Source organism: Theropithecus gelada, chromosome 3 (assembly GCF_003255815.1).
Source record: "Theropithecus gelada isolate Dixy chromosome 3, Tgel_1.0, whole genome shotgun sequence".
NCBI lineage: Eukaryota > Metazoa > Chordata > Mammalia > Primates > Cercopithecidae > Theropithecus > Theropithecus gelada.
In genome coordinates this window covers 56664636-56735450 of record NC_037670.1, presented here as the reverse complement: position 1 = coordinate 56735450, position 70815 = coordinate 56664636, and the positions used below count along the sequence as shown (strand labels likewise).

At 44.5% G+C, this 70815-nt stretch overlaps 3 protein-coding genes across 5 annotated transcripts in view; all 3 read right to left on the bottom strand.

Annotated features, from left to right (window-relative positions):
- NIPSNAP2 (nipsnap homolog 2) overlaps positions 1-19623 on the bottom strand; it is a 38043-nt gene extending 18420 nt beyond the window's left edge. The window contains exons 1-6 of one of the 2 annotated variants that reach the window (XM_025378371.1): positions 19493-19623; positions 6239-6378; positions 6109-6154; positions 2652-2746; positions 1935-2005; positions 348-488 (exon numbers count right to left, since the gene is read on the bottom strand). In XM_025378371.1, the coding sequence (XP_025234156.1) occupies positions 348-488; positions 1935-2005; positions 2652-2746; positions 6109-6154; positions 6239-6378; positions 19493-19584 (585 nt within the window). In that variant the 5' untranslated portion in view covers positions 19585-19623. The remainder of the gene's footprint in view (positions 1-347; positions 489-1934; positions 2006-2651; positions 2747-6108; positions 6155-6238; positions 6379-19492) is intronic. The other variant, XM_025378372.1, reaches the window with a different exon arrangement.
- A 9775-nt stretch (positions 19624-29398) lies between these two features.
- MRPS17 (mitochondrial ribosomal protein S17) lies at positions 29399-34094 on the bottom strand. 2 transcript variants are annotated; one of them, XM_025378384.1, is made up of 3 exons: positions 34039-34094; positions 32935-33075; positions 29399-29827 (listed from the first exon to the last, which is right to left on the bottom strand). In XM_025378384.1, exons 2-3 carry the CDS (start codon positions 33055-33057, stop codon positions 29558-29560), a joined length of 393 nt encoding a protein of 130 aa, XP_025234169.1. In that variant the 5' UTR covers positions 33058-33075; positions 34039-34094; the 3' UTR covers positions 29399-29557. The 2 variants fall into 2 exon arrangements, with proteins under 2 accessions (XP_025234169.1, XP_025234170.1); XM_025378385.1 differs by lacking the exon at positions 34039-34094 and adding an exon at positions 33707-34023.
- An 8365-nt stretch (positions 34095-42459) lies between these two features.
- ZNF713 (zinc finger protein 713) lies at positions 42460-70524 on the bottom strand. The gene is made up of 4 exons (XM_025378362.1): positions 70442-70524; positions 61257-61383; positions 60842-60934; positions 42460-44222 (listed from the first exon to the last, which is right to left on the bottom strand). Exons 1-4 carry the CDS (start codon positions 70487-70489, stop codon positions 43198-43200), a joined length of 1293 nt encoding a protein of 430 aa, XP_025234147.1. The 5' UTR covers positions 70490-70524; the 3' UTR covers positions 42460-43197.
- Between the last annotated feature and the right edge of the window lie 291 nt (positions 70525-70815).

Below are 70815 nucleotides of genomic sequence, written 5' to 3'. Positions count from 1 at the left end.
TGTTAGCCAGGATAGTCTCGATCTCCTGACCTCATGATCCGCCCACCTCGGCCTCCCAAAGTGCTGGGATTACAGGTGTGAGCCACCGCACCCGGCCAGTCCTTCTTCTTAAAAACAGAAATGTTATTTAGAAAAATCTCAAATAATAAGCATTATGTGTAAGGCCATAAAAAGCAAAAGAGCTTAGCCTTGGTGACAGTGTGAGACCCGGTCTTAAAAAAATATATATATATAGAATGCTAAACACACATCACAGAATATACACACAAGTTCTGTTGTCAGCCTTACAAAGTGCTTGTGCTTCTTCACAGAGGAGCAAAAGGAAAAACTTCTATTTGTGTACTTACTCGGAGTTGGTAAGACCTGAGTTCATATATATTAGGGCCTGATCGTGGGACAGGCTCATTCCAGAAACTGAACTCCAACAGAAGCTGATTCTTCCTGGAGAGAAGCATGTCACTTCTTGCCTTACGAAATTCCAAAAATTCCTTTGAGTGAAAAAAATATGCTCATGAAATCTTCTGATACTTACATAAGTCCATTTCAGTAACATTTATGTTCCTACAGAATACTGTAATAGGGTAACCAACAGGTCCCAGATGGCCTGAGACAGTCCCAGTTTATATCTGTTGAGCTTGCATAATCATTAACAGCATTCCTTTTCATTCTCAAAAGTGTCCAGGTTTAGATGACAAATTACTTGGTCATCCTAATTATTTAGGTGGCAATGCAAACAAATTTAACTTGCTATACTTTTAGATTCTTCTAATAGTGTTTGATGGCACATCAATAGAAGTGGCATGCAGACTACAAAAGAGCAGATAATTCAAAAGCTATTTATATTTGTCTGGGACTCTATACAAAAGGTTTTCTTTCTTAATGATGTGTGGCTTTTAAATTTCTCCCTACCGACAAGCACCTGCTAGTGAAGGGTGGGTGGAAAGCAAAGTCAGCCCAAGATAAACTCTATGTGTGTGACAGACAGTTCCTGAAGTAGACAGTTTTAGGTCATCGAGGGCTAATTGTGTGTGCCATGCTGACTGATACACCAGTCACCAGTTTTTTTGTTTTTTTGTTCTTTTGGTTTTTTTTTTGAGGCAGATTCTCACTCTGTTGCCTAGGCTGTAGTGCAGTGGTGTGATCTCGGCTCACTGCAACCTCTGCCTCCTGGGTTCAAGCAACTCTTGTGCCTCAGCCTCCCGAGTAGCTGGGATTACAGGCGCGCACCACCACGCTCGGCTAATTTTTGTATTTTCAGTAGAGATAAGGGTTTGCCATGTTGTACAGGCTGGTCTCAAACTCCTGGCCTCAACTGATATGCCTGCGTTGGCCTCCCAAAGGGCTGGGATTATAGGCGTGAGCTACCGCACCCAGCCCAGTCACCAGTTTCAAAGCACCACCTTATCAGTTTCAAAGTATAATTGACTTTTATAATAAGAACAATAAGATTTTTTTTTTTTTTTTTTTGAGACGGAGTCTCACTCTGTTGCCCAGGCTGGAGTGCAGTGGCGCAATCTCGGCTGACTGCAAGCTCCGCCTCCCGGGTTCACGCCATTCTCCTGCCTCAGCCTCCTGAGTAGCTGGGACCACAGGTACCCACCATCACGCCCGGCTAATTTTTTTGTATTTTTTTAGTAGAGACGGAGTTTCACTGTGTTAGCCAGGATGGTCTCCATCTCCTGACCTTGTGATCTGCCTGCCTTGGCCTCCCAAAGTGCTGGGATTACAGACGTGCGCCAGCGCGCCCAGCCAGAATTGTTATTTTAATAGTATTACAACTGTTTATATTTAAATACAACTTCAGGAGTCCAAACAATACAATTTCTGTTACAAAAAAAGAAGTTCATTAACAAAAACTGAAGACAGAAAAGTCATTTAATTCCATACTAACATCTATATATCATTAGTCTGTAAACATTTTTCAAAATCATTACCTTATTTCCTCTGAGTTTATTCATGACTTCTGTGAGGGCTGGATAGCCTCCTTCATACCTCCAGAGGTGGACTGAAATGCATTTTAAAAGATAGTATACATTTAGAATTTCATGATACTACTTGAAAATATTCTAGATAAGTATAATGTTAACACAGCACAGAACTGTAGGCTGGGTGCAGTGGCTCACACCTGTAATCCCAGCACTTTGGGAGGCTGAGGCAGGCAGATCACTTGAGGTCAGAAGTTCCAGACCAGCCTGGCCAACAAGGTGAAACCCCGTCTCTACTAAATATACAAAAATTAGCTGGGTGTGGTAGTGGGCACCTGTAATTCCAGCTACTTGGGAGGCTAAGGCAGGAGAATAGCTTAAACCCGGGAGGCAGAGGTTGCAATGAGCCTAGATACATATCACTGCACTCCAGCCTGGGCAACAGAGCGAGACTCCATCTCAAAAAACAAGAAAAACAAAAAAACTGTAATACCCCATGTTTTGGCCTATGAGTTACATCATAATGATTCAATAATAGATTCAAACATTAAAAACAATTTTAAAACTGTTTTTGCAATGAATTGTTGAAGAAACTACTTTAATCATAAAATTACACTGAGACTTGGAAAGCTTTAATGATAAGAACAAGCATTAAATTAGAAAATTACTTAAGTGTTACATAAGGCTTAAAGAAGAAGTGTTTATTCCAAAGACTTCGCTTCCTACCAGCTTGGTCCTGCTCGCCATACCACGTGTTCCAAGTCCCCACCAAAGTACAAGGGTAGTGTTTATCTTCGTGAATCTTTGGCAACACCTCTTGACTTAAAGAGAAGAAACAGCAACACTAATTAAACAACCAGCAAAATTTGACCAGGTGGACAGCACCTGATCAGTAACAGGAAAAAGACCACCTACTCTGTGTTCTAACAACTGACCTTAGCACATCCTCATGATAAAACGGCATGTGGAATTAACCTTTTGGCTGAATTCTGTTGTACTCCAACACCCTGCTGATCAGAAGCTTAGGTTTCTGATACCCCAACTATCTAGAGGAGTTGCTGAACCAGTATAAAGATGATAAAGAAAAACCAAAGGTCCCAGGATTTTGGGAGTTACGTGACTACTATTTTCCATTTGAGGGGGAAAAAAAAACAACATCACCAAAAAACATTCTGTGGGTTCCAAAGACAGGAAGAATGAGAGGGCAATAGTAGAAAAGAACACGGAAGAAATAAGAAAGATGGAAAGGGAAGAAAGTAATGTTCAAGACAGAGGCAGACAACACAAGCAGCATCAGCAGGCAGAGGTAACAAGAGCAGAAAACAAGCTGGCCTTCAGGAAGGAGCAAGAAGACAGAGCTGGAACACAACAGTCTGGAAGCGACCCTGACCTCCAACAGTCCCCAAGGGCATCAACATGGCAGAAGAATAAAAATTAAAGATACAACGCGAAGCGTAAATTACGTTCTACTCAATTCAGTGGGCCAAGGGGATGGGTGGGGTGTCATGTAGTCTCGCACCGAACACACGAACTCATTTCCACTCATTGTGCGGGGACATGGGCAAAGCCGTGACAGGTCACGGCAGTGTATGAATTTAACAGGAGTGTCAGAGTGGAGCTTGGTTCCATAGAAGCTTTCTTATGGTATAGACTCTAATGTACAGGGAAAGGCAAAGGGAAGAGTGTTAACTGTTTTATACCAATAGAAAAGCTAAAACCTGCACACTTTCTGAATAGAAAAATTACGATGAAAAAGTATCATACAAATTCAACAATGGATGCAAAAGGGGATCAAGGGCAAGAAATGGAACCTGTTCACATTATATGCTGACACTGATATTTAGCTAGTGATCACCACCAGACACTGGGGCTACAGGACCGAGAGTATATAAGTACCACGTGCTAACCAATTGCACCACTGGACCTCCGTAGGACCAGGGATATATAAATGGTTAACAGAGAAAAGTTCCAAATGGTCTACGTCTAACTAACTGAAAACCCATACATCTTTATGACCCAGTATAGTGACTACATCATGTGTACTTTTGGAAGAGTAGCATTTTACTTTTTAAATTAGGATCTGATATTAAATGTATCTAATGAGTGACTCATGAATGTTCAGAAATAACATGGGATCGGCAGGGCATGGTGGCTCATGCCTGTAATCCCAGCACTTTGGGAGGCTGAGGCGGCGGATCACGAGGTCAGGAGATCAAGACCATCCTGGCTAACACGGTGAAACCCTGTCTCTATTAAAAATACAAAAAGAAATTAGCCGGGCGTGGTGGCGGGCGCCTGTAGTCCCAGCTACTCGGGAGGCTGAGGCAGGAGAATGGTGTGAACCTGGGAGGCAGAGCTTGCAATGAGCTGAGATCGTGCCACTGCACTCCAGCCTGGGCGACAGAGCGAGACTCTGTCTCAAAGAAAAAAAAAAAAAAGAAATAACATGGGATCCATGAAAATCGAAGACAGGGAAAGAGGGATTCTGCTAGGGCAATGTATGTCCAACATTTCCCTTTGGTCGCATGACATGAGCAGGAAGAGACAACCCTGCATTGGAGGCAGTGTCCAGGAAGGAAGCCCAGTACACATGACTCAGGTGGGGTCCAGAGAGGGGTCTGGCAACGGGGCCTAGGTTTTTCACCAACACAAAGTTACACATGGATTTGAAGCCACTCGTCTTTGCTGGGGACCCCAAACCTGCTCTTGGGAGTCCTGGCCTTACCTGAATGGAGATTGTAAGGCAGGCAGTACTTGTACCCAGAACTGGATGGGTTGGGCAGAATCCCATTATTGGGACCCCTAAAAACCAGGCAGGAGTTAAGTCTTTATGTTCTGGAAACAGGGAGCTGCTGAAAGTTTCAGAGAAAAGAAAAAATGTGATGAAAAAAGAAAGCAGAACTCAAGCAGATCAATCTGACAAACTTTGGGGTAATGTATTGCAGGGCAGGGAAGAGATACAGGTATAGCTTGGAGCCCAGAAAGGTAGTCAGAAAAAAAGGCATTTGGGAATGGGGCTCGAGAGGCTTGGAGAGGGAGATGGAGAAGGAAACAAGAGAACCAAAATACATGTCCGATGAAGAATGCACGGCTCTAGGTGACAGACAACTAAGGAACGGGCTGAGTAAAACAAGGTGAGTGGCACAGACAGGGAAGTTGGAAGAGCAAGGTGATTCCACATGCTGAGTGTGAAGTGAGAGCACGACATCAAATAGAAATATGAAGACAGCCAGAAATCCAAGACAGGAGATGAACTGATAAAACAGGACAGAAAAGGTAAAATCCAGGAAAACATCAGCATAGGGAAAAATTCCATTTTATGAGAAAAGACTTAAAAATAAATATCTGCTTTAAGGGCATTTTTTAATAAAGAGGTGCTGGAATGAGTAAGAAATTCAATACTATTATTACATTTCATAAGCTATCTTCAAAAACAAAACAATAAACAACAAAAAGTTTTTCTTCTAAAAAGTATGCTGATTATAGGGACAAAATTGTTTGCTTTCTTATGAAAGTAGTAGATATTAAAGGTTAAAAAAAAAACCTTTTTCTTCACATTTGCTCACAATGGATTATTAAAATACTATTTCTGTTAACTTAAAAGCCAGTAAGCTTAGTTCTCCCTTTCGTCTTAAGTTTACAAATTCTGTAAGCAGGTTTAGATCTCAAATCATAGGAGAATCAGCAGAAGGGACTTGGATCCTGGAGAACAGAGGAGTTGGGAAGAAATGGCAGCTATGTTCAAATACACACAGTACTCTCACAGGGCAGTTTTACTAAGGGGAATCAATGAAGGACTCAGAGATGTGAATTCTTACTCCTAACACTTAGAGCTGTCCAGAGATGGAACTTACTTCAGGACAGGCAGTGAGGAAGGTCTGTGGAAAGGACTCCAGCATTGGATAAGCAGATGGACTAGACAGCCTCGCAAAGTTCCTCCAAACATAAGAGTCTGGTAACATTCTAAAGTCTGATAGCCTATGTGATGATTTAGCTGTGTGAGTGCTTAAAATCAAAATGCCTTTGGCAATCCCACACGAAGCTCAGTTTAAGAGCCTCTGAATGTTCAACTTCAAAAGAGAGGGATGAAAAGCTCTCTCTCTATGCTATCAAGTGTTAGTGGAATTAACTCACAAATAAAGTCATTATTTTCCCCAAGGAAAGGAGAGTTTGGTATACACACCAAATTTTGTTGTATGCTTCTAGGCATTCCGGTTTAACATTGTGAACTGAAACAAAAGAAAATTCAACGATAAACTTAGGAACAAACGGAAAAAAAAGTCAACTATGAAGATAGCAAACCTGTCACTCACACTGTAATTTGTATAGATTGCTTGTTTCCTTTTTGGCTAGGAGATTGGAGTGGGCATCTTTTCTTGGATCAACTTTCCGGACAAATAAGGATTTTAGCCAGCTGTCTTCTCGAGATCTGTTGCTGGAAGATGTCCACGTCCTATGGAATAACAAAAGTGTTGTCACACAGTATACTGTTTTCATATATCCATCAGTTCACCTGGCAAACACATGGTGAGCAGCTATTCTAGGCACTGTTCCAGAACCTGGGCTACCACAGAATGTCTGCTTTCCATGACAACAGCATGCACTCCGAGAAGCAGAAGCAAAGAAAAATGTAAAATTTGTGGCATTCTTGTAAGAGAGCCCACATTTATCTTTGCAATCTGTGCTATGTGTTTTTCAAAGCAATTTTTGACATAGAAAAAATATACATGGGGCCGGGCGCGGTGGCTCAAGCCTGTAATCCCAGCACTTTGGGAGGCCGAGACGGGTGGATCACGAGGTCAGGAGATCGAGACCATCCTGGCTAACACAGTGAAACCCCGTCTCTACTAAAAATACAAAAAATTAGCCGGGCGAGGTGGCAGGCGCCTGTAGTCCCAGCTACTCGGGAGGCTGAGGCACGAGAATGGCGTGAACCCGGGAGGCGGAGCTTGCAGTGAGCTGAGATCTGGCCACTGCACTCCAGCCTGGGTGACAGAGCGAGACTCCGTCTCAAAAAAAAAAAAAGAAAAAATATACATGGATACCTAAAGTAGATAAAACCACAGAGACAGAAAGCAGAATGGAGGTTGCCAGGAGGTGAGGAAAGGGGAGGTTGGGGTAAGGAGTTTCAGTTTGGGAAGATGAAGAAATTCTCAAGATGAATGGTAGTGATGTTTCCCCAAAATGTGAATATACTTAATGCCACTGAACTGTATGCTTAAAAATGGTTAAAATCGTTAGTTTTATGTTATGCACATTTTGCCATAATTTTAAAAATATTGCTTGATTTGGAAACAGATAGTGGTGATGACTGTAAAACACTGTGAATATAATGCCACTGAATTATGCATTTAAGATAGTTTAAATGGCAAATTTTATGTATATTTTTACATGTTTTACCACAATAAAAATATAAAAAAATACAGGGAAAATGAAATAATTTCTTTAAAAAATTTTACTCAAGTAAATTAAAAATCACGATTTGTAAAAATTAACTTTAAAAATCAAGATTTTTTAAGTTGCCCCCACAAACCTCAGAATACCAACTTTATTAACACATAATTTGCTAATTTTCATCTTATAATTAAATTTCTATTATGAATGCTTTCAGAAAGTGAGGATAAATTTGACTCAAGTCACAAACTATACTTTACTCATGAATTTTTTTCTTTGTTTTTTTGAGACTGGGTCTTGCCCTGTCACCCAGGTGAGAGCTCACGGTAGCCTCAAATTCCTGGGCTCAGGTGATTGTCCCACCTCGTCCCCTAAGAAGCTGGGACTAGAGGCATACATCATCTTGCACGGTTAATTTTTAAAAATTTTTTGTAGAGATGGAGTCTTGCTATGTTGCCCAAGTTGGTCTGAAACTCCTGGCCTCAAGCAATGCTCCCACTTCAGCCTCTCAAAGTGCTGGGATTATAGGTGTAAGTCACAAATCTCTATGTGCATGTTGAACTCCCATATGCCAGCTAATAGGAATACAAATTTGTTGACCTCCCTCGAGGGCGGTATGGCATCATCCATATCAAAATGGAAACCGTGTATGACTTCAGCCCAATAATGACACTTGCGGTGATGTCCTATGGCCAGCTATATTTAGACAGGTGCACAAAGCTGAATGCACACAAATATTCATTGCTGTCTTGTTTCCAGTTTTCTCCTGGCACAGGCCATTCGAACAGCCATTAATGCAGATTGCTCACATAAATTAGGAAATACTCCACGTCAGAAAATATGCACTCAATAAAAAGAATGAGGTAGATTTACATGCACTGATGTGCTGACATCTCCGAGATAAATTCTGTAAAAAAGCCAGCACAGAACAGCACTATATATACGTACACAGAGGAAAATGTTAAAGAGTGATGACATCTGGGGAACATGACTGGGCCTGGGTGGGAGTAAAGGTTTTTTCTTTTCATTGTATAACCTTCTGAACTATCTGAACAATTTCTACACACACACACTTTTTTGAGAGAGTCTCAGTCTGTCGCGCAGGCTGGAGTGCAGTGGCACCATTTCGGCTGACCGCAACCTCCACCTTCCAGGTTCAAGTGACTCTCCTGCCTCAGCCTCCTGAGTAGCTGGGACTACACGGTGTGCCACTATGCAAGGTTAATTTTTGTATTTTTAGTAGAGACAGGGTTTCGCCATGTTGGCCACGCTGGTCTTGAACCCCTGACCTCAAGTGATCTGCCCACCTTGGCCTCCCAAAGTGCTGGGATTACAGGTGTGAGCCACTGCGCCTGGCCTATTTTTATATTTGAACAATAGCCAAAATATCTAAAAGTGCATGTTTTAGTATCCCTCTACAGATAAGGTAATTCCCCATAACCACTGAAAATATGATTTTAAAGAACAGAACCTGGATGAGACTCATCCTCTTCTGAACTTTTTTTCTTTTTTGAGACAGAGCCTCACTGTGTTGCCCAGGCTGGAGTGCAGTGGTGCAATCCCGGCTCACTGCAACCTCCGCCTCCTGGGTTCAAGCAATTCTCCTGCCTCAGCCTCTCTAGTAGCTGAGACAACAGGCGCACACCACAACACCCAGCTAATTTTTTGTATTTTTAGTAGAGATGAGGTTTCACCATGTTGGCCAGGCTGGTTTTGAATTCCTGACCTCAAGTGATTTGCCTGCCTTGGTCTCCCAAAGTGGTGGGATTACAGGTTTGAGCCATTGCGCTCAGCCCTCTTCTGAACTTTATGTAACCATTATCAAATGACAAACTGCGTTTCCTTCATCTTCTTGGTTTTTGTTCACATCTATGTACAATAAAACATACTTTTTTGGCAGACAGTACTATGAGTTTTGACAAACGCCTAAAGTCATGTAACCGCCACCACAACAGTTTCTTCACCCCTTGAAGTTCCTCCTTTTATAATCAACCTCTCTCCCCACCTCTAGCAACCACTGCTGTGTTCCTTGTCCCTCAGTTTTGCCTTTTCTAGAACATCGTATGTATGGAATCATACAGAAGGTAGCCTTCTGAATTCCTGCCCCTTCTTTCTGCACAATCCCTTTTATAACTGGTTATCTTACCTCTGGCCAGTTCTATCACAGCATACCCTTTACACTTTTGTTCTCTTTTTATTTTTGAGACAGGGTCTCACTCTGTTGCCCAGGCTGGAGTATACTGGTGTGATCACGGCTCACTGCAGCCTTGACCCCCAGAGCTCTAATGATTCCCCCACCTCAGCCTCCAGATTAGCTGGGACCACATATGCACACCACCTTAACTGGTTAATTTTTGTATTTTCTGCAGAGAATGAGTTTTGCCATGTTGCCCAGGCTGGCCTTGAACTCCTGGCCTCAAGTAATCCTCCCGCCTTGACCTCATGAAGTGCTGAGATTTCAAGCATGAGCCACCGTGCCCAGCTACTTTTGCTCTCTAACTGACCTACACATAGATCTTTTTTGCCTTTTCCGAGATCAGTAATGTGCTGGGATTCCAAATGGCTAGCATAAATGCCCAGAATCTTAGTGCTTCTGGACATAAAGGTCCAGATGCTGATGGGCTAGTGCGAACCTCTTCTTGGGGATCTCTTTAGAAACACTAGATGATTTCCTACAACAGTATTTCTAATCTGCTTGGCAGACTTGCTTAAGGACCCAGATACCACCAGGTAAACATTAAGAGGAAAACAGAGAGCAACTCCAAGTATTAAAAGGGGGGACCAGGAATTTAAACAAGGGACAAGAGAAACTCTCATCAGAGCAAATTCCCCAGTACTTCATGAAATGAACATATGGATTTCATAATACAACAATACAAACTCCTATTCTTACGCAGCAACAGTATTTTAGAAGTAGGGCTCTAAATTTCACACGATACTGGTACCCTTTTTTTTTTTTTTGCTTAAAAAATCAGTTTGCTGCTTTGTTTATTTTAGAGGCCGGGTCTCACTGCACTTGCTGGAGTGCAGTGGTGCAATCTCGGCTCACTGCAACCTCTGCCTCCCAGGTTCCAGCGATTCTCCCACCTCGGCCTCCTGAGCATCTGGGACTACAGGTGCACGACACCATATCCGGCTAATCTTTGTATTTTTAGTAGAGACGGGGTTTTGTCATGTTGGCCAGGTTGGTCTTGAACTCCTGGCCTTAAGTGATCCGCCAGCCTCAGCCTCCCAGAGTGCTGAGATTGCAGGCGTGAGCCGCTGCGCTCAGTCTAGTTTGCTGCTTTCTTGAACAAACATTACAGAACAATTTTCTCCCCAATATGATTTTTTTAAATTTAAAAACCAATTCATAGGATATGATCTCAAATAGGTAGAAACCGGATATAAAGATTTTTGAATGACGTGAACTTACAAACATAAAAAATACAAATATATTGGCCAGGAGTGGTGGCTCACGCCTGTAAATCCCAGCTCTCTGGGAGGCCAAGGCAGGCGGATCATCTGAGGTCAGGAGTTCAAGACTAGCCTGGCCAACATGGTGAAACCATGTCTCTACTAACAATCCAAAAAAAAAAAAAAAAAAAAAAAAAAGGTGGGTGTGGTGGCACACGCCTGTGATCCCAGCACCTCAGGAGGCTGAGGCAGGAGAATCGCTTGAACCCAGGAGGTGGAGGAGATTGCAGTGAGCCAAGATCACCCCACTCTACTCCAGCCTAGGCAATACAGCAAGACTCAATCTCAAAAAAAAAAAATAAAAGAAAAAGAAAAAGAAAAAGAAATTAATAAAGCATACTCTATAAATAATGATAAAGAAACATAAAAGCACTTTTTCACATCCTTCAAAGATTAAAAAGAAGCAAACTCACTTTAAACAAGAAAAATAACAATACCAGTAAATGCAATTTTCCTTGAAAGTGCATAAGATAAAAACATATAGTATTAAGTGGCATTTGCAGATGTAAGTTGAAGATGCTTCCATTTTGCATTTACTATACAATAAAATTCCTAAAAATTAAGAAAGCATTAATAGTGGTTTCCCTAAGACAATGAGAGAGGGTTTAAAGGGATAGAGGGGAAAGACACACAGCTTTCTCCATATAATGTCTATATCGTGCTTTTCTCTTCTGTATTTTTTTTTTTCTTGAGACAGGGCCTCACTTTGTCACCCAGGCTGGAGTGCAGTGGCGTGATCTTGGCTCACTGTAGCCTCGACCTCCTGGGTTCAAGCTATGCTCCTGTCTCAACCCCTCCCAAGTAGCTGGGACTACAGGTGCCCAGCACCACACCCAACTAATTTTTGTGTTTTTTTGTAGAGACAAGGTTTCACCATGCTGACCAGGTTCGTCTTGAACTTCTGAGCTCAAGTGATCTGCCTGCCTCAGCCTCCCAAAGTCCTGGGATTACAGGCGTGAACCACCACACCCAGCCACATTTCAATAAAAATGAAAGTACATTTCGTCAGTTTGAAGTGTTTTACATATACTACATTTAGGGTTATCTGTTTAACAATATCATGGGCTGGGCACAGTGGCTCACGCCTGTAATCCCAGCACTTTGGGAGGCCGAGGTGGGCGGATCACCTGAGGTCAGGAGTTTGAGACCAGCCTGACCAACATGGAGAAACCCCGTCTCCACTAAAAATGTAAAATTAGCCAGGTGTGGTGGCGCATGCCTGTAATGCCAGCTACTCAGGAGGCTGAGGCAGGAGAATCGCTTGAACCTGGGAGGCAGAGGTTGTGGTGAGCCAAGATCATGCCACTGCACTCCAGCCTGGGCAATAAGAGCGAAACTCTGTCTCAAAGAAGAAAAAAGAAACTTACCCATTACTTTAAGGCAACCATATAAAATCAGTGATATACTAAGTAGAAAGTTTTAAGATTTGTTTATGGGACTATGTATAATTTCTGTGTGTTCTTTTTTTTTTTTTTTTTTTTTTTTAGACAGAGTTTTGCTCCGTTGCCCAGGCTGGAGTGCAATAATGGCACAATCGCAGCTCACTGCAACTTCCACCTACTGGGTTCAAGCGATTCTCCTGCCTCAGCTTCCTAAGCAGTTGGGACTACCAGCGCCCACCAGCACACCCAGCTAATTTTTGTATTTTTAGTAGAGGTAGGTTTTCACTATGTTGGCCAGGCTGGTCTTGAACCCCTGACCTCAGGTGATCTGCCTGCCTCACCCTCCCAAAGTGCTGGAATTACAGGCGTGAGCCACTCACTGTGCCCAGTCAATTCCTGTGTTTATTTTAGATTTTAAGTTCATTAAACAGAAATTGTATCTACAATTTTTTTTGTTAAATTGTAAAAGCTAAGAATAATAATTATGAACAATTAAGAAAGGGATATAATAAAAAGTTTCTAAAAATACTGACTAGGGAGTTTCATTTAAAATAAGAAATACTAAAGCAATGACCAATAGTTTTAATTATATCCTTCCAGAAATACAGAAGCAAACATAATTATGTATATTTATAGACAGACAGATAATATTTTCAATAACAAAGGATGCCTTTGAAATAGAAATCTCCCCAGTTGAGCATTTATTTTGTATTTCAGTAACACCAAAGTCGGCCTGGGAAGCATAGCAAGACCCTATCTCTACAAAAAAAAAGAAAAAGAGTAGCTGGGCATGGTGGCTCATGCCTGTAGTCCTAGCTACTCGGGAGCCTGAGGCAGGAGGATCGCTTGAGCCCATGAGTTCAGTGCTGCAGTGAGCTATGATCGTGCACTGTACTCCAGCCTGGGCAACAGAGCAAGACCCTGCCTCTAAAATAAACAAATAATAATACCAAAAGGGAGATTCCCCTTTGGGCGGGTACAATGAGGTAAGGGATGTGAAAATGCTTTGTAATAGAAAAATGCAGAGCAAGGGGTGAGACTAAATCAACACAGCACACACACGAGAACCTCTGAGTGGCATCTGCTTGTGAACTTGGGCAGCAATCGTCTTGACAAATGAAAAACAAGCCAGCCCAGAACTACCCCAACCGTCAAACTGAAATCTTTGAGTGTCAGGTGACCAAAGCTGCCTAATACGCCCAGCCCATCTAGTCTTTCGAGTTGCAGCTATGCCAGCAGCTGCCCAAATGATAAGATCTGGCTTGGGGCTGGGTTCTTAACTGACAGTGACCATTGCCAAGATGTTAGGGGGCACTTTCCAGAGGATAAGGACGGGTGCACGATGCAAAACACTAGACTTGAAATCGAGTCAGCATTCTATGTCGGGCTCTACGGATACAAAGACAAATCAGACACCAAGCCTGTTCAATCTCACAGGAAAAACCTATCGGTAAACAGTCAGAGTGGCCACAGATGCTGTAAACTTAAACATACAATGCAGGAGCTCAAGTGAACCCACCATCAGCTTGGCTTGGGAGGCGCACGAGGGACTCCAGTAGGGGCATTCTGGCTCTGTTTTAGAGGGCAAGCAAGACAGGTGGACAAGTCAGGTGCTAATTCCAGTCAATGGGAACAACATGTACAGGGACATGGAGTCATGACACTGAATGGCATGTCTGGAATGGCAAGTTGTTTAGCAAGGCAGAAGGGCATGTGGGAAGACAGCGAGATACAACTGGAGGGCAACACAAGGGCAACTTTACCCATGCAGGGTGAGATGCTGTCAAGTTTTCAAAAAAATCTAAGTTTTGGATGAGCGCAGTGGCTTATGCCTGTAATCCCAGCACTTTGAGAGGCTGAGGCAGGCAGATCATCTGAGGTCAGGAATTCAAGACCAGCCTGGGCAAAATGGCCAAACCCTGTCTCTACTAAAAAAAATACAAAAAAATTGGCCGGGTGTCGTGGTGGACATCCTATAGTCCCAGCTACTCGGGAGGCTGAGGCACGAGAATCACTTGAACCCAGGAGGTGGAGGTTGCAGTGAGCCAAGATCACACCACTGCACTCCAGCCTGGGCGACAGTGCGAGATTCTGTCTCAAAAAAAAAAAAAAAAAAACTAAGTGTCAAAAGTAGCCTGACAGGGGCGTGGTATATGGCTGCAGCAACGAAGGCCAGGAACATGCTTCCAGGGCGCCCTGGTTGCCATGCCCAGCAGCACCCAGGTATACAGAAGGCACCCAATAAACACGCACTGGATGGTGTGGGGTTAAGATGGCACTGGGGATGAAGAGAAAGGAGCATATTCAAAAGCAGCTCGTGGATGCCGATCAGGCAGGGAAGAGGAAACTGAAGAAGGGAAAGGACTTAATGCTGAGACCACAGGATGAGGCAGCAGGAGCACGCTGTGCTTCATTCATACGATCATCGTTATTTAAGACTGTGCACTACACCTGTCAGCTACTGAGGATGTACAGATGAACCTGGCCCTGACTTCACGGGAGCTCAGTTTGCTGGTGAGGGCAGACAGACAAACACGATCACAACCGAAACAGAGACAAGCTCTTCAATGGTGACACAAGGTAGTAGGTAGCTGTTGTGGCAGGGGTAACGGCAGCTTGGTGACCAGTACTAACGAAGTATGTGTTGAGTGGAAGACTGGAAAGAAGAGGAACAGATGGTCAGGTGGACACTCATGGAAGAAAGGAGATTCTAAGCAGAACCAGTGATCACCAAAGCCACAAGTGTGCAAATAGCACCAGCATTCGGAAGCACAGGCCTGGGGGAGAGAGGAGGTTGACAGACCCATGCCAAGAAGAGACCTGCCTTAAAGCAGCAGCTCCCTGACTCCCCTCCCCACCACCACACTCCCTCCAGCCCTAGTACCCCTGTCTTCCACGCTGCTGCTCCAGAGACTTGTTCCCACACCTTTCATTTCCAGAAACTTCAAACCCAGAGTTTAACCACGACAATGAAGACTTTTCTGCCCTGCATCTAGATTTAAAAAATGAACATTTTACCATTAAAAGTTTTTTTTCTCTCTCTCTCTATATATATATATTTGCTTTTTAATTTCTTTTTTTTTTTTTCAGACAGGGCATTGTTCTCTCGCATCAACTGGAGTGCAGTGGCGTGATCTTGGCTCACTTCAGCCTCCACCTCGTGGGTTCAAGCAATTCTCTTGCTTCAGCCACCTGTAGAGCTGAGACTACAGCCCTGCACCACCACGCCCAGCTAAATTTTGTAGTTGTAGAAGAGACAGGGTTTCACCATGTTGTCCACGCTGGTCTTGAGCTTCTGGCCTCACGTGATCCGTCAGTCTTGGCCTCCCACAGTGCTGCGATTACAGGTGTGAACCACCGCACCCAGCCCTATATTTGGTTTTAATTTCTACGGAACCATCTGAAAGTAGAGTTTTAGGCCGGTCGCAGCGGCTCACGCCTGTAATCCCAGCACTTTGGGAGGCCAAGGCGGGCAGATCACGAGGTCAGGAGATCAAGACCATCCTGGCCAACACGGTGAAACCCCATCTCTATTAAAAATACAAAAAAATTAGCTGGTTGTGGTGGCGCACACCTGTAGTCCCAGCTACTCAGGAGGCTGAGACAGGAGAATCACTTGAACCCGAGGGCAGAGGTTGCAGTGAGCCGAGATCCCCAGCCTGGATGACAGAGTGAGACTGCGTCTCAGGAAAAAAAAAAAAGAAAACAAAAAAGTAGAGTTTGGACATAATGATACTTCTCCCGTAAATCCTTCAGCATGCATCTCCAAAACACAATGACAGAATTACAATGCTATCATCACATCTGAGAAAAACAATTATTCCATCATATCTAATATCCACTCCCTATTAAAATGTCCCCAGTTCTCCCCAAATTGTCTTTCATTGTTCTTTTGGGTAGGGGAATGGGGGCAAACAGGGAGGGATTAGGATCCAGTCAAGGTTTGTGTTATAGAGCTCTACCTATTAAGAAAATGAAGACAATGATAGAATTCTTTAGACGTGTGGCTGGGCACAATGGCTCACACCTATAATCCCAGCACTTTGGGAGGCGGAGTGTGGGAGGACTGCTTGAGGCCAGGAGTTCGAGACTAGCCTGGAGAACAGAGCAAGACCTCCCTCCTACAAAAAACTTAGCAGCCAGGTGTGGTGATTCATCCCTCTAATGCCAGTACTTTGGGAGGCCGAGGTGAGAGGATCACTTGAGGTCAGGAGTTTGAGACCAGCCTGGGCAACACGGAGAAACCCCATCTCTACTAAAAATGCAAAAATTATCTAGGCATGGTGGTGCACACCTGTAAGTCCCAGCTACTCAGGTGGCTGAGGCAGAAGAATTGCTTGAACCTAGGAGGTGGAGGCTGAAGTGAGCTGAGATCGCACCACTGCACTCCAGCCTGGGCAACAGACTGACACTGTCTCAAATAAATAAATAAATAAATAAATAGCAGCTGGGCATGGTGGTGTGGGCCTGTAGTCCCTGCTACTTGGGAGGCTGAGGTGGGAAGAACCCTTAAGCCCGCAAGGTCAAGGCAGCAGTGAGCCATGATCATGCCATTAAACTCCAGCCTTGGCAAAGGGCAAGACTCTACATCTAAGGAAAAAAAAAAATCCTTTAGTCATCCCCTTCACTAACAGGTCCAAGCCCACATTCTTCATAGGAATCCAGACGAGTATTGCTGAGGGTTGAGCTAGGGCAGTGGCGATGGAGAGGGTGGATTCAAGACATACTAGAGGCAGAACTGACAGATTTGGTAAATGATAGATGGCGGGAAAAAAGACGGATGGGCTTGGGGAAGACAGTCTGGTTTCCGGCCTGGGCCACCACATGGAAAATGTTTCATGACTGAAGAAGAAGTATCCAAGAGAAGCAGGCTTCGTGGAAGGAAGAGGAGTTAAATCCTGGGTACAGCAGTGTTTTGAGCACCTGTGAGACATTCAACGTCCAGGAAGCGGCTGGGGATTCCAAGTTTGCTGCTAAGCAGCGCTAAGTGAAATATACTGGCTAATGTACAGGCAGGGATGAGGCTCCCAGGAGGATGCCCCTCTTGCTTGCTGAAACTGATCCAGCAAGGTCACCCACAACACCCCTGTTGGCAAATTCTGTTTTCTTCCATCACTTTACCTAACCCTTTGGCAGCAGATGGCACTCCCTCCCTCCTCCTGGCCACTGTAATATAACAATAACCTAGCCAGTTCCCCCTCCTACATTCAACCTGTATATGTTGCACGTCCCAGGGCTTGCTTTGCAGCCCTTCACTCGCCACACTCACGCCTCAAGCAATCTCACACATTCTGATGGTTTTTTGTTTTATTTTGGAGACGGTCTGGCTCTGTCACCTAGGCTGGAATGCAGTGGCATGATCAGCTCACTGCAACCTCCACCTCCTAAGTTCAAGCTATACTCCCACCTCAGCCTCCCAAGTAGCTGGGACTATAGGCGCATGCCACCATGCCAGGCTAATTTTTGTATTTTTTGTAGAGATGTGTTTTGTCATGTTGCCAGGGATGGTGTCGAACTCCTGAGCTCAAGCGATCAGTCCAGTTCGGCCTCTCAAACTGCTGGGATTACAGCCTGAGCCACTGCACCTGGCTTCCTATGGTTTAAAAAGTTTCATTACACAAATTTTTATTTATGTACTTATTTATTATTAGGGACAGAGTTCCACTATGTTGCCCAGGCTGGTCTCAAACTCCTGGGCTCAAGCAATCCTCCTGCCTCAACCTCCCAAAGTGCTGAGATTACAAGTGTGAGTCACCGCGCCCAGCCTTTATTGTGAAAAATGTAAACCAAATATGAAACAGTATAATGAAATCCATGTGTCTATTAACATTTAGCATTCCTATATACTGACAACTCCCAAATGTTACCTGTAGCCCAGACACCTCCTTTGAGGAGTCATATAGCCAACTGTCTGTTTGCTTTTCCACTTGAATAGCACACAGCCTTCACAAACTTTACCAGGTCCTAAACTGCTCTGAATTCTTCTTCCCCAGCGCTCCTGAATTACTGGTAAGCTCCCGGATGGTCTTGCATGCCTTATTCACTGATGTCTCTCAACAGTCAACAGTGCCTGACACTCATATTTGGCAGAACAAACAACTCTCAGCAAACTCTCAACTCTCAGTGCCAGCGCCCATTCAGCTGGCCACGACCCTTATTTCTGCCCCCTCTCCCAAGTCAGACTCATCTTTTTAAAAAGATCAGGCTGGGCATGGTGACTCACGACTGTAATCCCAGCACTTTGGGAGGCTGTGACAGGTGGATCACCTGAGCTCGTAAGTTCGAGACTAGCCTGACCAACATGGTGAAACTCCGTCTCTACTAAATATACAAAAATTAGCCGGCTGTGGTGGTGCATGCCTGTAATCCCAGCTACTTGGGAGGCCGAGGCAGGAGAATCACTTGAACCCGGCGGAGGTTGCAGAGAGACAAGCCCGTGCCATTGCACTCCAGCCTGGGCAACAAGAGCAAAACTCCGTCTCAAAAAAAAATAATAAACCATGTTATTGAAAGCTCCCTGGCCCATGGCGAGTTTAACACACAGTTCCTTTGGTAATTTAAACTACCTAAAGCAATGAATATGAGAAAGTAACTCTGGGTAAGTTAGGATAGGCTTTGCTGTTTCAATATGGAAAATAGCACACGCAAACGTCAAGGTGAAATTTGGACAACCAAACGTCCAATCCACTGAAGTTAGAGAAAAAAAAAAAAGTTTACACAAGAGCCCCACGCCTGAACACTTAGTGCTGGTAACTCTAAGTACTTTTAGATCCACGGCCGGCTTTAAATTTCAAGTCAAAGACGTGAGTGCTTTGACCTCCTCCAAGCATTGACTTCCCCCTCCCTCCGCGTAGGGCTGGCCGGGGACCATGCTTTAAGCTTTTATATCCTACTCACAGCACCTCAGAGGCCAGGGTCACCAACGTCCTCAGCAGAGGCGGCCACCCAGGCTTGGAGCAGCCTCCGGCGGGGACCCAGCAGGCGGCGTCTGGGGCCTGCGGCCTCAGGCGCGCGCTGTCCCTGTCCCCGGCCCCGGGTTGCGCCGGTCAGGGCCCTGCAGGCCAGGCCAGCGCCGCGGGGAGGATGTGGCCTCCGCGCCAAGCCTCGGGCGCCTTCTCGGGCGAGGGCGGAGCCGCAGCGCGGCCAGTCCCCGCCGTGACCTTGAGCCCGAGGGCGCCCCGACCCGGACCTAGGTCTGGCCCCACCGCCCCGAGACCGGGCGGCCACCCGCGGTGGGGACAGGGCCGGGGCGGAGACCCGCGCCGGGAAACCCCGCGCCCTCCGCCTCCCGGCGGCCCCTCCCCGACAGCTCCCGGAAAGGGCGGCGCTGCTCACCGGAGCCTGGGCAGGAGGCTGCAGGGGGCCGCCCGCCGTAGGAGGCCACCGGCCCAGCCCGCTCCGCGAGCGCGTAGCACTCGCGCCGCCATCTTGCTCGGCGCCTCGGCTCCCACCACCCGGGCGCCGCAGCTGACGCCGCCGCCGCGCGACCCCTCCCCCGGCCGGGCCCCGACGCGGCCACTGCAGTGCGGGGCGCGGCCGCCAGGGGGAGCAGGGCGCCCGGCCGCGGGGGTCGGCTGGTTGTCCCGGCGCCGAGGTCCGGCCACTGCGTGAAAGCGCGAAGCCCAAGCGCAGTCAGTGCAAGCCGATCACTTCCAGCGAGAGGAGTTCGGTGCCCAGAAGCGCGGGTGCAGAAGGGACAAGGGCATAGCTTCAGTGATCAGGGAAAACTCCACAAGGAAAGAGTAACACTGTGCCTAGGGGAATCCAGGTCCTGGGGCGGGGCAGCGGCAGTGGAGTTCCCCCCACACCACCCCGCCAATATCTTTTAAATTTTGTAGTATATGAATATGTTGTCATTTCAAAAAGCCCCACAACGCTCCCGCCTGAGCAACACAGCGACATCCTGTCACAAAAAAAAAAAAAAAAAAAAAGAGAGAAGAGGACAGGGAAGGAAGGAAAGGAAGGAAGGGAAGGGAGGAGAAAGAAAAAGGAAAAGAAAGTGTAGCAGGAGGAGCCACAGACAAAGCTCCTCAGACACCGGATTAGAGAAGGAAGAGGTTTTTTATTCCTCCGGGAGCCTCGGCAGACTCACGTCTTAAGAGCGGAGCGCCCCAAAAAAAGAAATACTTGGCCTTTTTAAAGGCTTACAACTTTAAGGGGTCTATGTGAAAGGGTCGTGACAAATAGAGCAAGCGTGGAAAACGTGACTGGGGCCTACATAAATCAGCTAACAGAACAAAAAGTTTTACAATGGCTTTTTCATACAGTGTCTGGAATTTACAGATAACACAAGTAGTTTAGGTCAGGGGTTGATGTTGTTAGTATTACTTTTTTTAACTCCTAGGGCTGGGTGGTGGTGCCAAGGTTATCTGGCTATTTATCTTACTTTTATTTCTTTCTCTCTTTCCTCCTGTCGTGTGAACTAGGCAAGGTGGGGGGAGGAGGGCAGCAGGAGTAGTAGTGGTCTCCTTCCTTAAAAGAAAGTGAGGAAGAAATTTTAACCACACACATACACACAAAAAAAAATTAAGGAGAAAGGACTGGGAGGGTTCTCTTTAGGTCTTGGGACGGCATCATTCCCATTCATTTCAGCACCGGTGGGCACTGGCCATGGGAGTCCTTGGTACCTACCCTCAAGGCCATCCGGGTCTAGTGGTGACAGAATGACAATGATGATTGGACCGAGTGTATTGTAAGCATCAAGATGGACAGGTTCATGAGACGTGAAAGAGGCACGGAAAGAGAGCATGTAACCGGGGGTGGCTGTGAATTAGAGGATAGATGGGGAAAAAGTTCCCCAAGGAGCTGGCAGGACATATCAGCCCCAGGGAAAGAAGGGAGGGCATCCCTGGCTGAGGAAATAACTTAAGCAAACGTGTGGATCTGGGTGGCTGACACTGTAGAGGGAAAAATGTATCCTCCAGGAAGACAAAAAATAAAAAATTTAAAAAAAGCTACAAATGTAGCCGGGCCCGGTGGTTCATGTCTGTAATCCCAGCACCTTGGGTGCTTGGGTGGGGGAGGCAGGCGGATCACCTGAGGTCAGGAGTTTGAGACCAGCCTGGCCAACATGGTGAAATCCCATTTCTACAAAAATACAAAAATTAGGCATGATGTCGGGTGCCTGTAATCCCAGCTACTCGGGAGGCTGAAGTGGGAGAATCGCTTGAACCTGGGAGGTGGAGGGTGCAGTGAGCCGAGATCGCGCCACTGCACTCTATCCTGGGCCACAGAGTGAGACTTCATCTCAAAAAAGAAAAAGAAAAAGAAAAAAGCCACAAATATAACCATGAATACTGCAACCAAGGCGAGGGCAGGAGGAAGGGAGCTGGACCCTGGGGGTGGGGGAGAACCCGGGAGGAATAGGGGCTCTGGCCACCAAAGGGAGCCATTTCCAGGCCCGTGTGGGGCTGCAGAGGCAGAGAGGAAAGTGCCCTCAGGACTGGGTTGTTTGGAGGTCATAAGGTGGGTAGGAACTGGGAGGTTCCCTGAAGCTGGTAATCTTGGGGGCCAAGGGAGCATCAGGGTTCAAGGGGTGCAGTTTTCTGACTGGGGTAGAATTTGAACATGTCAATATGGTCAGGAGCCACCAGGGAGGACAGAGGTGGACCCTGTGGATGTAGGAGGGCTTTATCCCAGAGCAGGGAGAGGCACCTGTCCCTTGGAGGCCAGTGGGATGGAGGCCAAGGAACACAAGGATAGGAGGCCAGAGGCTGTGTGGCTGAGGACCTCCTGGCCTCAACTAGTGTATGCTTAGTAGAACGGTGGAGAACCCTGTAAGAAGTACTTTTTACGTGGTCCATTTCCAAAAAACAGGCGGCAAGTCTGGGCAGCTCCCTTTCGGATGTGACAAGCCGCACGGTACAGACATCTGGGAAGAGTAATAAAACTCACAGAAGTCAGAGGGGAGGGAGAAAAGTGGCGGGGGTGGCTAATCCATAAAAGGAAAGAAAACTTTGCCACTGGGAAATGGAAACTTCAAGTAGGGAAGGGGACAAGATATAACCTAATAAGGGGATAATGAAACTTAGGTGATGTCCAGGAAGACTGCAACCCTATATTACTCAGCCTGTGAGGAACCGGGGGAGGGACCTGTGCTCTAGGGGATAAATTGCTTGTTGAAACTGCACTGGGTGTGCCTGCCCATCACACATCCAATCTTGCAAGACCATTAATAAAAAGTCTCACTTTTGTCCAGGTGCGGCGGCTCTTGCCCATAATCTCAGCATTTTGGTGGGCCGAGGCGGGTTCATCACCTGAGGTCAGAAGTTCAAGACCATCCTGGCCAACATGGTGAAACCCTATCTCTACTAAAAATACAAAAATCAGCCGGGCGTGGTGGCGCATGCCTCTAATCCTAGCTACTCGGGAGGCTGAGGCAGGAGAATCACTTGTACCTGGGAGGCGGAGGTTGCAGTGAGCTGAGATCGCACCGTTGCACTCCATCCAGCCTCGGTGACAGATCAAGACTAAATCTCAAAAAAAAAAAAAAAAAAAAAAAAGTCTTGGCCAGGCGCGGTGGCTCACGCCTGTAATCCCAGCACTTTGGGAGGCCGAGGCGGGTAGATCACCTGTGGTCGGAAGTTCAAGACAAGCCTGACCAACAGGGAGAAACCCCATCTCTACTAAAAATACAAAATTAGCCAGGAGTGATAGCGCATGCCTGTAGTCCCAGCTACTTGGGAGGCTGAGGCAGGACAATTGCTTGAACCCGGGAGGCAGAGGTTGCAGTAAGCTGAGATCGTGCCATTGCATTCCAGCCTGGGCAACAAGAACGAAACTCCGTCTCAAAAAAAAAAAAAAAAAAATAGTCTCACTTTCACTGTTTTTCATGCCTCTAAGTCCATTCTTTGGGTTTGGATGGGTGAGTGTGTTTCTCACACTCCAAGGAGAGGGAGAAGTAAGCTCTCTTCAGGGTATCAAGGACTTGGCCCAGCCCTACAGAGCATGAGGCCAGGCCTCTTTAAGGGTGGATGAGCTCCTGTGACTGTCACACATGCCCCCATTTTCTCAGCTCTGTTTTGTGAGACACCTGCTTTTAAATTTATTCTGAAATATAGTGTAGCTAGACACTTCTTTGCTGACCTTGCTTTTGTGTTTAGTATTAGGCTGCTTAGCCTGCATTGCTTTTCTCCACTATCATTTTGCTGTGGAGTTCCATTTCATTCAGGACTTTTCACTGGTGAAAAGGAGGGTACTCCAATTTCACAGCTGTGTGGCTTCAGTTATTTGAAGCCATAGAATAAACATAGCAAGTCTTCCTGGAGCATAAGTTTTATACAAAGACTCTCAGGAAAAAGTATATGTTAAAATATAAACAAGTATCCTTTATATGTTAACACTTCAATGGTACTTAAGTATCATTTCTATTTTAATACTTCAATGACACTTAGGTATCACTTATATTTTAATGCTTCAATGGTACTATTTTAATACTTCAATAGTGCTTATACATCATTTATATTTTATTTTTATTTTTATTTTTTTGAGATGGAGTCTCGCTCTGTCACCCAGGCTAGAGTGCAGTGGTGCGATCTCGGCTGACTGCAACCTCTGCCTCTCAGGTTCAAGCGATTTTCCTGCCTCAGTCTCCTGAGTAGCTGGGATTACATGCGTGTACCACCATGCCCGGCTAACTTTTGTATTTTTAGTAGAAACAGGGTTTCACCATGTTGGTTAGGCTGGTCTCCGACTCCTGACCTTATGATCCACCTTCCTTGGCCTCCCAAAGTGCTGGAATGACAGGCATGAGCCACCATGCCTGGCCATTATCATTTATATTTTCATCCTTTGATGGTACTTAGGTACTATTTATATTTTCACATGCTTTTTATTTTATATTTATACTTTAATTCTGCATTGGTACTTAAACATCATTTATATTTTAACATATTTATAAATGATGATTATTTATAAATGTTTAAATATTTAAACTTCTGAAATATTTTAGAGATGGCTTGGACTCCATCCCAGAGCTGGTGACGCATGTGTCACCATATGCTAGGAGCACAACTTGGAATCCCTGATGCTTTATTTTTAATTTTTTCTACATTTAAAGTTCTGGGATACATGTGCAGAATATGCAGGTTTGTTACATAGATATACATGTGCCATGGTGGTTTGCTGCACCTATCAACCTGTCATCTAGGTTTTAAGCCCCGCACGCATTAGGTATTTGTCCTAATGCTCTCCCTCCCCTTGCCCCCAGCCCCCCGACAGGCCCTGGTATGTGATGTTCCTTTCCCTGTGTCCATGTATTCTCGTTGTTCAACTCCCACTTATGAGTGAGAACATGTGGTGTTGGTTTTCTGTTCCTGTGTTAGTTTGCTGAGAATGATGGCTTCCAGCTTCATCCACGTCCCTGCAAAGTACATGAACTCATTCTTTTTTATGGCTGCATAGTATTCCATAGTGTATATGTGCCACATTTTCTTTATCCTATCACTGATGGGCATTTGGGTTGGTTCCAAGTCTTTGCTATTGTAAGTAGCGCTGCAATAAACATATGTGTGCGTATGTCTTTATAGTAGAATGATTTATAATCCTTTCGGTATATACCCAGTAATGGGATTGCTGGGTCAAATGGTATTTCTTGTTCTAGATTCTTGAGGAATCGCCACACTGTCTTCCACAATGGTTGAACTAAGGTGATCTTTTTCTTAAGCTGCTTATTAGTGATATGTACTCTCAAAGCAAAAACAGCCAAGTATGTTATTTTCACAGATGTCAGACTACACAAGCGTTTTTTCAAAATCTCTGGTTATTCCTTGGGTTTCTAACCCTTACCCTCAACTGTGTAGATGGTATTCTGGTGTTTTTTTGAACTTTCTATCACAGAGGAAAAGACAGGGTCAGTCTGATTTTCCTTCAGTTCTAAGTACTTTTCTCAGATCCTGGAATGTTTTAAAGTTTTCCAGCATTTCAATATATATTTTGCCAGGATACATCTTCGTGAGGATCTCTTTTTATAGAACATGATTTTTCTAAAGAAAAAATGTTTTCTATTTTTTTTTCATTAGTTTGTTGTTTTTGTTCTACTCTAATCTGAAAATTTTATTTTATTTATATTGGCGTTTTAAAATTGAGTCTCGGCCGGGCGCAGTGGCTCAAGCCTGTAATCCCAGCACTTTGGGAGGCCGAGACGAGTGTATCATGAGGTCAGGAAATCGAGACCATCCTGGCTAACAATGTGAAACCCCGTCTCTACTAAAAAATACAAAAAAACCCCAAAAAACTAGCTGGGCGAGGTGGCGGGCGCCTGTAGTCCCAGCTACACGGGAGGCTGAGGCAGGAAAATGGCGTGAACCCGGGAAGCAGAGCTTGCAGTGAGCTGAGATCCACCACTGCACTCCTGCCTGGGCGACAGAGCGAGACCTCGTCTCAAAAAAAAAATAAAAATAAATAAAAATAAAAATAAAATTGAGTCTCACAGAACTATCAGTTTCATTACTTCCATTCCTTTATCCTTTTCCTCTACATTCTTAGAGAACTTCTCAAGTGTATTCTTACTATCACTGATTTGCCTTTCTTTTTTTTCTTTTTTTTTTCTTTTGAGACAGAGTCTCGCTCTGTTGCCCAGGCTGGAGTGCAGTGGGGTGATCTTGGCTCACTGCAATCTCTGCCTCCCAGGTTCAAGCTATTCTCCTGCCTCAGTCTCCTGAGTAGCTGTGATTACAGGCGTGTGCCCCCATACCCGGCTAATTTTTATATTTTTAGTAGAGATGGGGTTTCACCATTTTGGCCAGGCTGCTCTCAAACTCCTGACCTCATGATCTGCCCACCTCGACCTCCCGAAGTGCTGGGATTACAGGCGTGAGCCACCGCACCCGACTGATTTGACTTTTCTACAATATCAGTCTTGCCTCACTTCCGTGTGGATATTTAAATGCTTTTTGATTTCTTGCAAATCTTATGTTACATATGATGTTCCCCTCCCTGTGTCCACGTGTATGAAGTTCTCCTCCCTGTGTCCATGTGTTCTCATTGTTCAACTCCCACTTATAAGTGAGAACATGTGGTGTTTGGTTTTCTGTTCCTGTGTTAATTTGCTGAAAATGTTGCTGAGAATGATGGCCAGCTTTATCCATGTCCCTGCAAAGGACATGAACTCATTCTCTTTTTTTTTTTTTTGAGACGGAGTCTCGCTCTGTCACCCAGGTTGGAGTGCAGTGGTGCGATCTCAGCTCACTTCAAGCTCTGCCTCCCAGGTTCATGCCATTCTTCTGCCTCAGCCTCCTGAGTAGCTGGGACTACAGGTGCCCGCCACCACACCAGGTTAATTTTTTTTTTTTTTTTGTATTTTTAATAGAGACGGGGTTTCACCGTGTTAGCCAGGATGGTCTCCATCTCCTGACCTCATGATCCGCCCACCTCGGCCTCCCAAAGTGCTGAGATTACAGGCGTGAGCCACCACACCTGGCCTTTTTTTTTTTTTTTTGCCCAAGCTGGAGTGCAATGCTCACTGCAACCTCCACCTCCCAGGTTCAAGTGATTCTCCTGCCTCAGCCTCCAGAGTAGCTGGGATTACAGGCGCCCACCACCATGCCTAGCTAATTTTTGTATTTTTAGTCGAGATGGGATTTCACCATGTTGATCAGGCTGGTCTTGAACTCCTGACCTTATGACCTGCTCGCCTTGGCCTCCCCAAGTGCTGGGACTACAGGCATGAGCCGCAGCACCCAGCCGAACTCATTTTTTTTTTGTGGGAGATACCCGATACTTTCCTGTACCCTTCCAGGCTAAGCAGTCCCACAGCCCCACCTGCTGGAGATCTGGACAGTCTAAGATGCTTCCCTTTTTCACTCACCTACCCTGGCACCAGTTCTACCTTGGAACCTGTTATTCAATCCCTCACTGCTGTTATTCAGTCCTTCCCTGCACAACTCAGTTTGGGTCTTAGGACCAGTCTTTGAACTGCAGTCTCCCCATCTCTAACATGTCCCCTTCCAGTCCGTTCTCTACAATCATGCACTTTTATTAAAATGCAAATGCAATTTTATCACTCTTTAAAACATTCAACCACTATTACTTACAGTTACTTTCACCTATTTCTGAGTTCCACCACTGCTGAAAATGTCGTAGCAATTATCTGCTTCCAGAAGCCCTGGTTATACTTTCATTCACTTTGTGGATTTTACATTCCCTTTCCTCTGCCTCAAATGTCCTTTCCACCCCATCATCTCTGTCCTGCAGACTCTTGCTTCAATGCTTACTTCTAGCACCAACTCATCTCTCCTGGGAAGTGACCTTCAATTCACCCTCACCCATATCCTGTTTGCCATGGAGGCACCTGTGCATACTTCCCCAGCTAGATTGATCCCTGAGGCGGGCAAGGCCTGTGATCATCCTGGAAACCCTGTGCTGACACAATACATGTATCAAGACTGGGCACGGTGGCTCATGCCTGTAATCCCAGCACTTTGGCAGGCTGAGGCGGATGATCACCTGAGGTCAGGAGTTTATCACGCCTGTAATCCCAGCACTTTGGCAGGTTGAGGCAGACAGATCACTTGAGGTCAGGAGTTTAAGACCAGCCTGTCCAACATGCTGAAACCCCATCTCTACTAAAAATACAAAATGAGCTGGGCATGGTGGCAGGTGGCTGTAATCCCAGCTACTTGGGAGGCTGAGGCAGGAGAAGCGCTTGAACCCAGGAGGCAAAGGCAGGAGTAGCGCTTGAACCTGGGAGGCAGAGGTTGCAGTGAGCTGAGATCATGCCATTGTGCTCTAGCCTGGGCAACAGAGCAAAGACTCCATCTCAAAACAAACATGTATCAGCTAAGATTTAAATATTCCCCTTTTGGCCGGTCGCAGCGGCTCATGCCTGTAATCCCAGCACTTTGGGAGGCTGAGTTGGGCAGATCACCCGAGGTCAAGAGTTTGAGACCAGCCTGGCCAACATGGTGAAACCTCGTTTCTACTAAAAATACAAAAAAAATTAGCTGGGCATGGCGGTGCACTCCTGTAGTCCCAGCTACTTGAGAAGGCTGAGGCAGAATTGCTTGAACCCAGGAGGCGGAGTTTGCAGTGAGCCAAGATTGTGCCACTGCACTCCAGCCTGGGCAACAGAGACTCCACCTCAAAAAAAGAAAAAGAAAAAGAAAAAAAGAAATACACTGCTCAATGCTTCCTTAAGTCAAAATGTAAGTTATCGTGGTGTATTAATAGCAACAAAACTCACTCTTCATCTCAAATGCATGTGGGAGAAGTCCTACAACTTAATGTGTCAGATTTTAGGAATTTATACCTATTTAATCTAGTCTAGGATATAAGAAAAGTGACACAGAATTATAAAATTTTATTTTCCACACATCAACATTCTTACTAACACAGCCTGATTGAAAGAATTCTGACCATAAGCATGTTATTTCTCTTTGGAACTGGTGAAATCAGAAAAATATTTATTTTGCCTACATAGGATCAACAATACTCACTTAATGTGGTCTTATCTGTTTATATTAAGAGGCTTTCTTCTGGCCGGGTACAGTGGCTCATGCCTGTAGTCCCAGCACTTTGAGGCCCAAGGCAGGTGGATCACCTGAGGTTGGGAATTCAAGACCCGCCTGACCAACATGGAGAAACCCCGTCTCTACCAAAAATACAAAATTAGCCAGGCATGGTGGCATATGCCTGTAATCCCAGCACGTGCCTGTAATCCCAGAATTACTTGAACCTGGGAGGCGGAGATTGTGGTGGGCCAAGATCATGCCATTGCACTCCAGCCTGGGCAACAACAGCGAAACTCCATCTCAAACAAACAAACTTTCTTCCTTCCTTCCTTCAAAATAAAGGTTCTAAGATAAATTCAAAATTCCTTTGAATGAAAATAAGGAAACCGGCTGGGCACACTGGCTCAGGCCTGTAATCCCAGCACTTTTGTAGGCCAAGATGGGCAGATCGCTCCCAGGGCTCCGAGACCAGCCTGGGCAACACAGGGAGACCTTGTCTCTACAAAATTTACAGAAAATCAGCCAGGTGTAATGGCATGCTCCTGTGTTCCCAGCTACTCAGAAGGCTGGGGTAGAAAGATGCTGGAGCCAGGGAGGTCGAGGCTGCAGTGAGCCAAGATTATACCACTGTACTCCAGACCGGGCAACAAAGCGAGACCCTGTCTCAAAAAACAAAAACAAAACCTTCTGAAACAGTGAGCTCACAAAATGCAATAGACTGCTAGGCACACTTAGTGTAACGTGGAAGTATGTTCACTGAAATGAAAATTTGACATATAACCATAAACTTTTATGAAAAACCATAATATGCCCTTTACTTCATTTGCTTTTAGCTATTTCACGAACACCACAGAGAAATTGGACACAGTTTGTGATGAAACTTAGAAAAATTTCTTTTTCCATAACATAAACATGTCAATTTTCCCCTTTAGCTCCTTCTTCCACTCCCCCTTCACTGTGCTGAAGAGATATTGAGTTCTTCCAGATTTTTGCTTAGCTGGGTGGTTTCCGAACTCAACGGACTCTCCAGGTAGGTAGTTCCTGCACAGGGCTTTCCTGTCACTGGATCTATGACTCTTCCAACTTTGAAAACGATCTCGGCCAGTTCATGTTTCACATGCTTTGCTCGTGGAACAGGTAAAGCTCTGAGAAGCACAATATCCCCAACTGTGCACTGCTGAAGGGCATCGTGAGCAAAGTAGGTTTTCCGCTTATTAAAATACTGTTGAGAGAGGGAGAGAAACAAATCAGTAGTTCCCATCTGTGACCTGGTAATGCAATATGTAATATGAAAAAGTAATGCATGGAAAACAAGCCAGGACTTAGGAAAGATAAGATACTTAAGGAGTCTTCTAGTACAAAAATTAGAGCCTGAGTGATACAGTGACACCCGTTCTCTACTTAAAAAAAAAACAAAACTGCCAGGCATGGTGACATGCCTCTAGCACCGGCCTCCTAGGAGGCTGACAGGAGGACTGCTTGAGCCCAGGAGTTTGAGGATGCAGTGAGCTAGAATCATGCCACTGTACTCCAGCCTGGGTGACAGTTATCCTGTGTCAAAAACAAATCCCACAAAATTAGCTGCTTAATTTTTGGAAAACAGGATGACATTTCCAGAGTTGATCTTCTCACTAAGCACTCCAGGTCATTCCCTTCAGTACCCTTGCTCTATCAGTTACCATCTCTTCCTATATTGTTTATATTCTTCCTTCCCACTGGAGCCTTCCCTCTAGCCTATAAGCATGCTACCCTCACCACTAGCTGTGAGTCACTTAACCACTCCAAGCTCAGCATTTTCCACGATAAAATGAGGCTCTAATACCTGCACCTCTAAAGTTATCAAGACAATTCAATGTTATAATATACATCAAGCACTTAGCTCTATGCTTAGCTCAAAGTACTGCAAATAAACTACAAATGGTAACTAGAATCACCTATTATACTGATTGACTGATTCATTGACAGAGTTTTGCTCCTGTTGCCCAGACTGGAGTGCAATGGCATGATCTCGGCTCACTGCAACCTCTGCCTCCCAGGTTCATGAGATTCTCCTGCCTCAGCCTCCCACGTAGCTAGAATTACAGGTGCCTGCCACCATGCCCAGCTAATTTTTTTATTTTTATTTTTTAGTAGAGATGGGGTTTCACCATGTTGGCAAGGCTGGTCCCTAACTCCTGACCTCAGGTGATCCACCTGCCTCAGCCTCCCGAAGTGCTGGGATTACAGGCGTGAGCCACTGCGCCCGGCCTAGAATCACCTGTTCTTTATAACAACCCTGCTGCAGCAGGTATTCTCATTTTACATACGAGGAAAACAAGTTCAGGGAGGTTAAGCAATGTGTGTAGCTGGTAAACAAGAGTCAGTATTCAAACTAAGGTCTCTCAAAGGTCAAGGATCATGCAGTCATTCTTCAGCTTACTCCTGTGTTTCTAATCCTTGATAATGAACAGCATTTCTACCCACCTGTGTGCCGAACTCTGGATGTGAAACCATCCTCAGCACCTATTCGCCCCCTGGCACAGCAAACAAATCAATGACTCTGTCCTTTCTTCCTGAAATATTTTTTCCACTCCATCCCCACTACATCAACTTTAGTTCAGGTCCTTATTTCCATCCTAGACTTTTGCAGCAGCCTCTCTGCCCATTCCCTTTCCTCCAGTCTTCATCCCTACCGGTGTTTCCAAGCGTCTTTCTTTGGGTTCAAGCAGGGATCCCCAACCCCCAGGACAGCAGACTGATACCATTCAGTGGCCTGTGAGGAACAGGGCCACACAGCAGGAGGTGAGCGGCGTTGAGCCACCGTATTACCACCTGCGCGCCGCCTCCTGTCAGATCAGCAGCGGCATTACATTCCCATAGGAGCACAAACCCTATTGTGAACTGTGCATGGGAGGGGTCTAGGTTGTGCGCTCCTTATGAGAATCTAACTAACTCCTGATGATCTGAGGTGGAACAGTTTCATCCTCCCCCCACCCTGCCTCTGTGGAAAAACTGTCTTCCATGAAACTGGTCCCTGGTGCCAAAAAGGTTGAGGACTGCTGGCTTAAAGGATGAAATCTAGCTACTCAGGAAGCTGATGCATAAGAATTGGTTGAACCAGGAAGTTGCAGTGAGCTGAGATGGCACCACTGAACTCCAGCCTGGGTGACAGAGCAAGACCCCGTCTCAAGAAAAAAATAAGGATGAAATCTAAAACACAAAAGACCCTTCATATTCTAGCCCAACTGTCCTTGTCATTCATTTAAGAATGCCTACTAAATGCCAAGCTCTAGGCTCAATGTTGCCAAACCACTATGTTCCCGTAGAATGTCATGCCCTATCATGGCTAAATGAACTTCCACAAACCACTCATCATAGCTGAAATGACTTCCCCCCACCGAGTCCTTTGGATGAAATCTTTTTTTTTTTTTTGAGATGGAGTTTCACTCTTGTCACCCAGGCTGGAGTGCAATAGCGTGATCTCAGCACACTGCAACCTCTGCCTCCCAAGTTCAAGTGATTCTCCTGCCTTGGCCTCCTGAGTAGCTGGGATTACAGGCACCTGGCACCACGTCAGGCTATTTTTTATATTTTTAGTAGAGACAGGGTTTTGCCATGTTGGACAGGCTGCCAGGCTGGTCTCGAACTCCTCACCTCAGGTGATCTGCCTGCCTTAGCCTCCCAAAGTGCTGGGATTACAAGTGTGAGCCACTGCCCAGCTGGATAAAATCCTTTTTGAGATTCAGCTAAAATGTCCCTTAATCAAGGTTGCTTTCCTACAGCACTCATAGGAGAATGAGATGCTCTGTTCTCTGCTCCCACAGTACTTTTTTTTTTTTTTTTTTTTAAGGCGGAGTTTCGCTCTTGTCCAGGATGGAGTGCAATGGTACAATCATGGCTCACTGCAACCTCGGCCTCCTGGGTTCAAGCGATTCTCCTGCCTAAGCCTCCAGAGTAGCTGGGATTACAGGTGTGCTCCACCATGCCCAGCTAATTTTTGTATTTTTAGTAGAGATGGGGTTTCACCATGTTGGCCAGGCTGGTCTCGAACTCGTGATCTCAGGTGATCCACCTGCCTCAGCCTCCCAAAGTGCTGGGATTACAGGTGTGAGTCACCTCATCCGGCCAGTACTTTGCATACAGAATGACTACAACAGTTAGAGTGGACTGACATTAACTCTGTTTTCTTGGAATGTGTGAACCATGTTATACCCACAGACCAGCAGAATGCCTAGCTCAAAGCAGATGAGAGACAAGACATCTTTAGTGAGAGAGAAATGTTTTTTTGCTCAGGACCAAGGATATGTTGGTGATTTACCAAAGCCACCCGGAAACAAGAATGTTTCTCACCTTTAATAAATAGGGATCCAGAACAAGCCTGGTCACTCTCACTTTAGCAGTCTTCTGCATTTTTGTCCCAATTACCTTCCCCACAATCCATTTGGCATGGACGGATGAACGAACTACAGACATTACTGTGGCTTTGATCACCTGAAAGGCAAATTCCAAAGTCTCATATTCTGGTGGTTATGATGCCAAATGAATTTTGTCACAAGACCTGTCCAAGTTAGTCCAGAAACAGTTTTTTTCTTTTTTTTTGTTCCCCCCTCCACCCAGAAACAGCTTTTTTCTTAGCGTTCTTGAATCTCCATTTTATTATGTATTTTTATTGAGATAGAGTTTAGTTCTTTCACCCAGGATGGAGTGAAGTAGCCCGATCTCGGCTCACTGCAACCTCCGCCTTCCGGGTTCAAGGGATTCTCCTCCCTCAGCCTCCCGAGTAGCCGGGACTACAGGCCTGCGCCACCACGCCCTGCTAATTTTTGTATTTTTAGTAAAGACCGGGTCTCGCCATGTTGGCCAGACTGGTCTCGAACTCCTGACCTCAGGTGATCCGCCCGCCTCAGCCTCCCAAAGTGCTGGGATTAAGAGGCGTGAGCCACCGCGCCCGGCTTGAATCACCATTTTAGAGATGCTTACACGTTCCCCACTACCCAACCTCTCGTCTTTATAGCGCTTACAAAGCGGTAACTTCGCGAAGCCTCACGTTCCCCTTTTGCAAAATGGGCGGGCCTATTTCGCAGGAGTGCTTTCAGAATTTGACCCACAGAACGCTCAATACCACGGATAAACGCTGGCCGTTACTGGTCCCTTATCTCTCTCCACCCCGCTGGGCCTCCTCTCCCGACAGGCTCACTGCCCGGGTAGCACTCGGAAGAGCCGCCGCGGTGTCCCTCTCCCCGCCCCAGCGACGGATGACTTGGGCTGCTTTTGGGATCAGTTCATAATGAGTCCATTCCACTGGGCTTCGGAAAGGTTGGGGTGACTCGTCCCTTCGCCCGGGACAACCCGGAGGTCAGACGACGCCATTCCCTCTCAGGGCTCTCACGCGAGGGTGCCTCGGGTCCCCAGCAACTCCTCCCCCAGCAGCAACAGCCCTGAGCCCCAGCTCACCTCGGCCACTACTATGCAGCCACCACTATGCAGCCACCTGCCCCAGCTAGCGCCGGTCGCAGCGGGATGGCGTCACGCCGTACGCATTGGCTCCGCCCCACACCGCCCCTCTCATAGGCCGTGCGTCTCCTTAGCCGCGGACGGAGTTAAAGGCAGGACCCGCCCCTCCGGAACTCTCCCTTAAAGGGACCCGGGGCGGTAGCTGTGCGGGGGTGGCTGACCTCTCCTTTTCTAACGCGCCCATCCAGCGGACAGTGGAGCAGGAGGTTTCGGACTTTTCTTTTTCATTCTTTTGTTTTCTTTTTCTTTTGTTTTCTTTTCTTTTTCTCTTTCTTTTTTTTTATTTTTGAGACGGAGTCTCACTCTGTCGCCCAGGCGGGTGTGCAGTGGGGCCATCTCTGCTCACTGCAACCTGCGCCTCCCAGGTTCAAGCGATTCGCATGCCTCAGCCTCCCAAGTAGCTGGGATTACAGATTACAGGCACGCGCCACCACGTGCAGCTAATTTTTGTATTTTTAGTAGGGACGGGGGTTCCGCCATGTTGGCCAGGCTGGTCTCGAACTCCTGAGCTCAGGTGATCCGCCCGACTCGCCCCGCAAAGTGCTGGGATTACAGGCTGAGCCACCACGCCTGGCCTCATTTTTTTTTTTTTTCGTTGTTGTTGTTAAGATAGTGTCTTGCCCGGTTGCTCAGGCTGGAGTGCAATGGCCATGTGATCGTGGCTTACTGCAACTTGACCTCCTGGACTCAAGCGATCCTTCTACCTCAGCCTCCCGAGTATCTGGGACCACAGGCGCGCCACCATGTCTGGCCAGTATTTGCATTTTTTGTAGATAGGGTCTCGCTGTGTTCTCCAGGATGGTCTGAACTCTCGATTTCAAGTGATCTGCCTGTCTTGGCCTTCCAAAGTGCTGGGATTACAGGTGTGAGCCACCCTGCCTAGCCAGTGCAGATAAATTTCTATCTTACCTTCCTTTCTTGCCTCCTTTCTCCTTTCCGTCCTTTAATTTATTGTCTCTCCTCTCTTCTCTATTGTATTCTGTAATTATTTCATTCTGGAAATCTTTTTAAAAATTTTATTTTATATTATTATTATTATTTTTTTGAGTAGCTGGGATTATAGGTGTGGGTCACCATGCCCAGCTAATTTTTGCATTTTTAGTAGAAATGGGATTTTCCCATGTTGGCCAGGCTGGTCTTGAACTCCTGGCCTCAAGCAGTCCACCCCACTTCGGACTCCCGAAGTGCTGGGATTACAGGCAGGAGCCACTTTGCCCGGCTGTTTATTTTATTTTCTATGGATGATGTCTTTGAATGAAAAATTTTGATCACGCCACTGCACTCCAGCCTGGGCAACAGAGCAAGACTCTGTCTCAAAAACAAACAAACAGACAAAAAGGTCGGATGCAGTGGCTCATGCCTATAATCCCAGCACTTTGGGAGGCCGAGGCAGGTGGATCACCTGAGGTCAGGAGTTCGAGACCAGCCTGGCCAACGTGGTGAGACCCCATCTCTACTAAAAATACACAAAATTAGCTGGGCGTGGTGGTGGGCACCTGTAATCCCAGCTCCTTGGGAGGCTGAGGCAGGAGAATTGCTTGCACCCAGGAGGTGGAGATTGCAGTGAGCCGAGATCACACCATTGCACTCCAGCTTGGGCGACAGAGCAAGATTCTGTAAAAAAAAAAAAAAAAAAAAAAAAAAGAATAACATAAACCTAGAAATATGTGGAAAATTGGAACCCTCGTAAAGTGTTCAAATAAAGATAAGAAAAAAAAATGAAATCTTCACAGTTAACATTTTTATAACTGGTTTTGGTATAATGATTGTGACATTCTGGTTATATCTTTTCTGTTTCTTAAAGTGTTTAAAGCATTTAATAGAATCTGACAGTTTAGGTTTGGATATAATGAAACATTAAGATCTGTTTAAATCTGAAGTTAATGTTTAAAAGAGTGGGCATATCTAATTTTATAAATTCTTAATTTTTTATTTATTAGTTGCAAATGTCCAAATAAGTAGAGGAATGCTGACTGTTTAAAGAATGTCAATTGGTTTCTTAAATAAATACATGGGGTTAGGTGTCATACCTCATGCGTGTAATCCCAGCACTTTGGGAGGCTGAGGCAGGAGGATCACTTGAGCCTAGGAGTTCAAGACCAGCCTGGGCATGAGACTCTGTCTCTAAAAAAAAAAAAAAAAGAACAAAAAAGGCCAGGTGCGGTGGCTCATGCCTGTAATCCCAGCACTTTGGGACGCTAAGACAGGTGGATCACGAGGTCAGGAGATCGAGACCATCCTGGCTAACACCCCCGTCTCTACTAAAAATACAAAAAATTAGCCGGACGTGGTGGTGGGCGCCTGTAGTCACAGCTACTTGGGAGGCTGAGGCACGAGAATACCGTGAACCCGGGAGGGCAGGTAGAGCCTGCAGTGAGCTGAGATTGCGCCACTGCACTCCAGCCTGGGCGACAGAGTGAGACTCTTGTCTAAAAAAAAATACATCAAACATTAATCAAAATACAAATTCTAATGAGTATGTGTATTAATCTGTTTTCACACTGCTATAAAGAAATACCCAAGATTGGGTAATTTATAAAGGAAAGAGGTTTAATTGACTCACAGTTACACATGGCTGGGGAGGCCTCGGGAAACTTACAATCATGGCAAAAGGGGAAGCAGGCATGTCTTACATGGCAGCAGGCAAGACAGAGTGTGAGTGAGCGAGTGGGAAGAGTCCCTTATAAAACCATCAGATCTTATGAGAACTCACTCACTATCACAAGAACAGCATGGGGGAAAATGCCCCCATGATTCAATCACCTCCCATTAGGTTTCTCCCTTGACACATGGGGATTACAATTTGAGATGAGATTTGGGTGGGGACACAAAGCCAAATCATATCAGTATTTTTCTCCATGCTAACAAGCTCTTTGGACATAAAAGAACCAATCAACAGGACAATTCTTTACTAATACTCTGAGGTTATGAGAAATAGTCACACAGATTTTGGTGTTGAGCGGCAATCTTTCCTTTTATTAAAGTTCATATATTTACCAAATGTTTTCAGAGTGTTATAAAAGACTGTTCCAGGCACTGTTTGTATCTACTGGATTAGGAGTAAAATGACTGATGTTATAGTGACATTTCAGTCAGAGAAACCCTGAATAATAAGTCATTTACTACTATGTGTAGCTTAAGTATTTCTTCTCATAGAAAAAGGACAACAACACTTGGTTGGATGGACCAAAGAAACTAATACATGTGAAATGGTAATATATTACTCTCCTAGGTAGAAACAAGTCATAACAAACAAGTACTGGAATGTGTACACCTCTGGTTCCTGTATACTGGGAGTACCAGTATTCATATTTAGGCTTCACTCATTAACTTGGAACATTTTGAAGAGAACAAAGGACAACATGAGAATGAATCCGCACCAAGTTTACTGTATAATTAACATAAACAGAATCATTTATGACCCTAAGGAATATATAATAGGATTCTAATGAACAATTCCTATGTATGAAGAATTGGTGAAAGTCCTTGGCCAACTGTGGTCGGGTTCAGTCCAGACACCTTTTTTTCTGGGATGTCCAAGTTCTGCTCATCCTCTTCTGAGAATTCCATCTTGTTCTTGTTTTTCACCTGTGCTGTGACACAGATACACTGCCTTGTACTGGAGCCTTTAGAACTCTTTGCAATTTTTTTTTTTTTTTCCTGGTTGCAAAAGTAAACCTTTTTTTTTTTTTGAGACGGAGTCTCACTCTGTCACCCAAGCTGGAGCGCAGTGGCATGATCTTGGCTCACTGCAACCTCCGCCTTCCGGGTTCAAGTGATTCTTCTGCCTCAGCCTCACCAGTAGCTGGGACTACAGGTGCGTGCCACCACGTCTGGCTAATTTTTGTATTTTTAGTAGAGACAGTTTCACCATACTGGCAAGGCTGGTCTCGAACTCCTCACCTCATGATCTGCCCACCTCGGCCTCCCAAAGTGCTGGGATTACAGGCATGAGTCACTGCGCCCAGCCACAAAATTAAGCTTTGATCAAAGATTTTACCAAGAGTAATTAACCTTTTTTTTTTTTTTTCTGAGACTCACTCTGTTGCCCAGGCTGGAGTGCAGTGGGGTAATCTCGGTTCACTGCAAGCTCCGCCTCCCAGGTTCAGGCCATTCTCCTGCCTCAGCCTCCCAAGTAGCTGGGACTACAGGTGCCCGTCACCACGCCTGGCTAATTTTTTGTGTTTTTAGTAGAAAGGGGGTTTCACCATGTTAGCCAGGATGGTCTCCATCTCCTGACCTCGTGATCCGCCCGCCTCGGCCTTCCAAAGTGCTGGGATTACAGGCATGAGCCACCACACCCGGCCTTAACCATTACTTTATTTTTTATTTTTATTTTTGAGACGGAGTCTTGCTCTGTCGCCCAGGCTGGAGTGCAGTGGCGCGATTTCGGCTCACTGCAAGCTCCGCCTCTCGGGTTCACGCCATTCTCCTGCCTCAGCCTCCCGAGTAGCTGGGACTACAGGCGCCCGCCACCACGCCCGGCTAATTTTTTTTTTTGTTGTTTTTTTTTGTTTTTTTTTTGAGACGGAGTCTTGCTCTGTCGCCGGGAGTGCAGTGGCCGGATCTCAGCTCACTGCAAGCTCCGCCTCCCGGGTTCACGCCATTCTCCTGCCTCAGCCTCCCGTGTAGCTGGGACTACAGGCGCCCGCCACTTTGCCCAGCTAGTTTTTTGTATTTTTTAGTAGAGACGGGGTTTCACCATGTTAGCCAGGATGGTCTCGATCTCCTGACCTCGTGATCCGCCCATCTCGGCCTCCCAAAGTGCTGGGATTACAGGCTTGAGCCACCGTGCCCGGCCAATTTTTTGTATTTTTAGTAGAGACAGGGTTTCACCGAATTAGCCAGGATGGTCTTGATCTCCTGACCTCGTGATCTGCCCGCCTCAGCCTCACAAAGTGCTGGGATGACACGCATGATTACTTTTAAAAAGAACATACATGGCTGGGCACGGTGGCTCACGCCTGTAATCCCAGCACTTTGGGAGGCCGAGGGCAGGCAGATCATGAGGTCAGGAGTTTGAGACCAGCCTGGCCAACACAGCGAAACCCCGTCATTACTAAAAACACAAAAAATTAGCCGGGTGTAGTGGCAGGCACCTGTAATCCCAGCTACTCAGGAGGTTGAGGCAGGGGAATGGCTTGAACCCAGGAGGCGGAGATTGCAGCGAACCAAGATAGTGCCATTGCATTCCAGCTCAGGCGACAGTGCGAGACTCAGTCTCAAAAAAAAAAAAAAAAAAAAAAAAAAAAGTACATACCTCTGCTGAGACTTCACCTTTGCTCACTCTCTCCCTTCCTGAAATCTGAGTGCCTTATATCCTGCCTCATAATGGCAAATGAATGTTAAATGTGGCTTTTTTGGGGCGAGGATGCTTCCAGAATTGAGTTGCCCTGAAAATGCATTGCCACTGCACAGATGTTTGGACAAAATACTATTAGAAAGCCTCCCTGACTACAACAACTCAAAGTTTCATTAACTATTTCATACCTACTGTTGCATGGGACAAAAATGCTTTTGAAAAGTTTAATTTCTACAATGAAATGAGGTTTTTTGGGGGTTTTAGTGTTTTCGTTTTTTAAAGTCTTTAAATCATTTCAGCTTTGATTCAGGGCCTATAAAATCTAGTCCTTTCTTGGGGAGAAGAAATCAGGGAAGTCTTGAGCCAGGCTCAAGTTAGAAGAAAGGTGAGAAAGCAAGCAGACTGCACTCCTGCCTTAACCTTATGGTTTTTTCAACCATGCCTGAGAAGACAGAGGAAACCTGAAAACCAAGAAACTAAAGTGTCCCTATACTTGCAGTCATTCATGGTTTATGACCGTTTACATTTTGAATGCTTTAAAACATCAAATGTGGGGCTGGGCGCAGTGGCTCACGCCTGTAATCTCAACTCTTTGGGAGGCTGAGGCGGATGGATCACCTGAGATTAAATGTTCGAGACCAGCCTGACCAATACAGTGAAACCCTGTCTCTACTATAAATACAAAAATTAGCCGGACGTGGTGACGCGCACCTGTAATCCCAGATACTTGGGAGACTGAACAAAATCACCTTAAATTCTGATATATTATACTTTGGATATTTGTCCCTTCCAATCTCAGGTTGAAATGTGATCCCTAATGTTGGAGGTGGGGCCTGGTGGGAGGTGTTTGGGACATGGGGGTGGATCCCCCATGAATGGCTTGGTGTCCTCCCTGTGTTATTGAATGAGTTCTCACTCTGGTAGTTCATGTGAGAGCTGAGTGTTTAAGAGCTTGCAACCTTCCCCATCTCTCTTGACCCCTCTCTTGTCATGTAATATGCTAGCTCCCACTGACCTTCCGCCATAATTGGAAGCGTTCTGAGGCCGTCAACAGAAGCAGACACCAGCACCATACTTCCTGGACAGCCTGCAGAACTATAAGCCAAACAAAGCTTCTTTTCTTTATAAACTACCCAGTTTCAGGTATTCCTTTATAGCAATGCAAACAAACTAATAGGAATTATTTTTGGAAAAAAGTGTTACAGATACGTATTTCTTTTTTTTCTTTTTCTTTCTTTTTTTTTTTTGAGATGGAGTCTCGCTCTATTGCCCAGGCTGGAATGCAGTGGCACGATCTCGGCTCACTGCAACCTCCGCCTCCCAGGTTCAAGCAATTCTCCTGCCTCAGCCTCCCAAGTAGCTGGGGTTACAGGTGCACACCATCATGCCCAGCTAATTTTTGTATTGTTAGTAGAGACTCGGTTTTACCATGTTGGCCAGGCTGGTCTTGAACACCTATCCTCAAGTGATCCACCTGCCTTGGCCTCCCAAAGTGCTGGGATTACAGACGTGAGCCACTGTGCCTGGCCCAGATATATATTTCAATAAATAAAATAAATGATTAAGCCAATTAGACTACTTCTTTAGGTGTTTATATAAGCCACTGCAGCTCTCCCCTGATTCCCACCCTCAACATGGCACCAGGGCTCACCCACAGATACAATTCCTCACTTCTGCATCTTCCACAGTGATACAGGGTGGCATGGGATTCTTAGCCTCTGGTCATTATTTTACAAAAACCCAAAACTTTTATCCTACAAATAGAGCAGAAATAATTTTAACTGAAAAAATCTAGACTTGCCACAGAGAAATTTAAAGCTAAAACAAAATAGAAAAGCAGACTTCTCTGAATCAGTATTTCAAAGTTCATCAATAGCACCCTCAAGTCTCCCTCAAGGCTCTTCTCAAAGTGTTCCTAGGATTCATTTGATGAAAATAATGTCAAGATTGCAAAAAGAATCATCACAGGATATTGCCACAAACTATCACACTGTTTCTAAAACAATGGCACACAAGATTTTGGGTGGTACATCAATGAATATATTTAATTTCAAGGTTATGTATCTATTTTGATGAAGAGCAGAATAAATTTAATTAGCATATAAAACTAGCATATAACTTATTAGTTTTATATGCTAAATAGTATTTCCTAAGAGAAGGCTAAAAATTTTGCATCCCTTTATAAAGAATATTAGGTAAATAGTAGATATGGTAAAAACTGTAAAGAGAGCATACAAATAACTGATGTTTGTGAAATACCGCTCTTTTATGTTTATTTCAAGTTAATGTGACTGGTTGCACTACAGCATTGCCTTTATTTTTAAATTTTACTTTTTTTTTTTTTTTTTTTTTGAGACAGAGTCTCACTCTGTCGCCCAGGCTGGAGTACACTGGCATGATCTTGGCTCACTGCAACCTCCGCCTACCAGGTTCAAGCAATTCTCCTGCCAGCCTCCCAAGCTGCTGGGAGGTGGTCCAAGTGTGCACCACCACACCCAGCTAATTTTTGTATTTTTAGTAAAGATGGGGTTTTTACCATGTTGGCCAGGCTGGTCTCAAACTCCTGACCTTAGGTGATCGCCCCACCTCGGCCTCCCAAAGTGCTGGGATTATAAGCGTGAACCACCGCCCCCAGCCAGCACTGTCTTTAATTAATCAAAATTTCAGATTTAAAAGTTTTATACCATAAACTGCCAGGTGCGGTGGCTCACGCCTGTAATCCCAGCACTTTGGGAGGCCGAGGCAGGTGGATCACAAGGTCAGGAGTTCGAGACCAGCCTAGTCAATATGATGAAACCCTGTCTCTACTAAAAATTAGAAAAAAAATGTCAGCCGGGCATGGTGGCACGCACCTGTAAGGCTGAAGAAGGAGAATCGCTGGAAGCCGGGAGGTGGAGGTTGCAGTGAGCCAAGATTGGGCCATTGCACTCCAGCCTGGGTGACAGAGCAAGATTCCGTCTCAAAAAAAAAAAAAAAAAAAGATTTATACCATAAAACTTACAGGTGAGTAATTACAAGTTGTTGCCTATAGGATTTCTTTCTTTCTTTCTTTCTTTTTTGAGACAGAGTCTTGCTCTGTTGCCCAGGCTGGAGTGCAGTGGCATGATCTCAGCTCACTGCAACCTTCACCTCCCATGTTCAAGTCATTCTCATGCCTCAGTCTCCAGAGTAGCTGGGATTGCAGTTGTGCACCACCATACCTGGATAAGGAATTCTGATTTTTAAAAAAGTTTTATATCAGATTTGGAACATGACTCCAAATATAATCTCATTTGTAAAATAAATTATTTTTCCTTTTTATAACCCCTCCTGGGAATGTAATATGCTGCTAGTTTAAGGTTTAAATTAATTTGGTTTCTATGCATTGAAAGTTTATGACCGGGTGCAGTGGCTCATGCCTGTAATTCCAGCACTTTGGGAGGCTGAGGTGGGTAGATCACCTGAGGTTAGGAGTTTGAGACCAGCCTGGCCAACACGGTGAAACCCCGTCTCCACTAAAAATACAAAAAATTAGCTAGGTGTGGTGGTGTGTACCTGTAGTCCCAGCTACTCAGGAGGCTGAGGCAGGAGAATTGCTTGAACCCAGGAGGTGGAGGCTGCAGTGAGCCGAGATCACACCACTGCACTTCAACCTGGGTGACAGAGTGAGACTCTGTCTCAAAAAAAAAAAAAAAAAGAAAGAAAGTTTATGTATAAGCTTTCTCTCCACTATGAATAATTTGATATTGAATGGGATAAAAAGGTCTGACCAAAAAATCTCCTACATTTATATATTTATCTATTTCCCCCACCACAAGTTATGTGCTGCTAAGTGAAGGACTGTGGCAAACTGTTTGCTCACATTTATATTCACATAATTTCTCCCTAGTATGGATTTTCCTGTGTTGATTAAGGTGCGCGCTCTGGCTAAAGGCTTTCCCGCATTCATTACATTTATAGGGTTTCTCTCCTGTATGAGTTCTTTCATGTTGATTCAGATGTGTCCTCTGACTGAAGGCTTTGCCACAGAAACCACATTCGTAAGGTTTCTCTCCAGTATGAAGTCTATGATGTTCAGTAAGGGATGTGATGCGGCTAAAAGCTTTACCACATTGATTACATTTATAGGGCTTTTCTCCAGTATGAATCCTCAGATGCTGAGTAAAGGATGAATGCTGACGGAACGCTTTCCCACATCCATTGCATATAAAAGGCTTTTCTCCTGTGTGAATTCTCTGATGTTGAATGAGATGTATCCTCTGGCTGAATCTTTTTCCACATTCATCACATTTATAGGGTTTCTCTCCTGTAAGCACCATCTGAGGCTGGGTAAAAGATGAGTTGTGGCTGAAGGCCTTCCCACACTCACTGGGTTTCTCTGCAGTATGAATATGATCAGTAAGAAGAATATGTTGATTGAAGATTTTTCCACACTCACTGTATTCATAGGGAGTCTCTCTTACATAATTTCCCTGATAGTAAACCAAGTCTGAATTATGTTTGATGCTGTTTCCCTGTGTGTCAGAATTCAGGGGTATTTTAATAGAAGGAATTCTCTGATGCATAAGGTTTGAGTTCAGATTACAGTTTTCTGCAAATTTATTACACTCAAGGCTTCTCTCCTGTGTGATCTTTCTGTGGGTCAAAGTTACTTGTCCTAAATATCTCTTGTGGTTTTCTTGGTTAAACTCTGGATGGTAATCAAAATCCCAGAGTCCTCCTAGGATGGAGTACCAGAAGCAGTCTCCAGAGAGTCTCTCCATTATCATCTCATGGGTTTGATTTTCATTAGAAATATTCTGGCTTGTGGTTGACTTTTTGATTTCGGGTCTGTTTTCTCCATCTAAAAGAAATTCAGAATATACAAATACTTTCCGATATTCTCATGTTATCTATGATTGGAAGAAGAAATTATTGCACAGCAAATTACCAAATAAAACTGACAGTAATGTGTACAAGGCATACGTGGCATTGAAAGTTTTCCAATGTGGCCACGTCACAAAGGGAAAGACTATGAGAAGTCACAAGAAGCAAGGAGCAGAGGGAATTTTTAAACATGTGCAGTAATCATAGAAGGGATCATCCAGGAGTATCCGCGCTTGAAAGCAGATGGACACAAGAATAAGGTGTATCAGGGAGAAGTCTCTGATCAGTGGTGGGAGACAGAGGAATGATTAATTACAGAAGGCTGATCTGAGGCCAGGCCTTTATAAATCTCATATGCAGATGACTTGATTGTAATGCCAGCTACTTGTTCATTTAAACAGTATTTCTTCCTATTTTTATCTTTTGTTTAAAATGATAAAACTAATACTTGCTGATAGACACATATTCAAATAATGTGAGAATGTGTAAAGTGTAAAGAAAGAATCCCATCCATTAAAGGAAATCCTTGTTAATAGTTCGGAGCCTGTCTTGTCAGATTTTCCCTATGTTCACACAGGTATATATGAAAACCATATTTTGGACAAGCATGACCTATGGATTATCATTTTTAAATTTCATTTTAGTCTCCCACAACTTCTTTAAACTTTACTTAGTGGAGGTATTCTTCTTCTGCTTCTAGATGAAGACTTGAACAGGTCCCATGGCTTTCCCCTCCTTTTTTTTTTTTTTTTGAGATGGAGTCTCACTCTATCACCCAGGCTGGAGTGCAGGGGCGAGATCTTGGATCACCGCAACTTCCACCTCCCGGGTTCAAGCAATTCTCCTGCCTCAACCTCTGGAGGAGCTGGGATTACAGGCGTGCGCCACCACGCCCAGCTAATTTTTGTATTTTTAGTAGACACAGGGTTTCACCATGTTGGCCAGGCCGATATCGAACTCTTGACCTCAGGTGATCTGACTGCCTCAGCCTCCCAAAGTGCTGGGATTATAGGCATGAGCCACTGCACCCAGCCTCTTAATTCTTATTTTTTGAGAAAGTATCTCACTCTGTCACCTAGGCTGGAGTGTAGTGGTATGATCATAGCTCCCTGCAGCCACGTCCTGGGCTCAAGCAATACTCCCACCTCAGCTTCCCAAGTAGCTAGGACTACACGTGTGTGCCACCATGCCTAATATTTTGATTTATTTATTTATTTATTTATTTTTAGAGACGGGGTCTCACTATGTTTCCCAGGCTGGTCTGGAACTCTAGGCCTTAAGCAGTCCTCCTGCCTGGGCTTCCCAAAGTGCTGGGATTACAGGTGTGAGCCACTGCTGCCAGCCTCCCCTTAATTCTTAGGTAACAGATGTTCCTACTGTTACATTGTCACAAACACAGTATCTACACAATAATTAAAATGATCAGTCCTGGGTAATAGTCAAAACCCCAAAAGTAATTCCTTTCCCTTCCCCTGGATGGGTTATAGAAAGGGTCATGTTCTATCTTTCTCCCTACTTGAGTTGCTCCCCCACTCTACCATCTCCCCATGAGTCTCTTTGCCTTTACTCTCTTGCTTCTTTCCCCACTTTACTACTTCCCTGCTCACCCCTGCCCTCACTCTCTCACTGTAGTTTTTTTAATTTTAATTTTAATTTTCTTTGGAGACAGTCTTGCTCTGTGGCCAGGCTGGAGTGCAGTGGTGTGCTCTAGGCTCCCTGCAACCTCTGCCTTCTGGGTTCAAACGATTCTCGTGCCTCAGCCTCCCAAGTAGCTGGGACCACAGGCATGCACCACCACACCTGGTTAATCTTTCGTATTTTTAGTAGAGACAGGGTTTTGCCATGTTGGTCAGGCTGGTCTCGAATTCCCAAGCTCAGATAATCTGCCCGCCTTGGCCTCCCCAAGTGCTGGGATTACAAGCATGAGCCACCGCACTCAGCCCACTCACTGTAGTTTAGTTTCTAACAAGAGTTAAGGATTAGGGACTGTGTGGAGGGAGAAGAGATTAAGAGAATGGCTTGTTTTTGTATGGCTGAGTGGCTTCACATTCTCAGCTTGGCAGATGGTTAAAATGGCTTCATTTTGGAGAAGTTTTACCACTTCTGGGAGGCTCTTGCTAGACACCTTCCCCTCACCCCTTGTCATTTCCATAACCTAGATAGATAGATCTCTACTTTGGGCATGCACCCTACTTGACAAGATCCAAGACCACACTGGCTGACCCACAGGAAACACTGATGATACCTTGCCCCAACAAAGCTGTGCAGTACAGACTCATCCCAATTCAGCAGCTTCTCCTGGCTAACCCACAAAGGCCATTTAAGTCATCTCTTCCTGGTCTTGGACTTTCTGAGCGGGTCAGCTTCAGCTTTCTTAGACATGAGGCCCACACCAGTCTTCACCTTCCAACCATAGAGAACAGACATTACAGCTGCCAGAGTGGTCCCCTTGAACCTGGGTAACCAGATAATTGTTGTCTTAATTGGGACACTTGATGGCAGTATCATCACTAATTCTGCAGGAACTGTCAAGGGAAACTGGGTGGGGAAACTTCTAACCATTCCATCTTGGCTCAACCCTTAATATGCATCCTTCTACCTCTTCCCTCAAAAGGGGGTTAGGAACTCACAACATGGTTTTCTGCTCTTTACCCAGTCTCCTCACAGAAGTCCCTCTCAGATCTCTCTCTCTCTTTTTTCTTTTTTAAGACAGAGCCTCACTCTGTTGCCTAGGCTGGAGTGCAGTGGTGTGATCTCAGCTCACTGCAACCTCTGCCTCCCGGGTTCAAGTGATTCTCCCACCTCAGCCTCCCGAGTAGCTGGGACTACAGGTGCACACCATCATGCCTGGCTAATTTTTAAATTTTTAGTAGATACAGGGTTTCACCATGTTGGCCAAGTTGGTCTTGAACTCCTGACCTTAAATGATCTGCCTGCCTCGTCCTCCCAAAGTGCTGGGATTACAAGTGTGAGCGACCATGCCTGGCCTCTCTCAGATCTTTCTTATAGCCTTGCTCTGGCTGGCCGAGGGATGAGGTTCATGAGGTCATTTACTATGCTCATGGAGATGTGGGTGAGGGTTCCTACACCTACTTTGGTACGCAGGTATCTTCTGTCAACTCTCAGGGAGGAAGAGTCCCTTCTAACACACACATATATATGAGTAACTATGTGTATGTATTTATACATACATAGTTTTAATTTATTTTTAAACCAAAACAGGATAATGTATGTATTGCCTATGTAACTTTGTTACTCAACAATATTCTTTCTAAATAAGTGTGTGTGTTATGTGTGTGTGTATATATATATAGATCTACTTCATTCTTTTTAAAGGGCATATCCTACTTTTAAAAACTCTTTTCTCCTGCTGTTAAGTTTTAGGTTTCCAATTTTCTTTGCTATTTCATACAATAATGCAATGAACATCCTTACACAAACATCTTATGGACCTAAGTTAGTATTTCAATATGACAGACAATATGCAATGCCAGGCCAGGTGCAGTGGCTCATGCCTGTAATCCCAGCACTTTGGGAGGCTGAGGCAGGTGGATCGCGAGGTCAGGAGTTCAAGACCAGCCTTGCCAACATGGTGAAACCCCACCTCTACTAAAATAATACAAAAATTAGGCTGGGCGTGGTGGCTCACGCCTGTAATCCCAGCACTTTGGGAGGCTGAGACAGGCGGATCACGAGGTCAGGAGATTGAGACCATCCTGGCTAACACGGTGAAATCCTATCTATACTAAAAATGCAAAAAAAAAAAAAAAATTAGCCGGGCATAGGGGCTGGTATCTGTAGTCATAGCTACTCGGGAGGCTAAGGCAGGAGAATGGCATGAACCTGGGAGGCGGAGCTTGCAGTGAGCCGAGATTGCGCCACTGCACTCCAGCCTGGGCGACAGAGCGAGACTCCATCTCAAAAAATAAACAAACAAAAAATTAGCCAGGTGTGGTGGTGTATATCTGTAATCCCAGCTACTTGGGAGGCTGAGGCAGGAGAATCACTTGAACCTGGGAGGCGGAGGTTGCAGTGAGCCAAGATGGTGCCACTGCACTCCAGTCTGGGCAACAGAGCAAGACTCCATCTCAGAAAAAAAAAAAAGCAATGCCAGATCATAGGGTTTGCACAGTATACATTTTGATAAATTCTGTCAAATTGTTCTCTTAAAAGGCTCTACCATGACTGGGCACAGTGGCTTACGCCTGTAATCCTAGCATTTTGGAAGGCCAAAGCAGGCAGATTGCTTGAGGCCAGGAGTTCAAGACCAACTTGGACAACACAGCGAAATCGTGTCTACAAAAAATACAAAAAACATAGCCAGGTGTGGTGGCATGCACTTGCCATCCTAGCTACTAGGGAGGCTGAGGTGAGAGGACCACCTGAGCCCAGGGAGGCTGGAGCTGCAGCGAGTCATGATTGTGCCACTGCACCTAAGCCTGGGTGACCAAACACACATAAGGCTCTACCAAATGCACCTAACAGTGTGAAATGTAACTCATTTCACCCACACGATTCCCAACATAGGATGTGATAACATTTTGATTTTGCCAATTTGATGGGTGAAAAATGGTACCTCATCCATGCTTTAATTTTTATTTATTTCATTATGTTAGCTTGAACATTTCCCCATATATTTATGGGCTGGTTTATTTCTTTTGTGAATGTTTTGGTGGTACTGGGGATCTGTAGACCTGCTAAAATTGAACACAAAGTTTTGTGGGCAAGTACCTACATATATTTTTCTAGAGCGAGAACCACAACTTTCATTAGATTTTCAAAGGGGCTCAAGATTCAAAAAAAGTTTAAGAGCCTCTGTTTTAAGGATATCCTAGTCTCTTTGCCAACAGTCTTTCCTCCTATTTCATTATTCAGCATAATAAAACTAAATTATTCTTCCTAAGTCATTGATTTCATCATGTTCACCCACACAAAATCTGGTAGCCCCAACCCTTTTAAATTATCCTTAACAAAAAATTAGGCTCAGTACAGTGGCTCTTTCCTGTAAACCCAGCACTCTGGGAGGCCAAGGTGGGCAAATGCTTGAGCCCAGGAGCTCAAGACCAGCCTGGGCAACATGGCAAAACCCTGTCTCTACAAAAAGATGCAAAAATTATCCGGGTGTGGTGGTGCACACCTATAGCACCAGCTACTGGGGAGGCTGAGGTGGGAGAATTGCTTGGGCCCGGGAGGCAGAAGTTGCCGTGAGCTGAGATTGTGCCACTGCACTTCAGCCTGGGCGACAAAGTGAGACCCTGTCTCACGAACAACAATGACAAAAACAAAACAAAACAAAAATTAGATTATGCATGGCCAACAAACTATTCCTACTCATTTAATACAGTAAAGTCAAATAAGTAAATTCAAGCATAAAATTATAGTAAGAGGCCGGGCGCAGTGGCTCATGCCTGTAATCCCAAGCACTTTGGGGGGCTGAGGCGGGCGGATCACCTGAGGTCAGGAGTTCGAGACCAGCCTGGCCAACATGGTGAAACCCTGTCTCTACTAAAAATACAAAAAATTAGCCAAGAATCCCAGCTACTCAGAAGGCTGAGGCAGGAGAATCACTTGCACTCAGGAGGCGGAGGCTGCAGTGAGCCAAGATCATGCCATTGCACTCCAGCCTGGGCAAAAAGAGTGAAACTCTGTCACAAACAAACAAACAAAAATTATAGGAGTAAAAGTAGAACTTAGGATCTTATGTGTGAAATGTTTTTTTTTTTTTTTTTTGAGACAGGGTCTTACTCTTTCACCCAGGCTGGAGTGCAGTGGTGCAATCTCAGCTCATTATGACCTCTGTCTCCCGAGTAGCTGGTATTACAGGCGCTTGCCACCACACCCAGCTAATTTTTTGTATTTTTAGTAGGGATGGGGTTTCACCATGTTAATCAGGCTGGTCTTGAACTCCTGACCTTGTGATTTGCCCGCCTCGACCTCCCAAAGTGCTGGGATTATAGGCGTGAGCCACTGCGCCCCGTCAGTACCGAAGTATTTTTAACCGATTCACATTTAGGTTGTAGTTTCTTGTTATTACAAATAGCACAGCAAGAGTAGTTAGTTGGCCAAACATATATTAGATTTGTGTTTTTTTTTTTTTGGAGACAGGGTCTTGCTTTGTCACCCAGGCTGGAGTGCAGTGGTGTGATCATAGCTCACATCAGCTTTGACTTCCTGGGCTCAAGTAATCCTTTTGCCTCAGCCTCCAGAGTAGGTGGGACCACAGGCACGTGCCATAATACCCAGCCTTTTGTTTGTTTGTTTGTTTTTTTGGTAGAGACGAAGTCTCCCTATGTTGCCCAGGCTGGTCTCAAACTCCTGAGCTCAAGTGATCCTTCTGCCTTGGCCTCCCAAAGTGCTGGGATTACAGGTGTGAGCCACTGTGCCTGGCCACAAATTTTTAAAAGAAAAAAAAAAAGTCCAAGTCAAAAAGTTATGGAAAACAGATTAATAGATGTACAAAATATATACAAATGACTATGGTCTAAGATTAAATTACATGTGGAAAAATTAAAAGTATATGTGATTACAGTTATACCTGATTGAGAAGATTAATTTTAAACCAATGTATTATTTCAACCAACCTATCAACTGGAACACTTTCTTTTCAGCCAAAAGGCTTGTTTGCACATGGGCTTTGACTCCCGAGTGTTTGAAATGATGGCTGGAGCTCTACAGACTGCCTCTGATGGTCTCTTAGCACTGAATCTGTAGCCTGTGGACCTGGCTCCTGAACCCACAGGGAGGTATGGTCCTCTAGGCTCTTACTGCCCAGCAGCCTGGAGTTCAAGGCATTCATTGCCTAAGCTCTAGCTTCCAGAACTTTAGTTTATCTCTGGAAACATGGCAGCTGTATCACCATGATCATGGCCACTTTTGCTGATTTCCTTCCTTCCACATCTTGCCTCCGTGAGGGAAATGGAAAAACTCCTGCAGCTGCCTGACACACTTGCTATCTACTGATACCAGGAGAGCCTGTGCATGCACTGTAGAGATGCTGATCACTCACTGAGGACGGTCCCAAGGCATACTCACATCTTCAATCAAAGGGTGGCCCATCTACATCCCAGCACCAAATTGCAGATTGAGGCAAAGAAACTTGGGCTTTTAGGCAGCTTTGAGGAACAAACTATTCTATTTGCCCCAGTTCCTCAGCTAATCTAGGTCCCCTGTGTTAGCAGATATGATTATAACTGCTTTCAAAAGGAAGGTGGGCATTGAGGAGGATAAAGCCCCCACCAAGCCATGCATAAGGGAGCATGCAGAAATACTGGTCACTCATTATCCACTGTCTACTTCCTTCCTGGTTTGGCCTCACCTGGCTAGAGGCCCAATCATTCACTGAAACCTCCAAGCCCTTCTTTGTACTTTCACCTAAGTCTGCTATCAGATCTCATGCTACCTACCTGCCTGTTGTCTAAGATTATAGACAAAGTGCTCTTTGGGAAGAAACTGTTTTCAGACGTGGAAGCAGAGGAACTTCCCTTGCCCACAGTGAGAATGACATGAAATCTAACTTGTGTCCAAATCCCAAGTTAAGTGATTGTAAGACCTCGGGCATAGCTACAGACTAAGGCCCTCTGGCTTATGGCAGGTGTTCATCGGGCTTCCATTAATCTTGCCTGAGGGCTCTTTATAAAAAAATAACAAAAAACTGGGGATTGGCACAGATTACTGTAGTCTCAATGTCTCTACTATTTTTGCCCATTATCTGTCCCCACTGACTCTATATTCCCTGGATCCACTTTAGGGGTATGAGCCTTTAGTAAAATCAGATGTCTGGGACACCTATGACCTCCTTTGTATCTAAGAATGGATACCTTCTAGACAGGCCTGTGATCAGTATGAGCATGCTGTGATGCCACTGGGCAACCTGAAGAACATCGTGCAGGGCCTCTGCACCAGGGCATGCCTTGCTGAGCAGATGTTTTCCCTGCTCAGGCCCATCCATGCCTTTTGAACTAAATTGTTTAGGAAACAGGAAGGAAGGAAACAAGGAAGTAAGAAGGGAAAGAAGGAGAGAGGGAAAGAAGGAGGGAGAGAAGGAGAGAGGGGAAGGAAGGAGAGAATTAGGGAGAAAGGGAAGGGGGAAAACAATTTTTTTGAAAAAATATTAATCCTTTTTACATGTAAAGCATCATCATATTTTTGGTTCTCTTTTATTAATTTAAAAATGTGTCACAATTTATAGTGGTCTATGACTTTAGTAAATTCAAATTAGAAACAAAAAGAATATGCTAAAAAAGGACAGAAAATGTTAGCGTTCATCAGATACAGTGATAAGGATAAATATTGTTGGGTAACACTTCTGTTTCAATTTTTTTTTTTTTTGAGACAGAGTTTTGCTCTTGTTGCCCAGGCTGGAGTGCAATGGTGCCATCTTGGCTCACTGCAACCTCCGCCTCTCAGGTTCAAGCGATTCCCTGCCTTAGCCTCCCAAGTAGCTGGGATTACAGGTGCCCGCCACCACGCCCAGCTAATTTTTGTATTTTTAGTAGAGACAGGGTTTCATCATGTTGGTCAGGCTAGCTTCAAACTCCTGACCTCAGGTGATCCACCTGCCTCATCTCCCAAAGTGCTGGGATTACAAGCATGCATCACTGCACCAGGCCTCGATTTCATAGATTATATAGATCTTACGGATGGCAAGAAAAATGTTTTTTTTTTTTTTTTTGAGAGGGAGTCTCGCTCTGTTGCCCAGGCTGGAGTGCAGTGGCCAGATCTCAGCTCACTGCAAGCTCCGCCTCCCGGGTTTACATCATTCTCCTGCCTCAGCCTCCCTAGTAGCTGGGACTACAGGTGCCCGCCACCTCGCCTGGCTAGTTTTTTGTATTTTTTAGTAGAGACGGGGTTTCACCGTGTTAGCCAGGATAGTCTCGATCTCCTGACCTTGTGATCTGCCCGTCTCAGCCTCCCAAAGTGCTGGGATTACAGGCTTGAGCCACTGCGCCCGGCCGAAAAATGCATTTTTTAATGAGTGGTGGTCAACAATAATTTACAACTATTGCTTTGGCAAGGTTGACAAGTTTTTTTCTGTAAAGGGTCAGATAGTAAATATTTTAAGTTTTTTGAGCCAGATGGTCTCTGTTGTACTCAGTTCTGCTGTTGCAGGGTGAAAGCATCCATAGACAAAGTTTTTTTGGTTGTTTTGTTTTTGAGGCAGTCTCTCTCTGTCACCTAGGCTGGAGTGCAGTGGTGCAATCTCGGCTTACTGCAACCTCCGCCTCCCAGGCTCAAGTGATCCTCTTGGCTCAACACTCAGCCTCCTGGGTAGCTGGGACTACAGGTGTGCACCACCATGCTCAGCTAATTTTTGTACTTTTTGTGGCTACGGGTTTTATCATGTTGCCCAAGATGGTCCTGAACTCCTGAGCTCAAGCAATCCTCCCGCCTCTTATGTAAAAGAATGAGTGTGGCTGTGTTCCCATAAAACTTTATTTACAAAAACATGTTACTCTAGACTACATTATTTTTCATCCAAAGAGCCTACAAAGCCAAACAAGGTATGTGGAAAGGAAGTCCCATGACTGGTCTAGGACATCTTTATGCTGACTTCCAGTTCATCTGATCCCAGCAATGTACGAGAGTGCTTTCCTCCTCATGGACCCAGCGGTGTATATTGCCAAACTTTTCGACTCTTGCTAATCTGGTAGACAAGATAATTTGTGTAGCTTTAATTTGCATTTCTCTTATTATGACTGAGACTGAACATTTTTTCATATGTTAAATGTATTTGGATTCCTTTAAGAACTGTTCATAACCCAGGAGGCAGAGGTTGCAGTGAGCGGAGATCGTGTCACTGCACTCCAGCTTGGGCAACAAAGTGAGACTCCGTCTCAAAAAAAGAAAAATAACTGTTCATATTATTTTTATTGGGCTGTTGGCCTCTTATTAATTTAGAGGAGCATTTTATAACATTAATGGATGATGAGCTCTTTTGACATAAGTTGAAAATATTTTCCTCCATTGTTGTTTATCTTTTTACTTAGTTTATTGTTTTACCTCATGCAGAATTATTTTATACCATGCAGAATTTTTGGATTTGTGTGTGTATTGAATACATATGAATCTCCTCTTTAATGGCTTCTGGATTTTAAATCATAGTCAGAAAAAACTCCCCCATTTCAAGGTTATAAAAGATTTCTCCCATGTTTTCTTCCAGGTCTCTCTCTCTCTTTTGTTTTGTTTTTTTTTTTTTTGAGAGAGTCTTGCTCTCTCACTCAGGTTGGAGTGCAGTGGCGCAGTCTCAGTTCACTGCGACCTCCATCTTCCAGGCTAAAGCGGTTCTCATGCCTTAGCCTCCTGAATAGCTGGGACTACAGGTGTGCACCACTGCACCCAGCCTCTAACAGATCTCTTATAGTTTCATGTTTTATGTGTAAAATCTATTTCCTTTGGAGCTTATCTTGGCTCAAGGGGTAAGCTATAGATCCAATTTTGTCTCTCTCTAGATGGCTACCTACCATATATGAAGAGGTGCACATTTCAAAAGCACCAGTTGTCTCAACACTTTACTACAAAGCCCACTTTTCACCTCCTAATTTGAAATGATGCCATTATTTAAAATAATGTCTTTTTATTAAATGCACACAAGTATTTGGGTTTACTTCTGACTTGTCTATTCTGGTCGGTTGGTCTGACTTCACTAATGAAATTTTACTGTGTATTTTAAATATCTAGTAGGAATAATCTCCCTTATTGATTTTCCATTTCAGAATTTTCTTGATAATTTTTGTGCTTTGGATTTTCCACATGAACTTTAGACAAGCTTACCTAGCTTTCCTCTCAAACTCTTGTAGGCACATTTTTTATTTTTGAGACAGACTCACACTGTTGCCCAGGCTGGAGTGCAGTGGTGCAATCATAGCTCACTGCAGCCTTGACCTCCAGGGCTCAGTTGATCCTCCTGCCTCAGCCTTTTGAGTAGCTGGGACTATCAGCGTGCGTTACCACACTTGGCTAATTTTTTTTTTTTTTTGGTAGAAATGGGCTCTCAACCTGTTGCCCAGGCTGGTCTCAAACTCTTGGACTCAAGCAATCCACCTGCCTCGGTCTCCCAAAGTGCTGGGATTACAGGTGTGAACCCTAGCACCCAGCCTGCGGGCACTTTTTATGGAATTGTATTACATGTATAGTAGGGACATTGCCATCTTGGCATGCCTATTTATTCAAGTTTATTTTTGTGTCTGTCAGAAGTATTTAAGTTTCTTCTATGAAGGTATTGCCTATCTCGTGTTGAAGTTTATTCCTAGGTGTTTTTTCAGTTGCTGTTGCATGGGTGCTTCTCTTCCATCTTGTAATCTAACTGGTAGTTGTTTGGGCCTTCACCTTTGTTCCACCTTCAACAGTCTACTTATATGGCAATACATTCATATTGTGGACCTTGCCTGTTCCATGTAAGAAATCTCCAACTCATTGTAACACTCTCCTGCCTTACTCACATTCTGCCTCTTTCTGACCTCTTCTACATCTCCATTTCTTTGACTCTCTTGGTCTTCTAGTTTTAAGTCTTCTTCAGGCCTCATTCTACTTCCTGTCACTTCTTAGACTTGTCAAATCACTTGAATTAACTCTCATACAGTTTCACACAGTTTTCCTCCAATAGTCCCCAAAATCTAACACCCTCAGCCCCTGTCCTATAAACCCTTTCGAGTGCTAAATAAAACAGGAGAAAGAGCATACTCATGCAAATTAGAAACCACAGCTGTATGGGGCAGAGTCTCACTGGGGCCTTCATCGCTGCTCAGTGCTGCCTCTGCTTGTCTTTGGTTAGCTTCCATTGACCCTTGTAAGCTTCAGCAAATGCACCATGAGTCCTCTACCTGCCTTCCCAATTCCCCTACACTCAACAAAGGACACTGCTTCCTAATTTGCCAAGAAAACAGAAGTCATCATGTGTGAACTCCCCCAAATCTTCCATTGACAAATTTACTGATATATATAGTCACCCTAATGTCCTTCCCTCTAATCCCACTCCCATCTCTTCTAGAACCTTGCTCCATCTCTTGTAGCTTTTTTTTTTTTTTTTTTTTTTTGAGACGGAGTCTTGCTCTGTCACCCAGGCTGGAGTACAGTGGTGCAATCTTGGGTCACTGCAACATCTGTCTCCCAGGTTCAAGTGATTCGAGTGCCTCAGCTTCCCAAGTAGCTGGGATTACAGGTGCACGCCACCACATGCAGCTAATTTTTGTACCTGTAGTAGAGATGGGGTTTCACTATGTTGGCCAGGCTGGTCTTGAACTCCTGACCTCAAGTGATCTGTCCATCTTGGCCTCCCAAAGTGCTGGGATTACAGGCGTGAGCCATCGCACCCAGCTGTATCTATTTTTAACTTGTCCTCTCTACTGGTTCCTTCCCGTCAGCATTATAAACAAGTAAAATTGTTCCTGCTTAGAACAATTCTTTTGTTTTTTCTAGACAAAGTCTCGCTCTATTGCCCAGGCTAGAGTGCAGTGGTGCCATCATAACTTACTGCAGCCTCGACTTCCTAGGCTCATGATCCTCCCACCTCAGCCTCCCAAGTAGTGGAGACTAGAGGCTCATACCTCCACATCCCGCTAACTTTCAAATTTTTTGTAGAGACAGAGGTCTCATTATGTTGTCCAGCCTGGTCTTGAACTCCTGGGCTCAAGGGATCCTTCCACAGTCTCCCAAAGTGCTAGGCATGAGCCACTGAGCCTAGCCTAGAACAATCCTGTTTTGACACTACCTTTTATTCTGGCTGCTAATATCCTCTTTATTATTTCCCCTTCCCACTCCTCACTCTAGCTAGCTGCTGCTTCTTTTTTGTTTGTTTGAGACAGAGTCTAACTCTGTCACCCAGGCTGGAGTGCAGTGGTGCAATCTTGGCTCACTGCAACCTCTGCCTCCCAGGTTCAAGAGATTCTCCAGCCTCCGCCTCCCAAGTAGCTGTGATTACAGGCACCTACCACCACGCCTGGCTAAGTTTTATATTTTTAGTAGAGATGGGGTTTCACCATGTTGGTGAACCTCAGGCTGGTCTCAAACTCCTGACCTTGTGATCCATGTGCTTTGGCTTCCCAAAGTGCTGGGATTATAGGTGTGAGCCATGAGCCACTGTGCCCAGCTCTCACTCTAGCTGTTTATAAGAATACTACACACTTGCTAGCTCTAATTTTTTCTTTTTAAACCTCCCCCTGTTGTTGATGCAACAATGTACAAACTGACTGTTCTTCTAATCATCCCCCATCACTTCTCTCAATAATATAATTCCCAATCTTCTTGCTGCTAATCTACTGGGTATTTTCCAGGTCTCAGCTTAAGAAAATATTTTAGATAAATAAGGACCAGCAAATGTCAGTAACATTGAGGCATGCAGTACCCTAGTGGGCGTGCAGAATTAGGCTGCATAAGCTCTGTCATTCTCTTAGCCCCCATGACAAACAAATGTTTTACTACATCCTCTCAGGGGAATCACTGACTTTGTTTCACAGGATACTGAAGAAATGCAAGCAGTCTCTTTAGAGAAGAGGTTAGGCTGCCTGTCCCTGATAAGAGATGTGAAAAAAAAAAAACACTTGCTCAAGCTTATCTGTGAACCAAGAGCCTGGGGCATGCACATATAGGTGCACAATGAAATTTGGAAGTTTTCTGCTTATTTGTTTGGAGACAGAGTCTCACTCTGTTGTCCAGACAGGAGTGCAGTGGTGCAATCTTGGCTCACTGCAACCTCTGCCTCCCTGATTCAAACGATTTTCCTACCTCCACCTCCTGAGTAGCTGGGATTCCAGGCACATGCCACCACATGTGCCTAATTTTTGTATTTTTAGTAGAGATGGGGTTTCACCATATTGGCCAGGCTTGTCTTGAACTCCTGATCTCAAGTGATGGTCCGTCTCAGCCTCCCAAAGTGCTGGGATTATAGCCATGAGCCACTGCGCCTGGCCAAAATCTGGAAGTTTTCCTAAGTTAGCAATTATTTTTTCGAGTTGGGGGTCTGTGGAGAGGGACACAATAGGAGATAGTGTGGGTCCTACCGATGACAGCATATGTGCCTGGGGGAAGGAATAGCCCCGCCCTGGAAATTTACCTGAAAAGGGAGTTCTCTAATTTGTTCCTTTAGTTTCCTACTCCGCAGGTTTGGGGATGTGGAAGGCTGTAGAAATATGTCCCAGCATTGTCAGGGAAGGTGCCCGGGCTTCTTGACAAAATGTCTTAATTACCAGTTCTATTCTTGGAATGTGAGCACTGGTTAGGTGAAAATTCTGGTTCAGTAGGGCTGAGAGATCTCAGGGAGGCTGAAACAGGAACAAGGTTTTCTTTTCTTTTTCTTTTTTTTTTTTTTTGTGAGATAGAGTCTCACTCTGTTGCCAGGCTGGAGGGCAGTGGTGCGATCTCGGCTCACTGCAACCTCTGCCTCCTGGGTTCAAGCGATTATCTTGCCTTGGCCTCCTAAGTAGCTGGGACTACAGGCACACGACACCACGCCCAGCTAATTTTTGTATTTTTAGTAGAGACAAGGTTTCACCATGTTGGCCAGGATGGTCTCAATCTCTTGACCTCGTGATCTGCCCGCCTCGGCCTCCCAAAGTGTTGGGATTACAGGCGTGAGCCACTGTGCCCAGCCAGGAACAAGGTTTTCTACCTAAGATCACTTAGAGCATTAAAAGCAAGAAGGACAGCCAAGTCAAAGTCAACTTGAAAAAGCCAAAGAGTTTGAATGACAGAAAACCAAGTCCAAATGATGAAGCCAGATACCAGAGCAAAGAGCCAGAGTGGGAACTCACAGAGATGGGGTAGGTTCACCTGGTGTCATGGACCAGAGTAGAAACTACCTAACTCAGCATCTGGTGTACAGTCAGCAGTCCACTCCTTGTTAAAACAGTCAAGCAGAACATTGTAGGTGGTATGCCAGCAATAAGAAACTAAGGTGGTTGGGATTTTTTTTTTTTTTTTGGGTCAAGAAATTCCGTATTTAAGGGAATGATTTAAAGAAGACATTATAAAGCCAACAGATCCAGGTTTTGAAATATTTAAGTAGGCTGGGCACGGTGGCTCAAGCCTGTAATCCCAGTACTTTGGGAGGCCGAGGCGGGCGGATCACAAGGTCAGGAGATCGAGATCATCCTGGCTAACACGGCAAAACCCCGTCTCTACTAAAAATACAAAAAATTAGCTGGGTGTGGTGGCCGGCGCCTGTAGTCCCAGCTACTCAGGAGGCTGAGGCAGGAGAATGGCGTGAACCCAGAAAGTGGAGCTTGCAATGAGCCAATATCACGCCACTGCACTCCACCCCGGGCGACAGAGCGAGACTCCATCTCAGGAAAAAAAAAACAAAAAAAGAAATATTTAAGTAAAATGACAGCATGACACTAATAAACAAAAATATAATCTAAATTGTTTTTTATTTTTGAGATAGAGACCTGCTCTGCTACCCAGGCTGGAGTGCAGTGGCATGATCTTGGCTCACTGCAACCTCCACTTCCAGGTTTAAGCAATTCTCTTGCCTCAGCCTCCCGAGTAGCTGGGCCTACAGGCGAGGCCACCACGCCCGGCTAATTTTTTGAATTTTTAGTAGAGAGTGGGTTTCATCATGTTGGCCAGGCTGGTCTCGAACTCCTGACCTCAGGTGATCCATCTGCCTAGGCCTCCCAAAGTGCTAGGATTACAGGCATGAGCCACCGCGCCCAGCCATAATCTCAATTCTGACAGGAGAATGTGGACAAAATACTGGGACTAGAAATGGAGAAATGGAAAAATGATACAAAAGGGCTACTTAAAAGTACTTTACTGCAGAGTGGAACAGCCAGTCCATAGGGATACATATCTTTAGGAGAATAAGGAGGAAGAAAATGCAGAAAAGGGGCAGGGGGAGATACGGAGAGAGGCTGGAGACACGAATCGTGTGCATCACAAGCCAGGGTGGAAGAACATTTCAAGAAGGGAAAGTCAACACAATTCTAACTGGCTTTGTAGCCACTCGATTTGAATGGAAGGAAATTAGTGGTAATCTCCAAGAAAACAATGTTAGTAGCAGAGGTAGGAATCGGGGTAGTATCACAAAGGAGAGCAAGAGAATTAGAAATTAGGCTGTGGGTTGTAGACAAGTGTCAAGAGTTTGATGATAAAAGGAAAAAGAAAAGATGAAAAATAGATTTTCATGAAAAATAGATTAAAATAGCAGAAGATTTTTGACATGAAAAAGAAAGCTTTTTAAAAAATTTCTTCTCGGATCACTTCTCATGGAGAAGAAAGATTTAAAGAATACTGAGAGGGGATGTGTAAATAAAAAATATGAAGAAAGTGCTGTGTGGATATCTGCAATATCAAAAAAAATATGAAGAAAGTGCTGTGTGGATATCTGCAATATCAAGGTATTTATGGGTGTTTAAATGGATACCTTCAAAATAACCTCTGTTTTGTGTGCATTTTTAAAACAATAAGTATATATTATCTATTCAATGAGAAAAAATAAGGCAGCCATTTCAACTTCAGAAAAATATCAAATATGAACTGATTCTTTTCAAAAGGCTTAGTATTCCTTAAATCCCAGGGGAGATTTTTGGAGCACTCCACTGAGTGGTTCAGAAGTGGCTGTTTTCCCTTATTAAGCAGCAGTGCCCAAGAGCGTGCACTTACCTGGATGAGTGTCCAGCAGGCTGTCTCTTTCTATCACCCACTCTTCCTCTAGCTCCAACTGCGCGATTACCTCTGGCTTATAAAGCTGATACCCTATTCATGGGAGTAACATACATCTTAGGAGTTTGTACTGGGAACAAAATTCTCTCTCAGACACATTCCCAACTTTTTCAGTCTTTAGAGCCTCTGGAGGGGAGACTTCAGAGGCAGCAAAATAAAGCTACCCATCTCAAACTCAATCAAGACGTTCCATCAGAGGACAAAGAGCAGAAAACAAAGGTCTCTGACTCCAAAACTGCTTAGTGTTCTTCTGTCCCAGCCCAAACTATATTCACAAAAGCTTTGGAGGCTTCCACTAGTTCAGGAAATAAACCCACGTGAATGGCTTCCAGTTTCACAGGGATACCATCCTCACCCAGTGCAACCAGATTCCTGTAGTTCTCCAGCATCACGTCTCGATAGAGGTTCTTTTGGGCAGGGTACAGCTGGTCCCACTCCTCTTTGGTGAAGTCCACGGCCACGTCCTGAAATGTCAGTGATTCCTGAAACATCAAGCACATCCCTGCTCAGGCAAAAACGGTTCTTACAGGGACCCTCGGGGAGAGGGTGAAAGTGTAGCACCAGGATATCTAAGCCGTTGTGCTGATAGTCTTCAGGACTCTGAGTCATTCAAGTCAAACTTTCCTTTTAAAAAAATTAGGGCCGGGCACAGTGGCTCACGCCTGTAATCCCAGCACTTTGGGTGGCCGAGGCGGGCGGATCACGAGGTCAGGAGATCGAGACCATCCTGGAGAACATGGTGAAACCCCATCTCTACTAAAAAAAAAAAAAAAAAAAAAATACAAAAAGTTAGCTGGGCGTGGAGGCAGGTGCCTGTAATCCCAGCTACTTGGGAGGCTGAGGCAGAAGAATGGCATAAACCAGGGAGGTGGGGCTTGCAGTGAGCTGAGATCACGCCACTGCCCTCCAGCCTGGGCGACAGAGCAAGACTCCGTCTCAAAAACAAACAAACAAAAAGACTTGAAAGTCAAAATTACTCCTTGATCTGTGGGTTGCAGAATGGCTGGTGTGTTAGTGGGCATGAAAACAGCATTAGTCTTCTTGTATATCTCCAGTAGAGCTCCTGGGTAACCAGGTGCATTGTCAATGAGCAGTAATTTTTAAAGGGATTTTTTTTTTTTTTTTTCCCCTGAGCAGTGGTTCTTAACAGTGGGTTTAAAATATTCAGTAAACCATGCAGTAAACAGATTTGCTGTCATGCAGGCTTCGCTGATCCATTTCTAGCGCACAGGCAAAGCAGACTTAGCATAATTCTTAAGGAACCTAGGATTTTTAGAATAGTATGAACATTGGCTCCATCTTAAAGTCACCAGGTGCATTATCCCTTAAAAAAAGAGTCAGCCTGTCTTTTGAAGCCATGCATTGACTTCTCCTTCTAGCTATTAAAATCCTAGATTGGGCTGGGCACGGTGGCTCATGCCTGTAATCCCAGCACTATGGGAGGCACAGGCAGGAGGATCACTTGAGGTCAGGAGTTTGAGACCAGCCTAGCCAACACAGTGAAACCCCGTCTCTACTAATAAACAAAAGGAATGAATAAATAAATAAATAAAGTCCTAGATGTCATCTTCTTCCAAAATAGGGCTATTTCATCTGCACTGAAACTCTGTTGTTTAGTATAGCCACCTTCATCAGTGATCCTAGCTAGGTCTTCTGGATAACTTGCCGCAGCTACTATATCAGCACTTGCTGCTTCACTTAGCACTTTTATGTTACTGAGACAGCTTCTTTCCTTAAACCTCTTATAGCTTCCAACTTTTCTTCTGCAGCTTCCTCACCTTTCAGCCTTCAGAGAATTGAAGAGAGGTAGGGCCTTGTTCTGGATTAGGCTTTGGCTTAAGGGAATGTTGTGGCTGGTTTGATCTTCTATCCAATCCATTAAAACTTTCTCCATATCTGCAACACAGCTGTTTTGCTTTCTTATCATTCACGTGTTCACTGGAGTAGCAATTTTAATTTTCTTCAATAGCTTTTCCTTTGTACACATGACTTGGCTATTTGGCCCAAGAGGCCAAGCTTTTGGCCTATTTCAAATACATTTGACATGCTCTTCTCATTAATCTTAATCATTTTCAGCTTTTGACTGTCATTCCAACAATGTTCAAAGCATCTTCACCAGGAGTAGATTCTATCTCAAGAAACCACTTTCTTTGCTCATCCATAACTGGCAAAAAATCCCTGGTTCCTTTTAGTGAAGAATGCGATTCTCTTCCTTTCACTTGAATGCTCAGAGGCCATTGTAGGGTTATTACTTGGCCTAATTTCAATATTGCTGTGTCTCAGGGAATAGGGAAGCTGGGAGAGAGGGCGATGGAGGAACAGCCGGATGGTGGAGCAGTCAGAACACACAACATTTATCAGTTAAGGTTGCTGTTTTATATGAGTGCTGTTCATAGTATGTGTACCCGTGTAACAAACTTGCACATTCAGTACACATATCCCAGAACTTAAAGTATAATTAACTATAATTAAAAAATAATAATAATACACTTGAGGAGGGAACACACAGAAGGATCTTCTGGGATACTGGTAATGTTCTGTTTCTTGATCTGGATTAAGATTGCACAGATGAATTCACTTGGTGATAATTGAGTTTTTAACACTTATAGTATGTGTATTTTTGTATGTTCCTTTACTTCAATAAAAGTGTAAAAATTTTTTTAAAACATTGGCCAGGCATGGTGGCACACACCTATAGTCCTTCCTACTTGGGAGGCTAGGGCAGGAGAATTGCTTGAACTCGGGAGGTGGAGGTTGTAGTGAGCCAAGATCGAGCCACTGCACTCTAGCCTGGGCAACAGAGCAAGATTCCATCTCAAAAAAACAAAACAAAACAAAAGAAAAACCAAACTGGAGTGTTTACCAATTTATAATCCAGCTATACTACAATACAAATACCACACCCATAAATCTCTTTGAGATCAGCCATTCTCTCCTTTGGGTTCCCTGTGAGACTGCAGTGGCACGTCACCTTAACCATTCTTAGAAACATTGTGTTTAAGAGAGGATAGGTCTTCTGAGGCACTGCTCTGGATCCTTCTGAAGTTGTGACACAGGGTATTATAGTCCACCCTGGATTAGATCTTTGGTATGAATCCCTTTCTGAATTTGGTTATTATTTGCTGCTTGGACAGATGTGAATGAGAAAGTTTTCTTTTCAAACTCAGAAGTTCATTGTTCACTTATATTTACTAGTTCTTCATTGAGTTTATCTTTTTCCCTCACATTTTACTTTAGGCAGCCAGAAACTGCCAGTTGGCACTTTCAATCTTCTACTTGAGAATCTCCTTAGTAGATCACTGAGTTCATTAACTATATTCTCTATTTTCCTTTTTTTTTTTTTTTTTTTTTGAGGCAGAGTTTCTCTCTGTCATCCAGGCTAGAGTGCAGTGGTACAATCTTGGTTCACTGCAACCTCTGCCTCCCGGGTTCAGGTGATTCTCCTGTCTCAGCCTCCCGAGTAGCTGGGATTACAGGTGCAAGCCACCATGCCCAGCTAATTTTTGTATTTTTAGTAAAGACGGGGTTTCACCGTGTCGGCCAGGCTAGTCTCAAACTCCTGACCTCAAGTGATCCACCTGCCTTAGCCTCTCAAAGTGCTGGGATGACAGGCGTGAGCCACCGTGCCTGGCCTCTATTTTCCTTGTTCCTGAAGGTAACAATGTTATCCAACAGTTCTTCTTCGAGGGTCTTCTATCCTCCAGCTTCTAATAACATTCTCCTTACTATCCTTTGAGTTTTGACAAAGGCCCTCACTTGTTTTCTACCTTCTGCCCAGTGCTCAGTTCCAGAGCTAGTGCCCTATGGTTTAGGTTTTTGTTTTTGCAGCACTCCACTTTCAGGTACTAAAATCCCTAACAATTATCTTGCTGCATACCAAACCGTCCCAAAACTTGGGGGATTAAAATAGCAAGTATCATTTACTTTACTCATAAATCTGCAATTTGGGCAGGACAAGGTGGGAAGGTTTGACTGGGATTGGAGGATTCACTTTCAAGATGGCTTACTCACAAGGCTGGCAAATTGGTGCTGGCTTTCAGCTGGGAGCTCAGCTAGGGCTGTAGGCCTTGGTTTCTCTCCATATGGGCTTTTCCATGGGCTGTCCAGGTTTCCTCCTGACAAGATGGCCGGGTTTAGAGTAAACATCCCAACAGAATGAGGTAGAAGTCTTACTGCCATTTATGATCTGCCTTGAAAGTCACAAAGCTTTGCATCTTCCAGTCACAGCCTTGCTGAGATCCAGTGGAGGGCACACAGACCTCCATATCTATAATGGGATGAGTGTCAAAGTCACTTGCAAAGAAAGCATTTGGGATGGGAGGTATTTTGGCCATTTTTCTGAAAATGCAATCGGTCACATTCACACCAGCAGTGTAAGGTGTCTGTTTCCCCACAGCTTTGCTAACAGAATATGTTACACTTGCGGAAAATATGAAACTCATGGCAAATATCAAGCCTGATGATAAAATATCCAGCTTTCTCTAGTTTTAATACAAATTTCCTCTTGTTTTCAGTACAGATGAACACTTTTCCAGTGTTTAAGATCCATTTGAATTTTATTTGCTGTAAACTGTCTTTTTACAAAATTTTTTCTTTTTTTTTTTTGAGACAGGGTCTCACTGTCACCCAGCCTGGAGTGCAGCGGTACAAACACGGCTCACTGCAACCTTCACCTCCTGGGCTCAAGTATCCTCTGACCTCAGCCTACTGTGTAGCTGAGACTACAGGCGCACACACCACCATTAGTCCCCAGCTAATTTTTATGAAGTTTCACCATGTTGGTCAGACTTGTCTCAAACTCCTGACCTCAAGTGATCAGCCTACCTCAGCCTCCCAAAGTGCTGGGATTACAGGCATGAGCCACTGTCCCTGGCCTTTTGTATCTTTTTCTGTTGGACTCCTAATCTCTTGCTGATTTAGAGAAGTATTTTATATATTAGAAAGATTAGACTACTGTAATTTGAGTGGCAAAATATTTATTTCAATTTGACATGTATTTTTACTTTGCTTACAGTTTTTAAATGTTTTTCCATGCAGATGCTTTCTTTTTTTTTTTTTTGTAAGACGGAGTCTCACTCTGTCACCCAGGCTGGAATGCAGTGGTGTGATCTCGGCTCACTGCAAACTCCGCCTCCCGGGTTCATGCCATTCTCCTGCCTCAGCCTCCCGAGTAGCTGGGACTACAGGCACCTGCCACCACGCCTGGCTAATTTTTTGTATTTTTAGTAGAGAAGGGGTTTCACTGTGTTAGCCAGGATGGTCTTGATCTCCTGACCTTGTGATCCGTCCACCTCGGCCTCCCAAAGTGCTGGGATTACAGACATGAGCCATTGAACCCGGACGCTTTTGGTGTTTTTAATTATGGCTTCTGGATTCTCAGTTGTAATTAGAAAGTTTTTCTGGTGAAAGTTATAAAGGAATTCTCCCATTTTTTTCTTGCATAACTTTTTGTGGTTTCATTATTCATATTTAAATCTTTGATCCATTTGAAGACTGTTCTGATGTAAAGTATGAGGTAGAGATCCAACTTTATCTTTTTCCAGATGTTTCCCCAGAAATCCCAACATCAATTATTGAACAAAGCAGCTTTTTATCACCGGTTTGAGATGTTACCTTTATCATATGCTAAATTCCCCATGTGTTTAATGAATGGTTATTCAGTGCTTCCTATATATATGCCAGGCATGGTGCTTGGGATGCACCAGTGAACAAAAGAGACAAAAACTCCCTGCCTTTATGAAACTTATATTCTAGAAAAGAAAGTAGACAACAAACAGCATAACTGGGTAAATTATATAGTATGTCGGAAGATAAAAGTAAAGTAGGATAATGGTTCGAGAATGTGGGTGTGGGGCAGTTACACATTTAAATAGGGTGGTCAGGAAAGATGGCACTGCAGAGATGACATCTGAGAAAGAAGCTTGACAGGTTAACAGTGCAAAGGCCCCACGGCCACGTTTAAGGAAGAAGAATGAGGCCAGGATGGCCAGAATGAAGTAAGGGGAAGAAAAGTAAATGATGAAATTCGACAGGTAACAGGGCCAGATTCTACAGGACTGTTTAGGCCATCATAAGGACTTTGGGTTTTACTCTGAGTGAAATGGGAGCCATGTGCTTTGAGCAGAGGAATGACTGATCTGATTTACCGTTACCAATGGTGCCATTTCCTGGGTTCCATTCTTAGAAGTCATCTTTTTTCTTCCTTTGTTTTTACCCCTTAGCTAACCTCTGCTGTTTCTAAAGGAAAGCACTCAAATCTCCCTCCTTTCCTCCAATGACTACACTGTTTTCTATCATTGAAAATGCTACAGTAGCTTAACTGGTTTTTCCCCTTTCAACTTCTGCCTCTCACAAATTCAGTTAAGATATATAGCACCAGGATGATTTTTAATGTAGAAATGGATTACTTATTATGTTATCTTTCTGCTTAAATTCCCCCAAAGGCTTTCCACTGCACTCAGAGTAAAAATCAGACCTGTTTTCATGGCCACAGGCTTTGTGTATTTAAGCCCTGCTCACTTCTCCAAGCTCACTTCAAGTCATTCTCTCCCTCCTTCCACGCCAACCACAGTGGCCTTCTTTTAATTTCTCAAATATACCCATGTTTTTTGCAGGTGATTTTTAGCATATGTCCAAAATGCTCTTTTCCATTTACTTTTTGTAGGTTCTACGTATCTTTTCTTTCTCATCTTAAATATCACTTCCCCACAGTTTTTCCCTGATTCCCTAATGTGTATTCATAGCACCTTGTTTTCATTTTGTTTAAAAAACATCTCTTTTGCAATTTATTAGTATAGTTGCTAAATGTCTTTCAATAAGCTCCGTGGGTTTGGGGTCAGGTCTATTTTTCTCAGTGATGTCTAGCTGCTAAAAAGCGTAATTTTTGTCACATATGAAATGACCAGTAGACCATAAGAAGAAAAAAGGAAAAGAAAAAAAATTTCTGTTACATACTAGCTGCTCAAAAAATATTTATTGAGTGAATGAATCATCTTCCTTCTAAACATAATAAATGGTTCCAGAAAATTAAAACTAACTCCTTGGGCTAGAATGTGGAAAAGCAGACATGCCACCTTAGTTCTAAATGTCTTTCTATTCCTGTCTTTGGGGAGTCTTACAGTTAATTAAGAATAAACCAATTGGGCCAGGTGCGGTGGCTCATGCCTGTAATCCCAATACTTTCGGAGGCTGAGGTGGGTGGACCAGCCTGGTCAACATGGCAAAACCCCGTCTCTACTAAAATACAAAAATTAGCTGGGCGTGGTGGCGCGTGCCTGTAATCCCAGCTACTTGGGAGGCTGAGGCAGGAGAATCACTTGAACCTGGGAGGTGGAGGTTGCAGTGAGCCAAGATTGTGCCATTGCACTCCAGCCTGGGTGACACAGTAAGTCTCTGTCTCAAAAAAAAAAAAAAAAAAAAAAAGAATAAACCAAATGAATCTATCCCTTGAAACCCAAAGACCCCAAAGCACTAATATACACCAAATAAAAGCTCAGCTCTAGCTGGCAGTCTCCTTATTGTCCCTGCTCTCGCTCAAGTTTTATTTCCTGTCTGCAATAGTACCCCGTTTTCTCTAACCTCCAAACCCTACCTGCTGGTATTGGCACAAATTCAAACTCTGCCTTTTTCATGAAGTCTTCCCTCATCCCTACAGTCCCAATCAGACTTCTCCCTTCTCCCAGCACCTGTTGTATTTGTTTTCTTTTGCATTCACAGCAGCATCCAACATTATGCATTTTTGAGTATTAGTTGTATGATGTGGGTTTTAACAAGCTCCCCCATGCTGCGTGTGGCGGCTCACACCTGCAATCCCAGCACTTCAGCAGGGAGAGGTGGGAGGATGGCTTGAGCCCAGGACTTTAAGAGCAGCTTGGGCAACATAGTGAAAGCTTGTCTCTACAAAAAACAAAAAACAAACCAAAAAAATCCCCTTCAATAAGTTTATTGGCTACATAAGAATAATGATATCACATATTATTGGAATGATAGAAATCCTATCTGAAGCAATTGAGACTGGTATCTGATGTGTTAATTTAAAAAGATGGCTAAATTAGCGATCCATAAAATAGATCTTAAACATTTTATTTTAATTTAAAACATATAAATGTGCATTCATTTTCTCATCTTTGGAAATAAAACTAAGCCTATTTTTTTTTTTTTTGAGATGGAGTCTTGCTCTGCTGCCCAGGCTGGAGTGCAGTGGCATGATCTCAGCTCAATGCAACCTCTGCCTCCCGGGTTCAAGCGGTTCTCCTGCCTCAGCCTCCCGAGTAGCTGGGACGACAGGCACTCACCACCATGCCTGGCTAATTTTTGTATTTTTAGTAGAGATGGGGTTTCACCATATTAGGCTGCTCCTGGAACTCCTGACCTTGTGATCTGCCTGCCTCGGGCTCCCAAAGTGCTGGGATTATAGGCATGAGCCACTGCACACAGTCAGCTAAGCCTTTTCTATGAGTGATTTTAAAGACTGGGTACTCATACCTATAAAGAAACAGTTTCTGTTTCATGAAGTTGGAATAAGCAACTGACACATGGGAAATGATATTTGTGGAGGAATCCTGAGAGTTTTATGATTTTTCTTCAGTGATGTAGTATTGCTAACACCTAATTTGAAAGCAATTTTTCAAAAGTGACAGCATTTATCAACTCCTTCCAAAGCATTAGACTAATTTTCATAGAAACAATTCTTGTTGCACTCATACTCATCAGTTTACATAATACCCAATCAGACTATAGAATCATAACAGACTTAGGCCGGGCGTGGTGGCTCACGTCTGTAACCCCAGCTCTTTGGGAGGCCAAGGTGGGTGGATAACGATGTCAGGAGATCGAGACCATCCTGGCTAACTCAGTGAAAGCCCATCTCTACTAAAAATACAAAAAATTAGCCAGGCATAGTGGCGGGCGCCTGTAGTCCCAGCTACTTGGGAGGCTGAGGCAGGAGAATTATTTAAACCCAGGAGGCAGAGGTTGCAGTGAGCTGAGATCGCGCCACTGCACTCTAGCCTGGGCAACAGAGTGAGACTTCGTCTCAAAAAAAAAAAAAAAAAAAAAAGAGGAATCATAACAGACTTAAACAGGTTTTGGAAGAGATACAACAGAGGCTTGAGAAACATTAATTTGTGATTGATGTTACCCTCAGGCATACTTATTAATCCCATTAGCTCCAAGCAGTCCTAGGGGCCTGGGCATCAGTCACTGTGATTACAGGGAGAATGCAAGCATTATTTAAATTTTAGTGAGCTATTTAAGGATGATTAAAAGACAGTCCATTGTTTTCTTTTGTTTTCTTCACAATGTCCAGCACAGGCACGAATCCATGAAATTGAGTCTGGTGAAAATGCTGGAAGGAGGGAAGAGCTAGAAAGAGCTACACAGGTGAATGGAAAACGTGCTGTGGAGAGTGTATCATTTGTCACATGAATCTCCTGGGCTCTGGATTTTTGGGACGCAGCACTTCTGAGAAGTGAAAAAGTAACAGTGCCCACATTCTGAGAACTGCAACGGCGTTTCAGAGGAGAGGAAAACCGAACTTACCTGGGATCTCACCATCTGTGAGCCATCATTCATTTCTTTCTCCTCCATGTTCCCCTACTGAGAAAAAACAGCATTCTGAGAAGCATCACCAAGAAAAAGAGAAGCATCTTGTTAATACACGACACGAAGGCTAAATTTAATCTGGGAGATTCTGCTTTGTGTAGGTATGGCAGACAGTACTGAGAAGCCCTCTAAGACATAAGCCTAAAGACTGTGACGTCTCTACTTCTCTATGACATTGGGGAATTCAATGCAGAACTGTCTCTCTTCTGGGGTGCAACTCCTCTTGTTGTGGCATAGGGGAGCTCAGGGGCTTTCAACCCTGGCTAAATACTGGTGGCAACTTGAAAAGAAGCCCTACACTCAGAGATTTG

Coding starts and splice junctions, on each gene's coding strand:
- ZNF713 (XM_025378362.1), bottom strand. CDS start 70,489: ATGGAGGAGAAAGAAATGAATGATGGCTCACAGATGGTGAGATCCCAG. Junction 61,384..70,441: donor CACAGATGGTGAGATCCCAG/GTAAGTTCGGTT, acceptor TTGATGTTTCAG/GAATCACTGACATTTCAGGA. Junction 44,223..60,841: donor CCTGCTGGACACTCATCCAG/GTAAGTGCACGC, acceptor AATTTCTTTTAG/ATGGAGAAAACAGACCCGAA.
- MRPS17 (XM_025378384.1), bottom strand. CDS start 33,057: ATGTCTGTAGTTCGTTCATCCGTCCATGCCAAATGGATTGTGGGGAAG. Junction 29,828..32,934: donor TGGATCCCTATTTATTAAAG/GTGAGAAACATT, acceptor CTCTCTCAACAG/TATTTTAATAAGCGGAAAAC.